Source organism: Poromitra crassiceps, assembly GCF_964638095.1.
Source record: "Poromitra crassiceps genome assembly, chromosome: 22".
Taxonomy (NCBI): Eukaryota; Metazoa; Chordata; class Actinopteri; order Beryciformes; family Melamphaidae; genus Poromitra; species Poromitra crassiceps.
The window spans coordinates 21612901-21684989 of NC_139647.1; the positions used below are offsets into that span (position 1 = coordinate 21612901).

The 72089-nt window shown below is 44.1% G+C and overlaps 2 protein-coding genes across 2 annotated transcripts; both read left to right on the forward strand.

Annotated features, from left to right (window-relative positions):
• Window positions 1-10895: 10895 nt before the first annotated feature.
• Window positions 10896-25777, forward strand: LOC310796412 (kelch-like protein 23; the record flags this gene model as incomplete). The annotated part of the gene is made up of 5 exons (XM_083658600.1): window positions 10896-10997; window positions 13682-15118; window positions 20952-21019; window positions 25441-25601; window positions 25728-25777. The coding sequence occupies 5 exons, from the start codon at window positions 10896-10898 to the stop codon at window positions 25775-25777; spliced, it is 1818 nt and encodes a 605-aa protein (XP_083514726.1).
• Window positions 25778-43063: 17286 nt separating this feature from the next.
• On the forward strand, window positions 43064-48309 carry LOC310796414 (kelch-like protein 24; the record flags this gene model as incomplete). The annotated part of the gene is made up of 2 exons (XM_083658602.1): window positions 43064-43162; window positions 46870-48309. 2 exons carry the CDS (start codon window positions 43064-43066, stop codon window positions 48307-48309), a joined length of 1539 nt encoding a protein of 512 aa, XP_083514728.1.
• Window positions 48310-72089: the final 23780 nt, after the last annotated feature.

A 72089-nucleotide genomic window follows, 5' to 3' on the forward strand; every position in this document is an offset into this window, starting at 1 on the left:
AGCATCACTCATCGCCTCTCAGTATAATACACAGGTGATTCACAGGTGGGCATGAGCACGTTTTTTGATTTATATGCATGACATTCTCACATCTCTCTCTCCCTCTCTCTCCCTCCCTCTCCCCATCTAGGCTATCTTTTCTCTTCCTCTTTCTCCCTCTCAGGAAGCTGCCGACGTGACGCTGTGGTTTTATGGGCATGACCACACCTCCACAATGCTTTTGGGCATGAACACGCCTATACAGAGATGTGCGCCGAGATGACGTGAAGCGCAGCGGGCCGAAACGCCCGCAATTAGGGCTTTGCGCGGCGCAAAACGGGCGCTAACGCAAAAATTACCGCCGTCGGGAAGATAGAGCCCTTAGACTCTACTCAGCAGTGACAGTGTACCCAGCCATGAACATCCATCCTTAAAGCAACACACCAATATTTTTGGGAGATTGTCCTATTTGCCATATTCTCAATAGTGAGACGAGAAGATAGATAGGGCATCTATCACCTCGTTTTACTATCGGGAATATGGCAAATGGGCCTTTTTCACAGCAGCCATTTTATGTCTAAAAGGCAGGAAGTAACACGGGTGCAAGCAAAACATTAACAAGGGTTTCCAACTTCCAATCCATTTAGGTGTTCCAGCGCTGGGGCCTGTGTTACTTCCTGCCTTTTAGACACAAAATGGCTGAGGTGAAAACGGGGAATAGGCAAATTTCCCAAAATGTTCCCTTAATTGATTCAATCAGGTTCTCCCACGTTTCCACAGAAACATTGTGACAAACAAACACTGCAGACAAAACAATGTACATGTCCAAAAATACAAAGACAAAGAAATCCCCAAAGAAAAGAAAGATGGAAGTCAGATTTGACTGCAGAAGAAAAAGTTGAGTGTTAAGAGAATACCCACCTCCCGCTGGCTGAGTTTACGCACAGGCCGGGTGGGCTGGGGTGAGCAGTACCGGGGCTCCACGCCTCTGTCTGCTGGGGAGCGGCTCAGCTCCTCACAGCCCAGCGGGGCTCCCAAGATCAAGCCCTCCGCTCCCAAGATCAAGCCCTCCGCTCCCAAGATCAAGCCCTCCGCTCCCAAGATCAAGCCCTCCGCTCCCAAGATCAAGCCCTCCGCTCCCAAGATCAAGCCCTCCGCATCAGCCTGAACACAGAGGGACAGTGGGGGCATGTTAGGGGCAGCTCACTTTTTTTTTTTAATGCAGGGAATTTTATTAAATTGAATGTAGTTTTTATTTCAGTCGAACTTCCGTGTATCGTGAAATATTAAAAATGGCTTAAGATTACCTGTTCCAGCCATATTAGCATTTCTTGTTCCACCATAGGAGTCAGTTTGAAGGAACCATCAGCTGCTAGATTGCCACCAGCCGGAGAGGGGGGACAGTCAGCGGGGGGGCAGGGGGGACGTCTGTCCTCCACCTGGCTGCTGGGGTGTTCCACCTAATGGAGAGGCACAGCATAAGAGAGCTATCCGACCAGATGGTGGTGCTATATAACAAGAATGGCTCAGTTATGCTCCATTTTCGTACGAAAATAAACATGTCTGTTTCAAACAATGCAACCGTCATGGCCCACATACTTCCACGTATTTCACGTTGGTATCATGTTAAGCAATACATCCACTAGTAGGCAGTAGAGAGCCAACATGTGTGTGTGTGTGTGTGTGTGTGTGTGTGTGTGTGTTACTCTTCTGTTTCATCCGTATCCGTAAGCTTTCAGAAAACGTGCAGAATTCCGCAAGAAATTAACACACAGTATGGCAGTATGGACAGAAGGCTCCATCTGTATCCATATTTAATGTTGAGCATAATCACAAGGGCAACTTCAGCCCAGGACCACGTGCGTCAAATAGCAGCAAACAGGTGACCTCAGACAGACAGACAGACAGACAGAGTGACAGACAGACAGACAGGCAGACAGACTGACAGACACACAGACTGACAGACAGACAGACAGGCAGACAGACTGACAGACACACACACACACACACACACACACACAGACAGGCTGACCCACACACACACACACACACACAGACAGGCTGACCCACACACACACACACACACACACACACACACACACACACACACACACACACACACACACACACACACACACACACACACACCGACAGACAGACAAGGGTCTTTAGGTAGTGTAGGGCTGCTCGATTATGGCAAAAATCATAATCACGATTATTTTGATTGATATTGAGATCACGATTATTTAACACGATTATTCATTGACATTGAGAACATCATGAATTTATTGAGCATTGACACTGGCTTTTCTTTTTAACATTGGATGTCTTTGTATATATATAAATATGATATAATTGAAAATAAATAAATAAATAAGTGAAAATAAATAATAAAAGTGCAAAGATTTAGAAATAAAATAAAAACTAAAATAAATATACAGTACATGTAGGCCTACTATGTTGCAGTGAACTGCCACAACCAACTGCAACTATTAATCTACATTCAATTTGTTGGTAAACATCTGAACTAGTAGTCCTTAAACCTCAAATCTAACCAAATGAGAACGCTATTGAGTAACGTTCGTTTACATTACATTAAATTACTCATTTGGCAGATGGTTTTTATCCAAAGCGACTTACGTTTAGGTTCACAATAGGCTATTGTTAATGTTTATCTGTGAGCTCGTTAGCTGTTGAATATGCGGTCGCATTGTAAAGAGTGTCCTGAATCGATGACACTTTGCGGTGGCAGGAGTAACTGGGGCTTTGTCTTTTTGTTCGTTTAGCGTTTATTGCTTGGTCATAGACCACTTTGTGAGTGGATTTCAAGTGATTAAACGAAAGAGGGAGAGGTCGTGTTACGGGGTGCTGCCACGACCGCGCATATCTTGACAGGTGGGTCAAAACTCGCATCGCAATTCCGTGCTGTATATTCGCGTCACACATCAGTTACACATCAAGAGCGATGCGATACAGCACGGAATTGCGATGCAAGTTTTGACCCACCTGTCAATCACAGCCACAGACTTGGAACAAACAGTGCAAGATATGCGCAGTGTAAGGACCTTTAAACTCGGCGAAACCATAGTGTTTCCACCCCACATATGTTGTTTCACCTCTCTTCTCGACCAGCGGCTCTCTTTCTGTGACTTCTGTCATTTATTCTTGTGCTACCACGGAAATAAGCGGGGAGGAGAAACATGCCGTGGCTCTTCACACGACAGTCACAACTCGAGCTGGTGTGCTTTGGGCTTTGGGGGAGGGCCGAGCAAAAGAAGGGGTGCGCTTGATTTAAAACACAAGACAGAACGAGAGAGACAAGAGCCGCAAAATCGTTTGATGTCGATTATCTTGTTTTCATAATCGTGGACAGCCCAAATCGTAATCTAGATTAAAATTCGATTACTCGAGCAGCCCTAAGGTAGTGTGAGCTCACCTTGATGCAGGAGGTCCCAGAGCTCCTCTTGGAGGCCGGCTTGGAACATGTCTGGGGAGGATAGCCCTCCCTCTCCACCTTCTTCTTCAGACTACTGTTCCACCTGTTTTTTATGCCGTTGTCCGTCCTGGGAACAAAACATCATCCATTCATAACAAAACCTTCATGCATTCATTCATATATTCGATAGCTGTGCCATCGCAAAAGAGCCAAGAATAACTGAGACGAACTGAGAGGGCAATCCTCACTGACACATCACACCCTCTCAATACTGAATATGAGTTTGTTACCACCAAGACAGAGGTACAGGGCACCGTCTCTGCCCAGAGATCTTTTATAACTTCCAGTATACTGCCCTCCAAATCAAAACCGCAGTAACTACAATTTTGGTCAAAATTGAGTTATTATTGAAATTGAACTTTTAGATATCTGTTTTATCATGTGACAAATTTTCAAAGTTCAGTCTTGCTCTATATTTGAGAAAACAGAGTATAAAAGTTGCAGTAACTACGAAATCCAACCAAAAACCAGACAAAACTGCAGTAACTACACTTACTGCACTTTGATTTGCTTTCACAGAGCTTCAGCTGGACTTAAACAGAGATAAACGCAGTAACTACACTTTGAGGTGTAGTTACTGCGGTTCAGACTGGTTTTTGGTTGGATTTTGTAGTTACTGCAATTTTCCCGCTCTTTCCATAACAAAGCCCAACATATCAATCACTCATAATGGCACAATCTGTTTAGTTAATCCAGTCAATTCCCAATATGAGAGCGCACTGACAGCTGTCCAAATTGTTAATGAATGAGTCTTCAGTGTCTTTAAAATTGTAAATGCTGTATTTCTAGCTAATAATCCATAAGAGATCATCCACTCCACTGGGAAGTGTTAATCTGGCTGTAGATAGTGATAATTGTTTGGTATCACTACCTAGCTCATCAGGACAATCTTTTTCATTGCTGCATAAATTATCAGCATTCAGACTCAGTCTGTAATTAATTTTATTCAAAATAATTGTAATATGCTATGTAATATACTGTATATGTTCTTGTATGAAGTATCAATCTGAAAAGCTAATCTGATTTGTAAAGAAAACCTGTTCTAAATTAAGATAGTAAAACAACTGTGCTCATTAATTAATTGTGTCAGAATGATGACCAAAAAGCAACACCAGTGGTGAAGATTACATCAACTGACTTCAGGATTCCCTGAATTTATCTGTTACTTATCCATTTAAATGTTTTAAACATGTAAACAATAAAACAATTAAATACAGATATGATGTGGTATCGAAATCAAAACCGATTACAATTGTCTCATGAAAAACAAGACAGGAGAAGCACATTAGATTGTAGTTACTGCGCTTTTCCCTTGTACTACCTACACATCTGTTTAAGGTAATACACAGACAGAGTGCCGTATCTGCATTTCTGGGGTCATAGGTCAAGTAATTGATAATTGTTCTGCCCCCAAAAAATACTTTAACATATACATATTTAATAAGCGCATTGCCACTTTTCAACCTATATCTAATGTGGCTGGACAGTCAAAAAACTTTAAAGCCATTTTTCTCAGTTTCAGTGTTGGCGTAGTTACTGCGGTCATGATTTGTAGGGCAGTATAGCTCTGCTAAATAAACTCTGAAGACATAGTAATATCTAATCATTTTTCACTAGGGTTGGTGTGAAACACTTTGTGATCAAATATTTGTTGTATCTGTCATAACTGTTTGTATTGTATTGTACTGTACTGTATCTTGTCTGTACTGTATCTTGTCTGACTGCTACAGACGCAAAACGATTTTCCAAAACGAGAAATAAACTAACTCCTCTCTCCTCCTCCTTTACCTGCCAGGCAGCAGCTTGGCTATTTCGCTCCAGCGGTTTCCCAGGTTGTGATGGGCCTCGCAGATGATGCGGTCCTCCTCGCTGGTCCAGCAGCTCTTTATCAGAGCAGGGTTGAGGTGGTTCAGCCATCGCTCGCGGCACCGCTTGGTGCTACGGCTGCCCAGGTGGTCGGCTATGTCCCGCCACGCTCCAGTCCCAAACTGAGCCACCAGCTCCATCAACTGCAACACAGCACAGCACATTGTTATAGACTTACCCAGAAGGCCCTGCACTTCCTGCTTTGTAGGTGTAAAAGGCAATGGGATTTTTGTATGGGGATTTCAGTTAAACGCATGAAAGGTCTGTGGTTAGCAAAAGTTTATGAAACAGCAAAGTTTGTGTTCAGCAAGATAAGCTTCACAAATGAGGACCACTTCTATGACTTTGAATGTGAATGCGTTTTTTTTTATGCGATTTTGAGAAAAAGCTATTTAACTGAAATCCCCATACAAATATCCCATTCACTTTGACACATAAGTGCTAGCGTCTTCTGGACTCATTCCTGCCATACTCTATTACCTATTAGTAGATTATAGTAGGGCTGGGCGATATGGACCAAAGATCATACAGCATCTCTGTATCTTTAGGCTGAATGGTGATACATGATATCTGCACGGTGGCTCAGTGGTTAGCACTGTCACCTCACAGCAAGAAGGTCATGGGTTCGAATCCCCACCCCGGTCCTTTCTGTGTGAAGTTTGCATGTTGTCCTCGTGTTTGCGTGGGTTTCCTCCCACAGCCTAAAGATATGCCGTGTTTGTGTAGTATCGCAATGTAATCTAAAATGTATTGGTGCTTTCACAAAATATTGACACAATGAGATTTTTGCTAAATAATCTTCAGTAATGTAGATATACTGTAATGACTAAGTGGGTAAAGGCAAATAATAGAACAGCTAGAACAGTCTGATAAGTTCACTGTAATGCAGCCTTTAAAAGCAGGAAAATACAACACTTATGTCATATCACCATATTACAAATAATATCATATTGATATATTGCCCAGACCTAGATTATAGCTTCATAAATGTCAAAGTTTGCACAACAGTGATGTGAGCATTACGGCCCCGAGGTGAGGTGAGCTGTGCTTTTACCATTTTGTCTTCCTCCTTGGTCCAGCGTCGTTTGGCCACATTTGGATGAAGGGTCTCGAGACACTTCCGCGGACACTCTGCCTCTGTCCTCACATTCTGAAAGGAAGCAGGAAGCATAGACCGTATAAATATATGGACGTCGGTTCGACCGGAGAAAACGCTTTGCACATGACGATGCCAGACCAAGAACAGCCACATCCACAACTGTGGAGTGGGCGTGGCTTCGAAGGTCTGGAGCCAGGCTAGGAAAATGACAGTCAGAGAGATTTTGCTGTAAGCTCACCTCCTTTTTGCTGCATTTAGATGCGTGTCCCGCGTTGGGTCTGCCGTATGGGCTGCCTCTAGACGTGTGTCCCGCGGTGCCTCTGCCGCCCTCCAGAAACATAGGATCCAGGCAGCTGGACTGGCCCTTTATACTGAAGGAGACACAAACACAGATAATGGACTATAGAGATTGCTTATTCCAGGCTCCGCCAATAGCAAGAAATGGTACTCTTCTGGTCTCCTAAATGGGCGTGGTCAGCTCTCCCCTTGAAGTGTGGTGCTGACCTAGCAAGCTAACTTGAGCTAGAGATCGTGAGCTCCCAAAACTCCACACACACCACACACATATAAACACGAGCCTGCCTTGTTAGCTCAATCTAGTTCTCACTAAGATATCCACTGATTTTCTTTTAGCTGCTACAGGTACAAACTTCACATGTAGCTTTAGCTCATCGCTCCCTGCGTGAGCTCTGCCTCCTGTTGCCAAATCTCGTGAGTTTGTTGCTGAGACAGAGACAGGTCTCCAACAAAGTTAATTTTCTCCTGATCTGTCTGTCTGAAAAATGCCATTTTAGTGTCAGAATGTAATGTGAATTATGTGGATTGTGGAAAATGGGCCCAATATTTACTTTGTTGACTATGGGGTGAAAGAAACTCCCAACATTATCGTTTGAAATCCTCTTTAAATAAATAAAAATCGTTCGATAAAAGACACAGCACAAAGATGCTGTATTTCATAAGACGTGGGTAGCTTTCATGTCTTACATTGGTGTCAATATTTCTGCTATTCTTACAAGAGGGTTTGAATATAGGTCCGTACGACCTATGTGACGCCTAGTCATTCACTTTTTCTTTTCTTTTTCCGCTCTTTCATTTTGTCATTCCTGAGTCGTATGCCTGTTTGAATGCGTGAGTTGGTGAGCTGAGCTGTCTATGTTGTTTTGGTTTAGTCCCCATCCCTCCAATCCCCCTCCCTATGCCCCCCCCCCCCCTCACTATTGTTTTTGTCTGTGAGTTGCTGTTACTTCCAATATTGTAAACAAAAAAGAAGAAAAAGAATGTAAAGCAATAATCAGAGTGAGAATGCAAACACAATATCCAGTGTATTGGAGGTACAACAAAAACAATAAACAACCAAAGTTAGAAAAAAATAAAATAAAATCAGTTTTACAGTAAATCCGCTTTTTAAAAAAAAGGAAAAAGAAGTACCTGTTTAGGCACCGGTATCGTTTTAAAAGTATTGTTTTAGCACCGGTATCGGAAAAATACGATAGGATACCAATCCCTAGTTGTGTGTCAGACTCACCAGGTCCTTGGTCTCCAGGTGATGCTGCTCATCATCACTGCTGATGTGATTTCACACTGACTGCTGGAAGAAGAAACAGCACAAAACAAGACTGTGAGCAAAATTGCATGCAAAGACAGGGTTTCCTTTCAAATATACAGCTGCTAGGGCTGGGCGATATGGACATCATCAAACTCAAATCAACTCTCAATAACTGTCAAACGAAATGAATGACTTCAAAACGGTTTACATTTTTTAATGCTACAAAGCTGGTTGAAAATCAGAGTTTAAAGATTGCTTAGTTTGAGGATGATGGATTTGTTTTCTCTCTGCCGAGCATTGTGTGTTGTTGAAATGTGATGATGACGGTGGTGCTGCAGCAGAGACAATTGGAACACACACACACGCACACACACAGGCACACACACGCGCACATGCACGTTTGACACAACACACTCATATACAAGTGTATATAAACACATATAGGCTAGGCCTATTCTATGTATTACACTGTATTTCTTTGCTATTCTTCTACATACAATTGCATTGACTGTTTCTCCTACTAGACAGGACAGGACTAGACTAGACACTTTGAAAGTGTAACACAACTGCTGCTACAACTCCATTAAACTTTCAAACTTGTGTGTGTAACGCTACATACATGGCACAACAATCAAACATGCTCCAACATGTCTGACAACATTCATGTTGGCAGTTGCTGGAGAATGTTTGATTGGTGCGCCATGGGCTCAACATGGACAAACAATGATTCAACATGTTGAATCTGACCCAACATCTCCAAACAAGGACACACAGCCCCATGTCACACCAAACAAACATCTTGATAATTAACGTTCTGTAACGAACATTATAACTGTAGCCGAGTGTTCGGGTCCGGCATATTACTTGACACTTTGTTAACAAAACAGCAAAAGAGAGAGAGGCTGTAACGTTAACAAACGCTGGTCTTTGCACACACAGTCCGATTGTTTTCATATGCGTGTTTTTTAATCCGTCATCTGAAAACACAGACGGGTCCCAGCTCGCAAAAATATGTTGACTGATGCGAAAAACGCAGAAAATCGAACCTCGTCCGAAAATGACGAACGTAATAGACCCTTTTCATGGGGGCCATTTTGTGTCGAAGAGGCAGGATAAACACAGGTGCAAGCAAAACACTAATGAGGGTTTCCAACTTCCAATCATGGAAGAAGGAAACCCTCATTAGTGTTGTGCTTGCACCTGTGTTTATTCTGCCTCTTCGACACAAAATGGCCCCGTGAGAAGGGTCTATTGTCAGACTCGGTGTGTCAATGATGACACAAATGAGGTCATATTCTTTTTTTTTTTCGTGCATCAATTTCGGAAGAAAATACGGACTTGGTGCCTCAGAGAGACGACGCGACAATGTCGTCGAACAGATGCTTCACAGTTCCCCCAACACGACACACAACTCTCTGACACATACAGTTACCTAACATAGGCTAACTGAGCTAACCGCTAACCATTACTGAAATTACGCAGATGAAAGACCCATATTTCGCACGACGAACGTTATAAGGAAACTGAGCTAACCACTCAACCATTACTTAAATTACACACATAAAGACCCATGCTAACTAGCTAGTGAACATTTGTGATTTTACCTGTCGATGTAAACAGTCTGCTCGTCAACAGAATCCACCATCATCATCGCAATCTGCTCTGCTATTTCGTTCTTCACGGAGATGCTCTTCTGTACGTCTACTGCGGTGAAGAAACAAACTGCAACTACCAGTGCTGAACTCTGAGTGACGTGACGTGAGTTCAGGAGTTCTTGACCTCCAATCAGGTAACGCCCCTACACGCATTCATCACGTGACACACACGTATGCGCATGCGCACACGTCCCGCACACATACCTTCGCAGTAGGCGATATTTTTTTTTGGATGATGGCGAAGGCATAACCCGCCCCTCTCTGCCTCTGATTGGCCTAGCGTCAAACTTCCATCCAAACCATTCGCTTGGCTATCCTGCATTACATCTCTGTTACAGTCTGTGGTCAGACCGTCAGACTCAGTGGATCAGACTGACAGACACAGACAGACAGACAGACAGACAGACAGCAGCCCCGCAGGGCGTACATTACGGTACTGCGTCAGCACGTATGGGTTACGCTGCCAGGAAGTGTTCAAAGCACAGAGCGCCAGCAGGAGCCTTCCCCACCATGGACCTATTATAACTCATATTATAACTCAATGTTCCCGACCAAGTCTGTTTGGCGAGCTAGCCCGTGACAAGATGTAAGTAGATATTTCAACTGTGTATGTGAATGCTGTTTTTAGTTGCGTTGGTTCCTGGCATTGCACAACGGAGGCAATACATGCGGTATGTTAGTCTGTCATACATTAAGATCCGCTGGTCTCATGCTCAATGCTATGTGGAAATGCAGTTTGAGAAATTACATTGTTTTATAATGCTGTGCTTTGCTTTGTTTTCTGTTTTTGTGTAGGAGATCTGTCACTGTGTTTTTTAGAGTTGTTAATGTAATAAACTAGTGTTTTAAAGCTGATTTGCCAACCAGACCTGTGTCAAAATAAACCACAGTGAACTGAGAAAAGTGAATTTACTCTGCGTCTTACTTTCTGGAAAAGCCATTGGCATTGGGCAAGTGTTACATTATTGTTGCTAGCGGGAAAGAGGTAGGCAGGGACGCATTGTTGTTGAGCACATGGCATACAGACACGCAGTTGCTGCACTAATAGAGACAGAGTTGACATAGTTCACACTTTCTCACACACACACACCCATGTGGAACGACTCACGAGACTGAGGTGGGTTGTTGTTGACTTGAGCACTTTATTATAGCCTAGCTACAGACACGGAGTTGCTACGCTAATATAGTTGATGATATAGTTCACAGTTTGTCTCACGTGCATCTTCTTTGAAAACAGAGAGAGATATGGCTGAAATGATTGCAGTCCACACCGCTGCTGCTCATCCAGCTTCTCGGCATCCAGGCAGCGAGGACTACCTGTGTGTGAATGCGAGCCACCCCAACGCCGTGCTACAGGTAGGCAGGACCAACCTCCCGCTCTAAACACGCTCTAATGGGTCTACTATTGGGTCATGTTGGAATAAAAACACTGATTGTATTGTAGCGATGTGGGTTTTGGGGTAAATGTGGGATTGTGTTGTATTACGGGGTTTATGTTGTGTGCTAGATTGCTAGTTTCCTACGGAACATGAACGCACCAGAGAGACAGGTGGGGTGGTATTCTCTTCGGGGATTGGTGGAGGGGAGGGAAGCCATTTTGGAGGTGTGTGTAAGGAAGAGGGAACGTGAGTCTGCTGAGGGCGTGCGGGTGGATGGAGGCTGGTGGTCATAGCCGATAGTGACCCAGTGTAATGGAATAAACGCACAGAATTGCAAGCCAAGTATTCGCCTCCTCTCCTCCTTCATTAACGGTCCCGGGAGCGGATCGTTACAGTATCGACAAATATGCACCATTACTACTACAAAATGAAAAAATATATTTGGAAAAAGGCCCGAAATAATAAGTTAAATCAAGCTCTGTAGAGGAGCAAATTCAGCGTTTCAGCCCGCCTGAAAAAAAAACGGCACAACAAAAAATCGTCACTCCTCGCCTTTAAAGTCGAGCTGAACCCAAAAATGACTTTTCTTTTCTTTTAGTTCAAATACCTGGGTATGCAGCGGTGCACCTATTTAATAATGTATGCAAAGAAAATCACAACAATCTAATTTCTTTTGTTTTTCACACTTTTTCACATCAAAAGTTCATTTTTCAAGATTTCATTGATAACAGTAATTTGCTGACGTCACCCAGTACTATCAAATTTCTACCCCATTTCAACCAATCATATCACGACATGCAGCTGTCAATCAAATCTTCATTTCAGGATAATTTTCTCTTCCAAAAGAAAGAGAAAATTGCGCCTAGTGCCTGTCATCTGGCAGAATTCCTATCCCATAAACTAACTACTAACCTGGCCAATTGTTAGAAACATGAACAAAAAACAAAAACTATAATCTCTAAGAATGCAAAGAAATGTAACCCATTAAAACGCGCATTCCAGGGATATCGTATTTACAGCAGTGATAATGGCGCGCGCATCCGAGAGCTTGGATGTCAGGGGTCGCACTTCGGAGATTCCAGGCCGACGTGCTGCACTCTCCGCTCGGCAACACGAAGGCAGCTGGCTGCCTGCGGCTCGCTGACATCCACTCCTCCCATCAAAAGGCTCTTCCCGGGGGGAGCGCCACAACACACTGAATCCCACTCGATTTGGAGGCGGAACACGCCAGGATTGGCCAAAGCCCAATCCAGTCCCCAGAATTGTCAAATAAAATCATCGACATGATACTATGACCCGCCTCTCAACCTGTCATCTTAGACAAACTATGTTTTCAGTCTGAAACGGACTCATATGCACGTGACGAACGGGTTCAGTTCGACTTTAACACGTTCACTGCCAATGACGTGTTTTTACGTCAAACAAAATCCAACGGTTGACTGCCAATGACGTGTTTTTACGTCAATTTTTCTTTTTTTTGACGGTGGGACGTTGATCTAACCCTTTTACATCTCCTATACCAATATTGGAGGTATTGAATGTGTATAATCTATTTTACCGACCCACTGAGTGGCGACATGTCTCTCCAGAGTAGAAAGAGGCGAGCCAAAACTGGAGGGAAAAGCGCGAGGAAGCCGTTCTCATACTGTAAAATGGATGGCAAAAACGCTTTCACTTTCGCGCTGACGCACAGCGGTGGCAACGGTGGGGGGTTCCAAGAATAGACTGGATGCACACTTTGAAACACGCACCATAAATAAGCCCAGAATCGCAAGAGCTTCATCAGAGCTCTCAACCGAAACGCCAAGAAACGAGCGAAACCCATCCAGCGAGCCCCATCCAGACTGCCAGGCAGCAGCCAGGCAGCAGCAACTCGTTTGTCACAGACCCGCTGCAGAGCCAAGGAGGGCGGAGGAGAACGCCCACGGAGGGAGGAGTTGGAAGCAGAGGGGGGTTTCCTGCTGTTATGGAGGAAATTACTGTTCAAAACTATTGTTTAGATGTCTGACGTCTTACTGATGCCAAAAATGAATGGTTAAAGTGACTGTTCTATCGAATTTCACAAAAAGCCGTTTATCTCAGAATAAATTTTCAGACGCTGAAACCATGCTGTATTCAACTGCTAATGCTTACATAACTACTAACTCTACAAACTAACTCTTTTAGACAGAGAAAGCACACATTCTATTAGTTCTTTTGAGATATTGTGTGTTCACAAAATCCTAACAGAAACGAATCCTCGGCTCTTGAAAGATGAGCCAAAATCCTCAAAAAAAAACCTTGGCAGAAGCTAACTACAGTATTGAAAAACGGCTGGCAGTGAATGTGTTAAGAGTGGATTCCCAACTGGATTTTTTGATTTGTCCTTTGGTCTGTCACTTAAATTATAGCCAACCCCTGTGTACACGGTGAATGTTTCCTTGTGATTGGTTTGAGTTATACTGACGTAAATCGCGTAATTTCCCTTCATTCGCTTCGCTACTCGATTCAACTTTGAGGAAACATTTATGTAAACACATGAAATTGTCCGCCAACTTGTCCTCTAGAACGATGTGAAGTCAGTTTTTAATTTTCGTGAGTTTGAAAAGTCTTGTCGAAATGTGCAGTGCGCCGTGTAAAAACCACCCCCTGTTTCTTTCTGCTTTGTCTTGGTGATTACAGGGCCTGAACAGCCTGCGGCTCAACAATGCTCTCTGTGATGTCACCCTGTGCTGTGGGGGGCAGGAGTTCCCCTGCCACCGCGCTGTACTGGCCTCATGTAGCTCTTACTTCCAGGCAATGTTTTCCGCGGGCTTCAGAGAGTCCAGACAGGAACGGGTTCCCATCAGTGGAGTTGAACCTCAGATGATTGGCTTGCTGGTGAGCTATGCATACACATCACAGGTGGTCATCTCCAAAGCAAACGTGCAGGCCCTGCTAGCAGCGGCTAACCTGCTGGACTTTATGGTGGTTCGAGAGGCCTGCTGTCGGTTCATGGAGCATCAGATCTATGTAATGAACTGTGTGGGGATCCACTTCTTTGCCAAGGCCCACTCCTGTAAGGAGCTGGAGAAACGCAGCATGGACTACATCCTCCAGAACTTCAGCACTGTTTCCCAGCAGGAGGAGTTCCTGTCTCTCTCTGTGGACCAACTGACGGAGATCATTGGTGACGATGTCAACGTGCCCAATGAAGAGCTCTCCTGCCACACGGCGTGGTCCACAGTGATCCTGACAGTGAGCGGGGATCTCGAGCGTAACGTGGATAGCTTTGATCCTGTGACTAATCAATGGAAGCACCTGGGCTGCCTGCCCCTCGATGTAGCCAATCACGGTCTGGTGGCGTCAGGCTCTACTGTGTATTTGGCTGGAGGGCAATCCAACCTTGATGGTTCATTCAGCAGGAAGATGTGGCGCTACGACTCCTGCTTGGACTCATGGTTGGAGCTGGCTCCCATGAATGTAGCTCGCGCATATTGCCACCTGGTGATGCTGAACGGCTATGTGTTTGCGGTGGGCGTGTGCTATGACAATGAAATAGACTCTGTGGAGTGCTACAACCCCATCACCAACTCCTGGCAATTGATAGAGTCTACCAAAATGGCAGACGTCCACCGTTCTTCTGTGGTGTCCCTCGACGGACTGCTCTATCTTGCTGGTGGTTTGCTGGACGGCTTTCAAACAAATCGAGTCCAGGTGTACGACCCTAAAACCGCTGTCTGGGCAGAGGTGGCACCTATGCAGATCGCTCCCTTTGGCGGAGCTGCCTGTACACTCAAAGGAAAGATCTATGTTATAGGTGGGTTTGAGTGCACCACAGGCAACAACTTGAATACGGTGGAGTGTTACAACCCCAAGAGCGATCAGTGGACCATGTGTTGTCCCCTGAAAGAAGATTGGTACTCTGTTGAAGATACTGCTGCTGTGGTGGATGGAATGATCTACATACTGAGCACGTCCTCTGAGGACGATGAGACCATGGTACAGTGGTACAGTGACGAGACGGACACGTGGGAGAGCGTGGGGACACTAGCCCCCGATAACACCTGCATGACGTGTAAGTGTGTCTCTGTCCAACTGAAGCACACTCACATCAGCAACACTCACAGTACGTCGTCAGTAGGGTTGCCAACCGTCACTTAATATACGGAATCGCCCCGTAGTTGGAAACTAAAAGACGTGTTCGGTATTGAGCTGATACGGGACGAGGAGAGAGGCGGGGAGGGAGATCATGCTTTTGCAGACATGCTTCTGGAACTGACAAAAGTATCTCCAAAATACAGTATTCAGAATGTATTTGTAGTATACATAATTTACATGATAAATATTAATAATTTGATAAAATAACTGGTTTATATGTACCGGTATCAGATTTGGGGGGATGGGGGGATGGGGGGGGGGGTTAAAATATGCGTTTTGTAAAAATGTAAAAATGGATTTGCGTGTTTCAACTTTGTCTGCAGGTCTAAAAGAATTGGCTATTGTTGGGATGTTAAGTTTGCTCACAACCTTTGTGCCTCTTGTTTGGATTTGAATGTCAGGTTTATTCTAATCTAAGCTCATGTGAGATTTCCTTCGTAAAAAGGTTCCTAATGATGATCACTCCAGTTGTGAAGACTCGGAAAACAAATCAGTGAGAATCAGACTTTGAAGGATTTGGTGGTCCAAGCAATCAGAAACATCTATGCGACCCACCCATGTCAAATATTGAAGCGTTGATTTAAGATATCGAAGCTGCGATTTGACAGCTCAAATTGACATGACTTCTGTATGTCACTGGTTCAGTTCTTTTGTTTCTATGTTCTACAAGGGCTTGTGCATGTGTTAAGTGTCATGTGGGAGAGTTGTGCTGTGTGTGGTGATGAGACCCAACTTTTCTAAAACACAGAGAGGAAATGTTTTGGGTGATGATGGAAAAATGTCTGCTTGCAGGACCAGCAGAGGGCAGCAACTTTTTCGCACTGGGCGGGAGTTGGTCCAGCTGCTGGATATTGTTCAGCTGATCTATAGAGCAAAACTAGAGTCTAGCAACTTCAAAGTTGATCTAGACATTGCTATTAAACATGTCGTTGAAATAAAGACTGCAATATTTCGATGGTTGTGGATGTTTTAATTATTATTATTATTTTTTTAACTGTATTTATTATTTTTTGCACATAAGACAGAACAGTACAAATCGCAGACATACGCACAGGCTTAAAAACATATTAAAACAGACAACCAAAACAAAAACACCTGACAAAAAACAAAACTACAACACATAATTGGATGCACAATAAAAAAAAAATGTATATATAAAAAAAAAATACTATGTGTTCCTCCTTGACACCAGTATTCAAAGGAGACCTTCTCCACTCCTGCCCGACACATTCATACTCCTGAAATGATCTACAAAAGGTTGCCAAATCTTATCAAACTTGTGTTCCTGCTTCCACAGAGAGAACTTTATTTTTTCCAGTTCCAAATGCTTCATTACATCATTCATTAGGTTTAAATGGGTTGGTGCAGATTTCTGTTTCCAGTTCAGTAAGATGAGCCTCCGTGCCAGTATACAGACAAATGATACCATATAATGTTCGTCGCCACTAATTTTTTCAGGATCAATAATTCCCAGAACTGCTGTTAAAGGGTCTAACTCAATAGGTCTGTGCAGAATGTTTGAAAAAGTTTGAAATATGCTATTCCAGTAGTTTGATAACCTTGGGCAAATCCAGAACATATGAGCTAAAGATGCTGGAGCAAGCCCACAACGATCACATGAAGGGTCAATATCTGGGAATATCTTACTAAGCTTTTGTTTAGACCAATGTAACCTATGAATTATCTTGAATTATAAAACGGCTCTCTCAAATCAAGCAATCTGATTGGTTCACAGCCATTGTATAAATCCAATAACCCACTCCAATAACCCATGGCCATGGGTTATTGGTTGCCATGGCAACTCTCTTACTAAAAGCCTTTGGTTACCTCAAAAAAAACAAATGGCGGAGACAGCTGTCAGATCCTTGTGAATCGATCTTCGCTTATAACTTTACTAATACTTCGCAGAAAATTATGTTTTGTACAAGAATAAATGCGGGCTAATGTCTTCTTTGCAAAAAAAGGCTGTTAACCCCGCATTTAAACCCGTAACGTTAGTTGGTGTCGGGCTTTGCAGAAATCACTCAGCTTCTCAGCAAGCGCTGAGGATGCAGCGCTGCGCTCGAGCTGCCTGTCGGCTTTCCAGAAAGCTCTCAGCTTCTCAGCAAGCGCCAGGATTGGCCAATGTCAACTTCAGTCTCCAGAACGATCCAATCAAATCACCCGCACGTTCTTGCGGTCCCGCCTTACAGTAGTGTTTCAACTGACTATCAGAATACCATGCCAGTCGGACTTATAGTATTATTATTATTATATTATTATACTTGGAAACCGTTTTATAAAAGCAATATAGCACTCGAGCTGCGTGGTGTTGTGGCATATATCCCGCTGATAAGCTGTTACCAGCTTATCAGCGGGATACAGTATATTCGCCACAACACACTTGCTCTCATGCTATATTGCTTAATTGTATAAGACCATGTCTTAAACATACTGAGGAAGCATGAACCTGTTCTAAAGCAATCTGCCACTGCCACTCCTCAATTTCCCCACCCAAATCATCCTGCCACGCCACTCTCAGGTGTTTTACAGTTGCTGTACATGTCAACTCATACAAAATCCCATATATATAAGATGTGCCTCCTTTGTAATGTGGATTCCTCAAAAGAATAGCTTCCATTGACGACTGATCTGGAGAATTAGGAAAGGATGCATCATTTTTTTTAACAAAGTCCCGAACCTGTAGATATTTAAAAAAAAATGTGTCCGTGGTAAATCGTATTTGTTTTGCACCTGTTCAAATGATGGAAATACATTTTTAATAAACATATCATTAAAAGTATGAATTCCTTTTCCAAACCAATCCTCAAAAGTTGTATTGTTAGATGACGGTGCAAAGGAGTGATTCTTCGTGAGAGGACCTTGAAGAGAGGCAGTCTGCCATCCATAAAATCTCCTGATCTGAGACCAAATCTTAAGTGTGTGAGACACTACTGGATTATCTAATGTTTTAGGATATGTAGAGGGTAAAGCTGAAAAAAGCAAAGCAGAAAGAGAGGTAGGATAACAAGAAATGTCTTCAATGGCTAACCAGAGTGGAGGTTTCTCTTGTAACCAGAAGGCCATCATCCTTATATTACTCGCCCAGTAATAAAGCTGAAAATGTGGCAAACCCATTTCCACCTGTTGTTTTTGGTTCTTTGCAGAAGTGCCTTCCGGATCCTGGGATGGATGTTTTAATTCTAAGAAGTTACTTGAAAGACTTGTCTTGTGCAGTGGCGTCATGCCCATTGTAACTGAGGGGGCAATTGCCCCCTCAGATTTTTGAGAGGTAATTTTTTTTTTTTTTTAATAAACATAGGCTATAATATTATAGGCTGTGTGTGGTAGTTGAAACATAGTTTCAAGTTGACGTTTATTTATGTTTGTAGTTAAAACAAAAACATAAATACTGTATAGGCTGCATACAGTACAACACAAAAGGCTGTTATTTACCCTTTGTCACCACCTGGTGAGTAAATATATATGTAACTAAAACCATTAAAATTGACAACCGGTCCGCGACTTTTTTTTCCATGTATCTACCGGTCCTTGGCACAAAAAAGGTTGAGAACCCCTGCTCTAGAGGACACTAGATGAGACTAATGGAAGAGAAAAGATTTCTACCTTCTGAAAAGGCAATACCAGCCAAAATAAACATTGTGTTACATTGCTTTGAAACGTGTGGTCTCCCTTTTTTGTCAAGTCCATTGAGCCTGGGCAGTGGCAATGTACTTAGTCTGGTGATTATGGATCTTTCCAGGAGGCTGAGAGCAGTTTGGAAAATAGCCTTATGGTTACACCTGCTCACTCTGTTAATTTAAAATGAGATCTAAATCTGGCTTCCAACCCCCCAATTTTTTTTGGGCGCCGCACCTTGTGCGAGTTCACCCCCTCAGATTTTTGGCTTGCATGACGCCCCTGGTCTTGTGTTTGGTAATTAACCACGAATACCTTCTGAAAAAGTTACAGGGTTAAACTTCCTTTCAAACCATGATTAAGTGTGTGTACTACTTGCAACAGAAAAGCTTTTTGAGTAGATATAGGTGTGAATGTGTATGGGGCAGACATTCTACTATTTAGCCTAGTTGTAGAGCTCTTAATCAAAGCCATTCCCTCTGGTTTAATCCATCTTATTAAAAGTCACTTATCTGTTGGTGGAGATAACACCCCAGGCAGCGGTACCATCTATTTTGCATTCAAGCCTCATTTCGTTCCATCAAAACCCAATGGGTGACGTCACGCTCACTATATCCATCTATTATACAATCTATGGATTTAATAGATCATTTCATCAATTTTTTTTTTAGGACTTTAAAATAGCTTAAATGACACGCACACATACACACACACACACGCACACATACACTCTCTCTCTGTCTCTGTCTCTGTCTCTTCACAAGAAACTACCGGTAAACAGGAATGTGAATAAATGCTAAAACACGAAGACAATATTTTTTCAATGATTTGTGTGTGTGTGTGTGCGTGTGTGTGCGTACGTACATGCGTGTGTGTGTGTCAGGACCAGTCAGTGTGTGCCAAGACATTTTGGGAGAGAGTGTATCGACTGAAAGAGAACCAGTCTGCTGCTGTTTACAGGTTTACCAACAACTTCTTTGTATTAAAGTAGCTGTTACTGTATGTAGTGTAATATACTGTGCTCAATACTGGCACTTGAACAGAATAGATATGTAGATATATATATTGGTTTTAATTCCAGAGTAGTTATGCTGTGTGTGTGTGTGTGTGTGTGTGTGTGTGTGTGTGTGTGTGTGTGTGTGTGTGTGTGTGTGTGTGTCTGTGTGTGTCTCTCTCTCTCCAGCAGTGTGAAGCATCAGATCACTGGGTGTGTGTGTAGGTGTGTGGCAGTAATGGTCGATCCTACAGGAACCAGAGAGGCCTGCGTAAAGCCATGCAGCCCAGAAAGGAACATTCCCATCCACTTGCATGGGGACCCCGGCAGCGGTTAAACCCAGGGGAATCTTTTTTCCGGGTGTCACTCAAAGTATAAAACGACTCTTTTAATTATCAACACATTTTTTATGGGTCATTTTTTCTTCAGAAGCCACTAAGAGCCGTATACGGGGGTATTTTCTTCTTGTAATACAATCCATGGGTGGGAGGGGTGGGAGACGTCATGGAACACGTCATGGCACACATGCGCACTTCCTGCTCAATGAATCTTTTGACCTGAGACCTTTCCTGTAGCCACTTTATGAGAATTTATCTATTTTAGTCGCTTTTATTTGTGGGGTATTTGACCACTCTATACAATTAGTATTGCCTGCATCCTGTCTGTTATCAGAGTTGTATGCCTTAAGTCTTAAAGCCCCCCCCCCCCTGTTTTCTAAATTAATTACTCACTTAAGTATTTCTTATGTGACCTAACCTTTTACTCCTATTCGCTTTCAGTGTTTTTTTTACCAGTGTAGTTGATTGGGGCCTTTATTTATTTTTACCCCAGATTATCTATTGATTGCGATGTGTAGCCTACTGTGTAGGCTACCTTGTACAACTTATTACACTTGGCACCAATCTGTATACACATGTGAGTGTATGTATTTCTATTTGACTATTTCTACACTTATATTATAGTATAACTTTATATACTCTTCTATAAATAATCTTACAAATGGCATCATATCTATCACAGCAGAGGGGGACAACGGTGATTAGCCAATATTGCAGATTTAAAAAATAAATAAAAAGCCAATATCTGCCCTGATATACAGTATCAGCAAACCAATATATCAATCTAGCCCTGGTTGACTGAGCTAAATGCCTCTTGTTGACGGTGACAGTGTGACAGTGTGACAGTGTGACAGTGTGACAGTGGCACCTGACCGTGTGTCCCAGACTCACCATCAACAGGTGCGTTGATGAGGATGACTCTCCCCATGGGTGAGGAGGACCTGCACCTGTGGCGGTGCTGTTTCCTCTGCATGTAGCGCGCGTAGGCCGCGTGGGACCCCCCTGCCTGGCCTCCGTTGTGGGGGTGGGGGCGGCCCTCTCCATTCGTCATCTCCCTCCGGCCACCAGAGGCGTGAGAGGAGTGAGCCGCGCTGTCCGTCCAGCTCCCCTGCCCTTAGTCATCCAGACAAGGGGGGAACCTGGGTTCTAATGTCGGGGAGAGAGGAGGGGCAGCCTGGGCGGGTGGGGTGGGGGGCAGGGCCCGGTGGGGAGCTGGACTCTCTGGTATTTGGTGGTCCCCCACTCAGCATGGACAAAAGGACTGTATCATCCTCTATTAGATAAGATCATTGTACCTTGATTGAAGCCAGTATCAAAGTATGAAGAAGTCATAGTACCATAATATTCCAGATACCCCTATAAAAAAAAATACTAGGTCCATAGGGGGAAAGGTTAGAAAAATCGATTTAATCAGGATCTGAAGAGTGGTCCATGAGTGAACCTTGGACTCTGGATATCCTGATTCCGAGATGCAGTCCTAATTATGCCAGTAGGTTAAATCATGTGTTCTAACCCTGGTTTCTCCGTGCCAAGAGAGGTCCGCTCCTCCTGCTCTCCTCACTGCCACCAGTGACCCGTCTGCAAGGCAATCAACAGCGCATGGTGCTTCCCCTCGGGACAGAGACCAAGTCATGTTTAATTAAATGGATAGCTGTTGTGTCGTGAGGAGGAGGCTGTGTTGAGTAACGTGCTCTCAGGCAAGAAAAAAAAAACTCCATGTTGATACTGGTATGGTGAGGTCTATAAGCTGAGAGCTTAATAGAATAGAATAGAATAGTCGTGTTAGAATGCTGTTCTCTCGTCTGTTGCATTGAATGTCACTCACCAGTGTTTTTCTATCATTGATCAGCGTTCATTCAGCACGTGGACATTGTAAATGGTAAATGGCCTGCATTTATATAGCAAAAGCGCTTTACATACACCGATGGCGGCAGGCTGCCATGGTGTGCCATGTACACACCATCGGGAGCAAGGAGGGTTGGGTGTCTTGCCCAAGGACACAACGACAGCAGGTGGGAGGGAGCGGGGATCGAACCGCCAACCCTTACGTCATTGGCCGACCCGCTCTACCTCCTGAGCTAAAGCCGCCCCGTCTTGCGTAAACATGTGGGCTTCTTTCTTATTCAAACTGAGTCATTCAAACTAACCTGTATTGTTATCAGTGCTGGGGGTAACTCATTACAAAAGTAACATATTACATGTAATATATTACTTTTAGCAGTAACTCTGTAATATAACTTATTACTTATAGGATTTCAGTAATATTCTACCAGTTACTTTGTCAAGTAACTCAAGTTACAAATTGAGTTTTTTTTTTTCAAATCAAAGCACATATTTAAATAAAGATAGAATAATGTCCTAATCAAACTGTGTGTTTTTTATGCAAATAACCACTATAGATGACAATAACAAAGGAAAAGAATAACATTTTGAATTTTGGATTGTTTACACTGACTTCAAGGCGGTTGACATTAGTTTTCGGGATGGTTCCGGGGCAGCGATGTCATTCTGCTGCTGCTGTTGTTTTGGCGCAAGTAATGCAAAAGTAGTGTAATAAGTAACGAGTTACTCTACACAGACAGTAATAATGTAAAGTAACGTATTACTTTCAAATGAAAGTAACAAGTAATATGTAGTATATTACATTTTGAAAGTAACTTGCCCAACACTGATTGTTATGCTTTGCTATTAGGCTACCTTTTGCGAGCAATAGTCTATCCATGTGGCACAGGTGGCAATACGATCTGTAGGCCTAAATAAATGCATCTATTGTCTGAAACACAATCGAAACTGATTCCATTTCTCTGGAACTTTGATGTAGGTCGCCGAGAGACTAATAAAATGGCGATAAAATGATATCAAAACAAAGTGTAACTGCGTTAGCGGTGTGTCCGTGTTGTGTTGAATGACCTCATGCCACACTGACACGGATAGGCGTGCACTGGCACCGCCTCACTGCCCCACTATTGGACACCTTCAGTGTACTACCGTCTGATTTGTCCTCCAGGTGACATAGCTTCAGTGTACTACCATCTGATTTGTCCTCCAGGTGACATAGCTTCAGTGTACTACCGTCTGATTTGTCCTCCAGGTGACATAGCCTCAGAACCATACAGGAGCAGTAACGTTTAAGATAGTTCTCCTATTTCACTTCCCACCCAATTCACCCATTGTGTGTCTAAAAGGCAGGAAGTAACACAGGTGCAAGCAAAACAGTAACGAGGGCAACCGGCACTGGATCACCTAAATGTATTATTGGAAGTTGGAAACCCTCATTAATGTTTTGCTTGCACCTGTGTTACTTCCTGCCTTCACCACAAAGTGACACCTTACTCCAATATGGTCTGTGAAATCCAGAGAAGGCTGGAAATTTGAGTTTGTAAAAGTATGGAATTTTAACATTCAAAATGTGTAGTTGTTACTTGTTACTTGTAGGTAAACAGTAAAGTAACATTTTGTCCATTTCCTGTATATTCTCTGCATGTAGCAGATGAAGTGATGCTGAGTCATAGGTACTTTTCTGTCAGTTTTGGAAGTTTTCCTGAACACTGAACAACTGTCATGTTTACACTTAGCAATCCTGCAGTCTGTCCTTCAGGCTGGTTTTCAGCTGCTGTTTTTAAATCATTGTCCAACAAGCGCAATTGTTGATGTAATAACAATGTTTATAATAAAATTCAACATTCAAAAATGACAAAAAGATATTAGCATTGCATCAAAATAAAACATAAAAACTGGGAGAGGGAGGCAACAAAACAACACTTTTTACAGTCTCAAAAGAGACGCAAGTCAATTGTTCTCACAGAAAACATGGAATAGAGCCAAGCACAGAATAGCAGGGATGCACCGATTGCCATTTTCTTGGCCGATTCCGATTTCCGATTTTTGAATAGTCTGACTTTCCGATACCGATTTTTGCCGATTCCGATTTTTTTTTCTAAAAACAACAATTGACAGCTTACACAAACGTTTTTGTAACTTTGTTTGAAAATTAAGATTCATAGAACAATTCTTACATCTAATGGGGATCCAAATAAACAAATAAACAATTCTTATCATTTGCATGAAGTAGGACCATCTCACTCAAACACATCTCAAAATAAAAGTGTTCCAGGTTAGGCTACTGGACAGAGCTTTTTTGTGCAAATACAATGAATACAAAAATTAAATTAAATCCAATAGCCTATATGCCACAGCTACCATGCATTTACTTTTCCAAAAGAAAACAGGTGCAACAGAACATCAAAATGATCCATGGACAAGGAGTTTATAGACTGGCTCCAGACCAGTCCTCTTGAGTAGAGGGGAAATGAGTTTATGAGTTACAGTAACGATCTTCAGTCTGAATATCAGGCGGAGTTTACACACAGTCCGAAGTTTGGTATGCGTATTTTTATCTGCCATCCGGAAAAATATCATCACGCACAGAAAACGTTGCACTTGTGAGTCCGATGCATTTTTATTATTATGTCCGTTGTTCTCATGTCGTTCTATTTGCAATACGAAACAAATAGTCTCTCCTGTATCCACCACGTTGCAACATGAGTGACAGGCTGAGGCAGCAGCGCTGATGTGGAATGGAGAATGCAGGTCGGGGAATGGTTACTGGACACAATGCTCGCGTTCACCTCGCCAAGCCGGCTGTGCGCGGTGGCGGGTTGCTGGAGCACCGCTTCCCGGGGAGAGAGAGCAGAGAGAGAGGGGCCAGTGAGGTGAAGCGAGCCGCTCAGACTGGACTCCAGCCGAGCGGGACTCGGCCGCATCTCTGTCTCCACGGCTTATTTTCGACTTGCATGTGTGACAAACTGCGAGCTTTGTCTACTTCACTGACGGTGAAAAAAATCCACAACGAGGAAGGTATGCTGGCATGGGTGGTGTGGTGGCTGGGTGCCTGTCTCGGTGCTTTGGGGTGCGCGCACGTCATGTGAAAATCGGCTCACAGAATCGGCTATTTAGAGTGACCGGCGCAGATCACCGATCGAGGCCGATCACGTGAAAATCGGCCATTTCCGGTCACGTGCCGATCGATCGGTGCATCCCTACAGAATAGTCATTTGTTTAGCGTTCTGCCCTGTTCAATGTTGGTTCTTCAGTGCATTGACAGTCAGTTAAAAAGTAATCACAATAAAAAGATAAAGAATATAGTGCATTTAAGAAGGGATTTAAGAGTCATTGAGTAGGACACGGAACATTGCCCTCTTCAGTGTTTGATGCATTTAGTCTGTCAAAAATAATCACAATAAAAATGTACAATACATAACTGATAACTGGATGAATGTGTGTGTGTGTGTGTGTGTGTGTGGGGGGGGGGGTGATGATCATATCTAACATGTTTGCACATGTGTGTGTAGGGTGGATCTAATTCACAGGCGGATGGTGGTGGAGGAGAACGGTCGCACGCCGTCAGACACCAGTTCAGACAGCGCCCCCCGCAGGATCGTCCACCTCTACACGACATCAGACGACTACTGCCTGGGCTTCAACATCAGAGGAGGCAAAGAGTTCGGCCTGGGTGGGTGGGGGGGGAAGGGGTGGGGGGGTGGGTGGGGTGGAATGCCCTCGCTCCTCAATAGCAGAGACATGGCGATCGTAGCTTCAACAGGAGCTTTTCTTTGCGCTGTTCCTCCTCTTCGTGAAGACTGCCTTGTTTCCACGGGGCTCTGCCGGGGAGTTCGGCTTCTCACCTAAAAAACACCAAGACCCATATCAATCAATCAATCAATCAATCAATCAATCAATCAATCAATCAATGTTATATGTCCTGACATGTTTCGGCTGCCCCCTATAAACATAGCTCTGTTGTTTCAGAATTGGCAGGGAAGCACTATTTGCTGTGCTTTGGTTGTCACAAGGTGTCAGAGATGTAGCTATTTATTCAATTTGAACCTCACTGCATGTTGTAGTGATCATGACGTGATTAAAACACGCACACACACACACACACACACACACACACACACACACACACACACACACACACACACACACACACACACACACACACACACACACACACACACACACACACACACACACACACACACAAGTATGAGACAATGACTAATGAGACAACAACTAATGCTGGTATATTCCTGTAAAGTGAAACTGAAAAACTGAAAAAATGGTTTGTGACATGAAAAATCATATAAATGGTGTAAAGTCCATAACAGCTTTTAAAGTACACTAGATGAACAGGAAAACAGTTAATTATTATTCAACATTTAAATCCCCAAAACCCCAGGATCCTGAAGCGTAATTTTCAGACTAAGTGCAGCCTCCACAGACTATAGATCCTGTGCATTTAGCTTTTTTTATCATTCACTTCTAGTACAGACTTCACATTAAATTTTCAAAGACTTGTTCCAGGGTGGGACTGCAAGACAAACTGATCTAAAAACACATTAGGTAGATAAGAGATTATTCTGCTTACCTCAGCCACTTGTCCACCAGCATTTCAAAATCTGGCATTTCAGAATCTGGCCAGAGAGGCTCCTCAAACTCCTCATCCTTGGCACCGCCCTCCTCGCCGGTGAACTCCGCTCCCTTGTTCATCATCACCTGGTTCACTGTGTCTGCCAGGCTGCTGAACTCGCTCTTATAGAGACTGACAGGAGACATCATCATCATCATCATCATCATCATCATCATCATCAATCAAATGGTGTCAACAAATGCATCACGTGTTCAACATCAATCATCTTATCAATATGTGTCTCTCATCCATTACAATAATATGACAACACATACCACTGTGTCTAATAATATGACAACACATACCACTGTGTCTAATAATATGACAACACATACCACTGTGTCTGGGACTCCATGAACTGCCAGGCCAGCTCCGTCATGGTGACCTGGTCAGGAGTCTGCCCCAACAACACCATCTGCAATTCAGCACACACAGTGGCAGGATTACAGCTTCAATTCCCACTGTGGGAAGGTGCAATCCAATCAAATCAGTTATCAAACTCATAATAAGCACATTTAGGGCCCTATCGTTGTACGGCGCTATCGTTTGCGCTATCGTTTGCGCTGCATTTGCACGCCTCTTATTGCTATCTTCCCAGCGCACCATCCAGTTTTGCGCTGTGATGACACAGGTGTAGGCGTGGCCCAGGCGTGTCGGTGGGCCTCTAGCCTATCATGTGTCTCGCGCAAGTGTCATTTAGCGCTGTGGGGAGGATACCGTCGGTATGTGGCGAGCACAAAGAGAGGTTTGGGAGTTGCCCGTTCCAAAATAGGCGTTCCAGCGCAATGTGTTAGGAAAAAATCGCCTTGGGTGCTCTCAATTTTAACGCCAGGAAATAGCTGGTCTTAGCGCAAACGCAGACTTGATTGGATCCATTTACGCACGGCATGGATGTCACTCCACTCGCACCTGCACACACTCTTCTCTCCTCGGAATGCCACGTTGATTTTCAACTATTGCTTACATTACAGAAAAAACACACCTTGATTTGAAAATGAGAATTAGTTTGTCATGTTATATTAGGCTACATAATTCCCGACCATACAGGTCTGTGGTGTGAGGTAACAATAGATTGCTTTTGAGAAAGTTGCGACGGTGTTGTGCCAAGTTGCCTCTCCCCACCCTGGCCAGCCCAAAACATCCAGGGCACCGACCCACACCCACCCCACCACCAAGCCTGCATACCCGTCCAGCTCCCACCTGCTCGGGGGAGACCCCGATCCAGCACCCATACAGACTCCCCCCCGCCAGACCCTCGTCCCCCTAATCCAATTCAAAACGCATCATTTTTTTCGCACCTGTGTCCGGCCAGTACAGTAGCCTAACCTCTTTCCCTGCAATTGCATGCCACAGCGCGGATGGCAGCTGAAGTCCCTCTCGCCATCAAGCAGACAGTGACGGAAGCATGTGTCTTTATGTGCGCCAATGGGAAAATGACAATGAAATTGGTGGGATTCGATGTATATATATTAATAGAAACGAATAGAAAATAGCTGATTAATAAAATGTGTGCTGGTGGAACGAAATTCATCTTCTTCAAATAGAGCAGCATCACTCATCGCCTCTCAGTATAATACACAGGTGATTCACAGGTGGGCATGAGCACGTTTTTTGATTTATATGCATGACATTCTCACATCTCTCTCTCCCTCTCTCTCCCTCCCTCTCCCCATCTAGGCTATCTTTTCTCTTCCTCTTTCTCCCTCTCAGGAAGCTGCTGACGTGACGCTGTGGTTTTATGGGCATGACCACACCTCCACAATGCTTTTGGGCATAAACACGCCTATACAGAGATGTGCGCCGAGAAGACGCGAAGCGCAGCGGGCCGAAACGCCCACAATTAGGGCTTTGCGCGGCGCAAAACGGGCGCTAACGCAAAAATTACCGCCGTCGGGAAGATAGAGCCCTTAGACTCTACTCAGCAGTGACAGTGTACCCAGCCATGAACATCCATCCTTAAAGCAACACACCAATATTTTTGGGAGATTGTCCTATTTGCCATATTCTCAATAGTGAGACGAGAAGATAGATAGGGCATCTATCACCTCGTTTTACTATCGGGAATATGGCAAATGGGCCTTTTTCACAGCAGCCATTTTATGTCTAAAAGGCAGGAAGTAACACGGGTGCAAGCAAAACATTAACAAGGGTTTCCAACTTCCAATCCATTTAGGTGTTCCAGCGCTGGGGCCTGTGTTACTTCCTGCCTTTTAGACACAAAATGGCTGAGGTGAAAACGGGGAATAGGCAAATTTCCCAAAATGTTCCCTTAATTGATTCAATCAGGTTCTCCCACGTTTCCACAGAAACATTGTGACAAACAAACACTGCAGACAAAACAATGTACATGTCCAAAAATACAAAGACAAATAAATCCCCAAAGAAAAGAAAGATGGAAGTCAGATTTGACTGCAGAAGAAAAAGTTGAGTGTTAAGCGAATACCCACCTCCCGCTGGCTGAGTTTACGCACAGGCCGGGTGGGCTGGGGTGAGCAGTACCGGGGCTCCACGCCTCTGTCTGCTGGGGAGCGGCTCAGCTCCTCACAGCCCAGCGGGGCTCCCAAGATCAAGCCCTCCGCTCCCAAGATCAAGCCCTCCTCTCCCAAGGTCAAGCCCTCCGCATCAGCCTGAACACAGAGGGACAGTGGGGGCATGTTAGGGGCAGCTCACTTTTTTTTTAAATGCAGGGAATTTTATTAAATTGAATGTAGTTTTTATTTCAGTCGAACTTTCGTGTATCGTGAAATATTAAAAATGGCTTAAGATTACCTGTTCCAGCCATATTAGCATTTCTTGTTCCACCATAGGAGTCAGTTTGAAGGAACCATCAGCTGCTAGATTGCCACCAGCCGGAGAGGGGGGACAGTCAGCGGGGGGGCAGGGGGGACGTCTGTCCTCCACCTGGCTGCTGGGGTGTTCCACCTAATGGAGAGGCACAGCATAAGAGAGCTATCCGACCAGATGGTGGTGCTATATAACAAGAATGGCTCAGTTATGCTCCATTTTCGTACGAAAATAAACATGTCTGTTTCAAACAATGCAACCGTCATGGCCCACATACTTCCACGTATTTCACGTTGGTATCATGTTAAGCAATACATCCACTAGTAGGCAGTAGAGAGCCAACATGTGTGTGTGTGTGTGTGTGTGTGTGTGTGTGTGTGTGTGTGTTACTCTTCTGTTTCATCCGTATCCGTAAGCTTTCAGAAAACGTGCAGAATTCCGCAAGAAATTAACACACAGTATGGCAGTATGGACAGAAGGCTCCATCTGTATCCATATTTAATGTTGAGCATAATCACAAGGGCAACTTCAGCCCAGGACCACGTGCGTCAAATAGCAGCAAACAGGTGACCTCAGACAGACAGACAGACAGACAGAGTGACAGACAGACAGACAGACAGGCAGACAGACTGACAGACACACAGACTGACAGACAGACAGACAGACTGACAGACACACACACACACACACACACACACACACACACACACAGACAGGCTGACCCACACACACACACACACACACAGACAGGCTGACCCACACACACACACACACACACACACACACACACACACACACACACACACACACACACACACACACACACACACACCGACAGACAAGGGTCTTTAGGTAGTGTAGGGCTGCTCGATTATGGCAAAAATCATAATCACGATTATTTTGATTGATATTGAGATCACGATTATTTAACACGATTATTCATTGACATTGAGAACATCATGAATTTATTGAGCATTGACACTGGCTTTTCTTTTTAACATTGGATGTCTTTGTATATATATAAATATGATATAATTGAAAATAAATAAATAAATAAGTGAAAATAAATAATAAAAGTGCAAAGATTTAGAAATAAAATAAAAACTAAAATAAATATACAGTACATGTAGGCCTACTATGTTGCAGTGAACTGCCACAACCAACTGCAACTATTAATCTACATTCAATTTGTTGGTAAACATCTGAACTAGTAGTCCTTAAACCTCAAATCTAACCAAATGAGAACGCTATTGAGTAACGTTCGTTTACATTACATTAAATTACTCATTTGGCAGATGGTTTTTATCCAAAGCGACTTACGTTTAGGTTCACAATAGGCTATTGTTAATGTTTATCTGTGAGCTCGTTAGCTGTTGAATATGCGGTCGCATTGTAAAGAGTGTCCTGAATCGATGACACTTTGCGGTGGCAGGAGTAACTGGGGCTTTGTCTTTTTGTTCGTTTAGCGTTTATTGCTTGGTCATAGACCACTTTGTGAGTGGATTTCAAGTGATTAAACAAAGAGGGAGAGGTCGTGTTACGGGGTGCAGCCACGACCGCGCATATCTTGACAGGTGGGTCAAAACTCGCATCGCAATTCTGTGCTGTATATTCGCGTCACACATCAGTTACACATCAAGAGCGATGCGATACAGCACGGAATTGCGATGCGAGTTTTGACCCACCTGTCACAGCCACAGACTTGGAACAAACAGTGCAAGATATGCGCAGTGTAAGGACCTTTAAACTCGGCGAAACCATAGTGTTTCCACCCCACATATGTTGTTTCACCTCTCTTCTCGACCAGCGGCTCTCTTTCTGTGACTTCTGTCATTTATTCTTGTGCTACCACGGAAATAAGCGGGGAGGAGAAACCTCCCGTGGCTCTTCACACGACAGTCATTCACAACTCGAGCTGGTGTGCTTAGGGGGAGGGGCCGAGCAAAAGAAGGGGTGCGCTTGATTTAAAACACAAGACAGAACGAGAGAGACAAGAGCCGCAAAATCGTTTGATGTCGATTATCTTGTTTTCATAATGGTGGACAGCCCAAATCGTAATCTAGATTAAAATTCGATTACTCGAGCAGCCCTAAGGTAGTGTGAGCTCACCTTGATGCAGGAGGTCCCAGAGCTCCTCTTGGAGGCCGGCTTGGAACATGTCTGGGGAGGATAGCCCTCCCTCTCCACCTTCTTCTTCAGACTACTGTTCCACCTGTTTTTTATGCCGTTGTCCGTCCTGGGAACAAAACATCATCCATTCATAACAAAACCTTCATGCATTCATTCATATATTCGATAGCTGTGCCATCGCAAAAGAGCCAAGAATAACTGAGACGAACTGAGAGGGCAATCCTCACTGACACATCACACCCTCTCAATACTGAATATCAGTTTGTTACCACCAAGACAGAGGTACAGGGCACCGTCTCTGCAGACTTCCCGTGCCCAGAGATCTTTTATAACTTCCAGTATAGCTCTGCTAAATAAACTCTGAAGACATAGAGTGCGTTTACATGCACACCAATAAACTGTTTATTAGCGGATTTCTGAGTTACCTGATTATTCAAGTGGTCACGTAAACAGCATAAACCGATAAGCTTTATCCGTTTATGGTCATAAACGGGTTATGAATAAACCGATAAACACACCTAGGTTTCTGGGCAATAATCGGTCTTCTCTCTGCATGTATACAGCATAACCAGCTTTCTTTCGGGTTTATAGATCTGCGCATGTACACGTTGCGGGAGAGAGAGACAGCTGGAGACGCGCGCTGCTCACTCACTCACTCACTGGCCCCTTTCTGCTTCTTCTCCCCGGCCATGGCGCACCACAGCCGGCTTGATGAGATGAAGGCGAGCAGCACGGAGCTCCTGCAACAGGCATTTCCCGACCTGCTGCCTCCCCGTTGCTGCACTGCTATGTTGTAATGTGGATACAAGAGATGACGAATATTTGTCTCGAATTGCGAATAGAACGACGCATTAATAAAACGCATTGGACTCAGTGTGCAAGCCGTGATCTGTGTGTGACGGGTTTTTTCAGATGACGGATTAAAAAGATTTATACGAACAAAACGTAGCCTACTCAGCTGTTCAAAACACAAGTTATCCGCCACTAAATACCTTAATTCTCTCCGTTTTCTGACAGCTATTTAAATTCAGTTGGGTCAAGATCTGTATCGTTCATGTTATTTGACGTGCTTCAGTCGCCTGCCTGTCTCTGTGCGCTATGCTTGCATGGTAAAGTTGGAAATATATGACAGATTCACACTTCCAAAGCGACGCCTCCCGACAACGAGATACAAACTAATTTTCACCTGAACCATCCTCCGAGCCGGACAAAGAAGTAATGAAAATGTGATTTTGCATTTTGCAACTTCTTTTGTTGTTTTATTGAGGAATTACCGCTGCCTTCTGGAGAGAAATCCGACTAATTGACTGAATCATGTAAACCCGGATTTTTCCTATTGTCGGATTATTAAAGTGCATGTAAATGCAGAAATCAGATTATTGCCATAAACTGATTATTCTCAGTTATCCGTTTATTGTCTGCATGTAAACGCACTCATTGTAATATCTAATCATTTTTCACTAGGGTTGGTGTGAAACACTTTGTGATCAAATATTTGTTGTATCTGTCATAACTGTTTGTATTGTATTGTACTGTACTGTATCTTGTCTGTACTGTATCTTGTCTGACTGCTACAGACGCAAAACGATTTTCCAAAACGAGAAATAAACTAACTCCTCTCTCCTCCTCCTTTACCTGCCAGGCAGCAGCTTGGCTATTTCGCTCCAGCGGTTTCCCAGGTTGTGATGGGCCTCGCAGATGATGCGGTCCTCCTCGCTGGTCCAGCAGCTCTTTATCAGAGCAGGGTTGAGGTGGTTCAGCCATCGCTCGCGGCACCGCTTGGTGCTACGGCTGCCCAGGTGGTCGGCTATGTCCCGCCACGCTCCAGTCCCAAACTGAGCCACCAGCTCCATCAACTGCAACACAGCACAGCACATTGTTATAGACTTACCCAGAAGGCCCTGCACTTCCTGCTTTGTAGGTGTAAAAGTAGGGATGCACGATATATCGGCAATCATATCGGTATCGGCCGATGTTAGTCATTTTTTAACATATCGGTATCGGTCCGATGTTGCAATGTTAATATCGGTTATCGGTATCAGCCAAATTCTTCACATTGAGATGAAATAATGCAGTAAATCTATGATTTATGGGCTTTTACAAATGTTTTTGAAATAAAGAAATGCATTACTTTTTCAAATTCAGTGTTTACATGTGTTTTTCAGTATGTACAACATTTTATTATCATAGAAATGTGTTTTTATACAGATCATATCGACATCGGTAAATATCGGTTATCGGCCATAACAGCAATGTTAATATCGGTTATCGGCATCGGCCAAAATTTTCATATCGGTGCATCCCTATGTAAAAGGCAATGGGATTTTTGTATGGGGATTTCAGTTAAACGCATGAAAGGTCTGTGGTTAGCAAAAGTTTATGAAACAGCAAAGTTTGTGTTCAGCAAGATAAGCTTCACAAATGAGGACCACTTCTATGACTTTGAATGTGAATGTGTTTTTTTTGAGAAAAAGCTATTTAACTGAAATCCCCATACAAATATCCCATTCACTTTGACACATAAGTGCTAGCGTCTTCTGGACTCATTCCTGCCGTACTCTATTACCTATTAGTAGGTTATAGTAGGGCTGGGCGATATGGACCAAAGATCATACAGCATCTCTGTATCTTTAGGCTGAATGGTGATACATGATATCTGCACGGTGGCTCAGTGGTTAGCACTGTCACCTCACAGCAAGAAGGTCATGGGTTTGAATCCCCACCCCGGTCCTTTCTGTGTGAAGTTTGCATGTTGTCCTCGTGTTTGCGTGGGTTTCCTCCCACAGTCTAAAGATATGCCGTGTTTGTGTACTATCGCAATGTAATCTAAAATGTATTGGTGCTTTCACAAAATATTGACACAATGAGATTTTTGCTAAATAATCTTCAGTAATGTAGATATACTGTAATGACTAAGTGGGTAAAGGCAAATAATAGAACAGCTAGAACAGTCTGATAAGTTCACTGTAATGCAGCCTTTAAAAGCAGGAAAATACAACACTTATGTCATATCACCATATTACAAATAATATAATATTGATATATTGCCCAGCCCTAGATTATAGCTTCATAAATGTCAAAGTTTGCACAACAGTGATGTGAGCATTACGGCCCCGAGGTGAGGTGAGCTGTGCTTTTACCATTTTGTCTTCCTCCTTGGTCCAGCGTCGTTTGGCCACATTTGGATGAAGGGTCTCGAGACACTTCCGCGGACACTCTGCCTCTGTCCTCACATTCTGAAAGGAAGCAGGAAGCATAGACCGTATAAATATATGGACGTCGGTTCGACCGGAGAAAACGCTTTGCACATGACGATGCCAGACCAAGAACAGCCACATCCACAACTGTGGAGTGGGCGTGGCTTCGAAGGTCTGGAGCCAGGCTAGGAAAATGACAGTCAGAGAGATTTTGCTGTAAGCTCACCTCCTTTTTGCTGCATTTAGATGCGTGTCCCGCGTTGGGTCTGCCGTATGGGCTCCCTCTAGACGCGTGTCCCGCGGTGCCTCTGCCGCCCTCCAGAAACATAGGATCCAGGCAGCTGGACTGGCCCTTTATACTGAAGGAGACACAAACACAGATAATGGACTATAGAGATTGCTTATTCCAGGCTCCGCCAATAGCAAGAAATGGTACTCTTCTGGTCTCCTAAATGGGCGTGGTCAGCTCTCCCCTTGAAGTGTGGTGCTGACCTAGCAAGCTAACTTGAGCTAGAGATCGTGAGCTCCCAAAACTCCACACACACCACACACATATAAACACGAGCCTGCCTTGTTAGCTCAATCTAGTTCTCACTAAGATATCCACTGATTTTTTTTTAGCTGCTACAGGTACAAACTTCACATGTAGCTTTAGCTCATCGCTCCCTGCGTGAGCTCTGCCTCCTGTTGCCAAATCTCGTGAGTTTGTTGCTGAGACAGAGACAGGTCTCCAACAAAGTTAATTTTCTCCTGATCTGTCTGTCTGAAAAATGCCATTTTAGTGTCAGAATGTAATGTGAATTATGTGGATTGTGGAAAATGGGCCCAATATTTACTTTGTTGACTATGGGGTGAAAGAAACTCCCAACATTATCGTTTGAAATCCTCTTTAAATAAATAAAAATCGTTCAATAAAAGACACAGCACAAAGATGCTGTATTTCATAAGACGTGGGTAGCTTTCATGTCTTACATTGGTGTCAATATTTCTGCTATTCTTACAAGAGGGTTTGAATATAGGTCCGTACGACCTATGTGACGCCTAGTAATTCACTTTTTCTTTTCTTTTTCCGCTCTTTCATTTTGTCATTCCTGAGTCATATGCCTGTTTGAATGAGCTGAGCTGTCTATGTTGTTTTGGTTTAGTCCCCATCCCTCCAATCCCCCTCCCTATGCCCCCCCCCCCCCTCACTATTGTTTTTTGTCTGTGAGTTGCTGTTACTTCCAATATTGTAAACAAAAAAGAAGAAAAAGAATGTAAAGCAATAATCAGAGTGAGAATGCAAACACAATATCCAGTGTATTGGAGGTACAACAAAAACAATAAACAACCAAAGTTAGAAAAAAATAAAATAAAATCAGTTTGACAGTAAATCCGCTTTTTAAAAAAAAGGAAAAAGAAGTACCTGTTTAGGCACCGGTATCGTTTTAAAAGTATTGTTTTAGCACCGGTATCGGAAAAATACGATAGGATACCAATCCCTAGTTGTGTGTCAGACTCACCAGGTCCTTGGTCTCCAGGTGATGCTGCTCATCATCACTGCTGGTATGATTTCACACTGACTGCTGGAAGAAGAAACAACAGTTATTCACACACAAAACAAGACTGTGAGCAAAATTGCATGCAAAGACAGGGTTTCCTTTCAAATATACAGCTGCTAGGGCTGGGCGATATGGACATCATCAAACTCAAATCAACTCTCAATAACTGTCAAACGAAATGAATGACTTGAAAACGGTTTACATTTTTTAATGCTACAAAGCTGGTTGAAAATCAGAGTTTAAAGATTGCTTCGTTTGAGGATGATGAATTTGTTTTCTCTCTGCCGAGCATTGTGTGTTGTTGAAATGTGATGATGACGGTGGTGCTGCAGCAGAGACAATTGGAACACACACACACGCACACACACAGGCACACACACACGCGCACATGCACGTTTGACACAACACACTCATATACAAGTGTATATAAACACATATAGGCTAGGCCTATTCTATGTATTACACTGTATTTCTTTGCTATTCTTCTACATACAATTGCATTGACTGTTTCTCCTACTAGACAGGACAGGACTAGACTAGACACTTTGAAAGTGTAACACAACTGCTGCTACAACTCCATTAAACTTTCAAACTTGTGTGTGTAACGCTACATACATGGCACAACAATCAAACATGCTCCAACATGTCTGACAACATTCATGTTGGCAGTTGCTGGAGAATGTTTGATTGGTGCGCCATGGGCTCAACATGGACAAACAATGATTCAACATGTTGAATCTGACCCAACATCTCCAAACAAGGACACACAGCCCCATGTCACACCAAACAAACATCTTGATAATTAACGTTCTGTAACGAACATTATAACTGTAGCCGAGTGTTCGGGTCCGGCATATTACTTGACACTTTGTTAACAAAACAGCAAAAGAGAGAGAGGCTGTAACGTTAACAAACGCTGGTCTTTGCACACACAGTCCGATTGTTTTCATATGCGTGTTTTTTAATCCGTCATCTGAAAACACAGACGGGTCCCAGCTCGCAAAAATATGTTGACTGATGCGAAAAACGCAGAAAATCGAACCTCGTCCGAAAATGACGAACGTAATAGACCCTTTTCATGGGGGCCATTTTGTGTCGAAGAGGCAGGATAAACACAGGTGCAAGCAAAACACTAATGAGGGTTTCCAACTTCCAATCATGGAAGAAGGAAACCCTCATTAGTGTTGTGCTTGCACCTGTGTTTATTCTGCCTCTTCGACACAAAATGGCCCCGTGAGAAGGGTCTATTGTCAGACTCGGTGTGTCAATGATGACACAAATGAGGTCATATTCTTTTTTTTTTTCGTGCATCAATTTCGGAAGAAAATACGGACTTGGTGCCTCAGAGAGACGACGCGACAATGTCGTCGAACAGATGCTTCACAGTTCCCCCAACACGACACACAACTCTCTGACACATACAGTTACCTAACATAGGCTAACTGAGCTAACCGCTAACCATTACTGAAATTACGCAGATGAAAGACCCATATTTCGCACGACGAACGTTATAAGGAAACTGAGCTAACCACTCAACCATTACTTAAATTACACACATAAAGACCCATGCTAACTAGCTAGTGAACATTTGTGATTTTACCTGTCGATGTAAACAGTCTAGTCTAGTAGAAATTTCTTGGACCCAGAAATGTTGTTTCCTATGAACTTTTATGATTGAAATGTCATCTATAGGCTTAGTGGATGAAATTCAACTTGGTTGCTAAAAGTTGCATGTTGGGCAATTAGATTAATTAGCATAATGAGCTAATTAATGGTCACAAACAGGAAATGGCTATAATTCTGCTTGTTGTTGACTTAGAAAGGTGATCTAAGAGTCTAAGTCCATGTTTGTGATGTCCAGAAATTCATCTGTTACCATGGTGTAGTCATGCAACCATTCCTCATAAGCATCATTTCCATAAATTATGGAAAAATTGGGTCAAAATCAGGATTTTTTTTATATTTTTCACTTTTAGTCAACTTAGAAATGTGATCTTGTCTAAGTCTATCATAGTTTTGATGTCCATAAATTAATCTCTTGCCTTTCCTTGCTAAGAGTTGGGTTTTGCGCAATTTGTGTCCCTTATTAGCTAATTATCAAGTAAAGAAGAAAAACTAAAATCGCCACAGACTTCCCAAAGCACTTTATTTCAATGATAATGTACCATATAGTACATATAAAATATAGGAATGTCTAGCCTCATTGTCATGCACTTGAATTTGTATATTAATATAATAAGAACACCATATTTAATGAAACAGGTGAAAATTCAATAATGGTAAAAAAAAAAGGGCCCAAGTTAGCTTATTTGAAAGATATAAACATGTAGATTGAAATCACAGAATACAAGAAACAGCAATAAGTGCATTTAAAGTTGACTTAGAACAACCACAACCTTACACTCAATGGCCTTCACCCTCTTCATCATCTCTCTCCTCATTCCCTTCAGCCTCCTCATTTTCTATGTCTTTGTCTTCATGTATTGTGAACGGGTTGCAGCAGCGGACCTCCTCCTTCACACTTGCAGTAGTCAGTGCAACTGAAACCTGCAGCATGGCAGCTGCAGTTGTTTTGGCTGCAGGCCTTCAATGCACTGCAGCTGCAGCTGGTGACGTCAAGCAAATTAACTGGAGCCACTGCTTGGGTGGAAACGGCGGGCATGACATGGCGGGCCCCTCCTTTCGCAACCTCCCACCCGAATTTAGTGATGTCTCTACAGGTGGTTCCCTCTGATCTGCAGCCTTCCACAACATTACCTGGAGATGTGAAGCATCATGTTGACATCAGTTGGAGGAAGCTAAGTTCAGGTGGCTTTTTCCTCCGTCTGTAGATCTGGTAGTGAGCGTTATTCATCGACTTGGCCTTTTTCTGCCCATAGAGTGTGAGGAAGAACTCAGTTCCTGTATCTTTTAGGTCAGTGTGAGTGGCATCAGGTTCCCCAAGCACTGTAGTAAGACCAGGGATGGTACTTCCTTGAAGTACTTTCAGTGCAGATACCTTGCCCTTTCCACAGGGGTAGGAGACAGTGTCACATCCCGACATCCGACATCCCCAGGAGACACTGACATTTGTCACCCAACGCCCTAACTGTGGCATTTATGTTGAGGATTGTGCCATCCCACTTCTCCATCTGCACTACTGATTGAATGTCAGCCTTCGACGTCCTGTACACTAACAGGACAAATACATCAGTGTCATCACTTAGGATACGTATGCTAGGTGCCCCTGCTGCAGCTGCTTGCAGCATGTAGCTAACGAGGGTGATGTCAGCCTCCTCATGTTTGACGAGGCAGTCCTTCTGGTTCACAAGCAGGATCTTATCAGCAGTGAGGTCATATGTGCACAGAAGATGTGATAGTTGTGCCTTGTTTGATCACTCTTCATCACTGCCTCTCGACCTGGAAGCGGTGTGTTGATTCTCAGCTTGTACTCAGCTGCACCAACTCCTGCTCGTCTTCTTCTCTCATGATCTTTGGAACTGGGCTCATCATTGTAACGGTCAAAGATGACAAGGGTCTCATCAACTCCAGCTGCAGTATAGGCATTGGCGAGGCGTGCTTTGATGCTAGATGAAATGTTGCTGATCGTACCTGCCACAGGCCAGACAATGTGGTAGAGCAGCTGACTTGCATCAACTAGGACAACATTGGCAAGTGGAGCATTTTTATCAGGTACTCCCACTTTCCTGACAAGGACAGACTTGTCACCCTTTCTCAGACAACCAAATTCATCGATGAGTGATGGTGGAACAGGGCTGAGCTCATGATCAAAAACATCTTTCATTTCTATGCCGCGCTGCTGGCCCACGACTAAGAGTCGAGCAAAGAGGGGGCTCCATGTCGTAGATGGGCTTGCCTTTAACAGTCATCGCTTTCTTCATCACCTCCATGGTTTTGACTCTCCTCTCAATGGTGCTATGGAAGCCTTCTGGGAGAGACTGCAAAATCTTTACTCTGCTGTTCACCAATCTGAAGAGCATTCTGCACATTCACACAGTCTGCAGCCACCTGTCCATTCACAATGTTGTACAGGATTTGCTGATTCTCTTTCAAGGGATGAGAGTGTTTCTGGAACTCCTCCATGATTTTCTCACGGTCCCTTTGATCCAGCGCTCGTCTTCTCTCACCTTCCTCCTTATGTTTGACGCACTGACTTCCAGGGGGGGCTGGTGTGTCCTGACTTATGTACATTTCTTCCACTGTCTGGGAAAGATGGGAACAAATGGGATGGGAATTGATCCACACTGCAACTTGCTCTTCATTGGTTGAGATGCCTTTCAACCCACCTTGTCCTTTCCCTTGTTTAATGTAGGTCTCCTCCCCAAACTGGTCAGCAGGTACAGCAGTTCCACCGTTAGAGTGGCAGCAGACGTGAGCTCCAGCTAACAGGTCCTGCTTGGCCTCATGTGGAAGATTCTGCATAATCCTGAGGTACCAGGTTATGTATCATGCATAATTATGGTGCCCAGCAGCAAAGAAGTACAGGACCATCTGCTTGAGGCAGTGTTGCTGTAGGAGGAAGTCTCCCTCTCTCTCTGCACGAAGAAAATGAAGTGCGATGAAGGTGGGACGAATCAGACAGTCCACCTAGAGCCTGCATGTAGGGTGCTCACATGCCTTGTCCAGATATTCTGCGATAGCAGGATCAGTTTGCGGCCCACCTTTTAGACAATCATGGAGAAGGACAGCCACAAGAATCCGATATGCACGCAGTGCATTTGTCCAGGATCTGCCATTGAGAATGTTGGCGATGCCACTACAAGCAGTGCTTCCATGCCAGAAGCCTTCATCAATGTTCCAATGCAGCCAAGGAATGACATCAGGATGGATGATGACAGACTTCCAGCGCACTGGATGAGACATGCCACGACGTAGAGCTGCAGGTCCAGTGTGGTGTGTGCATAATTCATGCCAAAGCTCCTCAGTGATTTCTCAAGGTAGACAAGGGTTGTCAGGTTCCATGACTTAGTTTTGGAAATAAATGAATTGCTGGACATCCAAACATAGGCATAGACTCTTAAATAACCTTTAAATGGACTAAAATAAAAATACAGCTATTTCCTGGTTTCGGACTAATTATTACACAATGTATGCAAATTATACTAATAAAGAAAGGTTGCATGATTTAGTTATGGCAAGAGATTGATTTCTGGACATCAAAACATAGACTTAGACTGTAAGAGAATCTTTCTAAGTTGACTGAAAGTGAAAAAACCTAGCCATTTACAGGTTTTGACCACATTTTTACATAATTTATGCAGATTATGCTAATGAGGAAAGGTTGTATTCGCACACCATGGTAACAGATGGATGTCTGGAGATCACAAACATGGACCTAGACTCTTAGATCGCCTTTATAAGTTAACTACAAGCAGAATTATAGACATTTCCTGTTTTTGGTGATTAATTAGCTCATTATGCTAATTACGCAAATTGCCCAACATGCAACTTTTAGCAACCAAGTTGAATTTCATCCACGAGGCCTATAGATGACATTTCAATCATAAAAGTTCATAGGAAACAACATTTCCGGGTTCACTATAGGCCATATAGGGGTTTCTACTAGACTAGTCTGCTCGTCAACAGAATCCACCATCATCATCGCAATCTGCTCTGCTATTTCGTTCTTCACGGAGATGCTCTTCTGTACGTCTACTGCGGTGAAGAAACAAACTGCAACTACCAGTGCTGAACTCTGAGTGACGTGACGTGAGTTCAGGAGTTCTTGACCTCCAATCAGGTAACGCCCCTACACGCATTCATCACGTGACACACACGTATGCGCATGCGCACACGTCCCGCACACATACCTTCGCAGTAGGCGATATTTTTTTTTGGATGATGGCGAAGGCATAACCCGCCCCTCTCTGCCTCTGATTGGCCTAGCGTCAAACTTCCATCCAAACCATTCGCTTGGCTATCCTGCATTACATCTCTGTTACAGTCTGTGGTCAGACCGTCAGACTCAGTGGATCAGACTGACAGACACAGACAGACAGACAGACAGACAGCAGCCCCGCAGGGCGTACATTACGGTACTGCGTCAGCACGTATGGGTTACGCTGCCAGGAAGTGTTCAAAGCACAGAGCGCCAGCAGGAGCCTTCCCCACCATGGACCTATTATAACTCATATTATAACTCAATGTTCCCGACCAAGTCTGTTTGGCGAGCTAGCCCGTGACAAGATGTAAGTAGATATTTCAACTGTGTATGTGAATGCTGTTTTTAGTTGCGTTGGTTCCTGGCATTGCACAACGGAGGCAATACATGCGGTATGTTAGTCTGTCATACATTAAGATCCGCTGGTCTCATGCTCAATGCTATGTGGAAATGCAGTTTGAGAAATTACATTGTTTTATAATGCTGTGCTTTGCTTTGTTTTCTGTTTTTGTGTAGGAGATCTGTCACTGTGTTTTTTAGAGTTGTTAATGTAATAAACTAGTGTTTTAAAGCTGATTTGCCAACCAGACCTGTGTCAAAATAAACCACAGTGAACTGAGAAAAGTGAATTTACTCTGCGTCTTACTTTCTGGAAAAGCCATTGGCATTGGGCAAGTGTTACATTATTGTTGCTAGCGGGAAAGAGGTAGGCAGGGATGCATTGTTGTTGAGCACATGGCATAGACACGCAGTTGCTGCACTAATAGAGACAGAGTTGACATAGTTCACACTTTCTCACACACACCCATGTGGAACGACTCACGAGACTGAGGTGGGTTGTTGTTGACTTGAGCACTTTATTATAGCCTAGCTACAGACACGGAGTTGCCACGCTAATAGAGTTGATGATATAGTTCACAGTTTGTCTCACGTGCATCTTCTTTGAAAACAGAGAGAGATATGGCTGAAATGATTGCAGTCCACACCGCTGCTCATCCAGCTTCTCGGCATCCAGGCAGCGAGGACTACCTGTGTGTGAATGCGAGCCACCCCAACGCCGTGCTACAGGTAGGCAGGACGAACCTCCCGCTCTAAACACGCTCTAATGGGTCTACTATTGGGTCATGTTGGAATAAAAACACTGGTTGTATTGTAGCGATGTGGGTTTTGGGGTAAATGTGGGATTGTGTTGTATTACGGGGTTTATGTTGTGTGCTAGATTGCTAGTTTCCTACAGAACATGAACGCACCAGAGAGACAGGTGGGGTGGTATTCTCTTCGGGGATTGGTGGAGGGGAGGGAAGCCATTTTGGAGGTGTGTGTAAGGAAGAGGGAACGTGAGTCTGCTGAGGGCGTGCGGGTGGATGGAGGCTGGTGGTCATAGCCGATAGTGACCCAGTGTAATGGAATAAACGCACAGAATTGCAAGCCAAGTATTCGCCTCCTCTCCTCCTTCATTAACGGTCCCGGGAGCGGATCGTTACAGTATCGACAAATATGCACCATTACTACTACAAAATAATAAAATATATTTGGAAAAAGACCGAAATAATAAGTTAAATCAAGCTCTGTAGAGGAGCAAATTCAGCGTTTCAGCCCGCCTGAAAAAAAAACGGCACAACAAAAAATCGTCACTCCTCGCCTTTAAAGTCGAGCTGAACCCAAAAATGACTTTTCTTTTCTTTTAGTTCAAATACCTGGGTATGCAGCAGTGCACCTATTTAATAATGTATGCAAAGAAAATCACAACAATCTAATTTCTTTCGTTTTTCACACTTTTTCACATCAAAAGTTCATTTTTCAAGATTTCATTATTGATAACAGTAATTTGCTGACGTCACCCAGTACTATCAAATTTCTACCCCATTTCAACCAATCATATCACGACATGCAGCTGTCAATCAAATCTTCATTTCAGGATAATTTTCTCTTCCAAAAGAAAGAGAAAATTGCGCCTAGTGCCTGTCATCTGGCAGAATTCCTATCCCATAAACCAGTGGTTCCCAACCTTTTCCAACTCAGGGCCCACTTTTATGTCTCAAAAATGTTCGCGGCCCACCTCCGACCCCATAAATACAAAGGCCATATAATGCGTTCTCAGAGCACTTTTTTATTGAAAATTGAACATAAAGGACTGAACTGAATACAGGAGAAACATGTTGGAAGCTCCACAGTCACTAACACAGCACCTGTAACATGTTGCAACACCTTCAGTATTACAGTTTTCAAGGAGCTGTCCACACACACACACACACATACACACACACACACACGCACACGCACACACACACACACACACACACACACACACACACACACACACACACACACACACACACACACACACCAATCATTCAAGGAGCTGTCCATCAGCACCACACAGATGTCAGAAATGACAAGCAAGGGGCTGTCTGTAACAGGCTAATTAACAAATGATTAATAAATAACGGTATCCTTCAACAATGGAAAAATGCATTCTCATAACAATTTGACATCCAATATCAGATCCAAACAAAATCCAAATATCAGAAGAAAGCCCATTAAATCGATAGGGTTACAAATAAACACAAACCCAATATAAAGATGATGTAAAGATTAAACTTCAATTCAAGCAAAAGCAATAACATCAAAGAAACAAAAATCATACTTTTTCAAGTATGATTTTTCAAAATCTTTAAAAAAAAAATTGAAAAAAAAATTTTTTTTTGATTTTTTTTTTTTCAAAAATCATACTTTTTTGGAAATGATTTGGCGGCCCACTTGCAATACCTTCGCGGCCCACCAGGGGGCCGCGGCCCACAGGTTGGGAATCACTGCCATAAACTAACTACTAACTTGGCCAATTGTTAGAAACATGAACAAAAAACAAAAACTATAATCTCAAAGAATGCAAAGAAATGTAACTGGCTCATTAAAACGCGCATTCCAGGGATATCGTATTTACAGCAGTGATAATGGCGCGCGCATCCGAGAGCTTGGTTGTCAGGGGTTGCACTTCGGAGATTCCAGGGCGATGTGCTGCACTCTCCGCTCGGCAACCCGAAGGCAGCTGGCTGCCTGCGGCTCACTGAGCTCCACTCCTCCCATCAAAAGGCTCTTCCCGGGGGGAGCGCCACAACACACTGAATCCCACTCGATTTGGAGGCGGAACACGCCAGGATTGGCCAAAGCCCAATCCAGTCCCCAGAATTGTCAAATAAAATCATCGACATGATACTATGACCCGCCTCTCAACCTGATACTATGACCCGCCTCTCAACCTGTCATCTTAGACAAACTATGTTTTCAGTCTGAAACGGACTCATATGCACGTGACAAACGGGTTCAGTTCGACTTTAACTCATTGAGTGCCAGCCACTTTTGGAGAACGGACGCTCCCAGTGCCAGAGTTTCAGAGCGTTTTCAGTGATTTCTCGAGGCCCACAGAATATTGTGTGATATTACTATGTAAACACTGAACACGCACAAAGAACGATGAGACTCTATTCTATCATCTGCAAAAAAAAGTTTATTGATCCCATTTTCCGTTCTTTAGTTATGAGCCGGAGAAGATAGCTTGATTCATCCAAAAACAGCAATTTTTTTCTAGAAGCTGAGATAATTGGCCTTTTGTGAAATTAAACATTTCAAGCACATCACTGACTCTGAAGCTAATCTTTTCTAATGTAGTCACACCTCAAAAATAATTTCCTTCAATAAAACAGTGAAGGCCAGGGAATTCTGTTTGGCAGAATAATATTTTTTAGCTACAACCAACAGCGCTGGCCCCTGCGTGCGCTGCTGGTTGCAGCTTCTTGCTGGTCTTGATTTGCTGCTGGTGGGCATCGGATATTCTGGCTTGCGTTTGTCAATCCTGTCCTGCTGCCTGGGTCTGTCTGGGTGTTGCGCGCTGCTCTGCGTGCCCCCCCGCCCCGCCCCGCCCCGCCTCAACTGCACACTCCTCCTCCTGTCTGTGGTGGCTCTCTGCTGAGTTTGCTGTGCGCACAGTGAAGGGACATCGACATCCTGCTTTTTTACAGCGTTCCGCGTGTGTTTGTCACCGGCAACGATGCTTCCAGTTGAGAATAATAACAACTCCACGGTGTGGATGTGCGGATGTGCTGTCCGGCTCAATTGTGGGAGCAGATTGGCTGCTGCAGGCACAGCTGCAGTAACGTGCTTCAGCATATCGATGCATACGGATGCGATGCGATTTCCGTTTCATAACGACTTCTTCTTTGTTTTTTCCTTGCCTTTCTGTTATGTGGAGAGCACTGTCGCCACCTAAGGGTTCTGTAAAATAGGTTAGACACATCCAATAGCTATAATATTTGTACATCAGAGGCAGAAGGCTTTGATCGACGCCCCACCGTCAAAAAACGCAATTGACGAACATGTCCGTCCTTGGCACTCTACGTTACTATTTGAAATGACGAACATGTCCGTCCTTGGCACTCAATGAGTTAAGAGTGGATTCCCAACTGGATTTTTTGATTTGTCCTTTGGTCTGTCACTTAAATTATAGCCAACCCCTGTGTACACGGTGAATGTTTCCTTGTGATTGGTTTGAGTTATACTGACGTAAATCGCGTAATTTCCCTTCATTCGCTTTGCTACTCGATTCAACTTTGAGGAAACATTTAGGTAAACACATGAAATTGTCCGCCAACTTGTCCTCTAGAACGATGTGAAGTCAGTTTTTAATTTTCGTGAGTTTGAAAAGTCTTGTCGAAATGTGCAGTGCGCCGTGTAAAAACCACCCCCTGTTTCTTTCTGCTTTGTCTTGGTGATTACAGGGCCTGAACAGCCTGCGGCTCAACAACGCTCTCTGTGATGTCACCCTGTGCTGTGGGGGGCAGGAGTTCCCCTGCCACCGTGCTGTACTGGCCTCATGTAGCTCTTACTTCCAGGCAATGTTTTCCACGGGCTTCAGAGAGTCCAGACAGGAACGGGTTCCCATCAGTGGAGTTGAACCTCAGATGATTGGCTTGCTGGTGAGCTATTGCTACACATCACAGGTGGTCATCTCCAAAGCAAACGTGCAGGCCCTGCTAGCAGCGGCTAACCTGCTGGACTTTATGGTGGTTCGAGAGGCCTGCTGTCGGTTCATGGAGCATCAGATGTCTGTAATGAACTGTGTGGGGATCCACTTCTTTGCCAAGGCCCACTCCTGTAAGGAGCTGGAGAAACGCAGCATGGACTACATCCTCCAGAACTTCAGCACTGTTTCCCAGCAGGAGGAGTTCCTGTCTCTCTCTGTGGACCAACTGACGGAGATCATTGGTGACGATGTCAACGTGCCCAATGAAGAGCTCTCCTGCCGCACGGCGTGGTCCACAGTGATCCTGACAGTGAGCGGGGATCTCGAGCGTAACGTGGATAGCTTTGATCCTGTGACTAATCAATGGAAGCACCTGGGCTGCCTGCCCCTCGATGTAGCCAATCACGGTCTGGTGGCGTCAGGCTCTACTGTGTATTTGGCTGGAGGGGAATCCAACCTTGATGGTTCATTCAGCAGGAAGATGTGGCGCTACGACTCCTGCTTGGACTCATGGTTGGAGCTGGCTCCCATGAAAGTAGCTCGCGCATATTGCCACCTGGTGATGCTGAACGGCTATGTGTTTGCAGTGGGCGTGTGCGATGACAATGAAATAGACTCTGTGGAGTGCTACAACCCCATCAGCAACTCCTGGCAATTGATAGAGTCTACCAAAATGGCAGACGTCCACCGTTCTTCTGTGGTGTCCCTCGACGGACTGCTCTATCTTGCTGGTGGTTTGCTGGACGGCTTTCAAACAAATCGAGTCCAGGTGTACGACCCTAAAACCGCTGTCTGGGCAGAGGTGGCACCTATGCAGATCGCTCGCTTTGGCGGAGCTGCCTGTACACTCAAAGGAAAGATCTATGTTATAGGTGGGTTTGACCTCACCACAGGCAAATACTTGAATACGGTGGAGTGTTACAACCCCAAGAGCGATCAGTGGACCATGTGTTGTCCTGTGAGAGAAGATTGGTACTCTGTTGATCATACTGCTGCTGTGGTGGATGGAATGATCTACATACTGAGCACGTCCTCTTGGGAAGATGAGATCATGGTACAGTGCTACAGTGACGAGACGGACACGTGGGAGTGCGTGGGGACACTAGTAGCCCCCGATAACACCTGCATGACGTGTAAGTGTGTCTCTGTCCAACTGAAGCACACTCACATCAGCAACACTCACAGTACGTCGTGAGTAGGGTTGCCAACCGTCACTTAATATACGGAATCGCCCCGTAGTTGGAAACTAAAAGACGTGTTCGGTATTGAGCTGATACGTGACGAGGAGAGAGGCGGGGAGGGAGATCATGCTTTTGCAGACATGCTTCTGGAACTGACAAAAGTATCTCCAAAATACAGTATTCAGAATGTATTTGTAGTATACATAATTTACATGATAAATATTAATAATTTGATAAAATAACTGGTTTATATGTACCGGTATCAGATTTGGGGGGATGGGGGATGGGGGGGGGGGGGGGAGTTAATTTTTTTGGTAAAAATGTAAAAATGGATTTGCGTGTTTCAAGTTTGTCTGCAGGTCTAAAAGAATTGGCTATTGTTGGGATGTTAAGTTTGCTCACAACCTTTGTGCCTCTTGTTTGGATTTGAATGTCAGGTTTATTCTAATCTAAGCTCATGTGAGATTTCCTTCGTAAAAAGGTTCCTAATGATGATCACTCCAGTTGTGAAGACTCGGAAAACAAATCAGTGAGAATCAGACTTTGAAGGATTTGGTGGTCCAAGCAGCAGAAACATCTATGCGACCCACCCATGTCAAATATTGAAGCGTTGATTTAAGATATCGAAGCTGCGATTTGACAGCTCAAATTGACATGACTTCTGTATGTCACTGGTTCAGTTCTTTTGTTTCTATGTTCTACAAGGGCTTGTGCATGTGTTAAGTGTCATGTGGGAGAGTTGTGCTGTGTGTGGTGATGAGACCCAACTTTTCTAAAACACAGAGAGGAAATGTTTTGGGTGATGATGGAAAAATGTCTGTGCTCGCAGGACCAGCAGAGGGCAGCAACTTTTTCGCGCTGGGCGGGAGTTGGTCCAGCTGCTGGATATTGTTCAGCTGATCTATAGAGCAAAACTAGAGTCTAGCAACTTCAAAGTTGATCTTGCTATTAAACATGTCGTTGAAATAAAGACTGCAATATTTCGATGGTTGTGGATGTTTTAATTCTTCTTTTTTTTTACTGTATTTATTATTTTTTGCACATAAGACAGAACAGTACAAATCGCAGACATACGCACAGGCTTAAAAACATATTAAAACAGACAACCAAAACAAAAACAAACAAACACGTGACAAAAAACAAAACTACAACACATAATTGGATGCACAATAAAATAAAAAAATACTATGTGTTCCTCCTTGACACCAGTATTCAAAGGAGACCTTCTCCACTCCTGCCCGACACATTCATACTCCTGAAATGATCTACAAAAGGTTGCCAAATCTTATCAAACTTGTGTTCCTGCTTCCTCAGAGAGAACTTTATTTTTTCCAGTTCCAAATGCTTCATTACATCATTCATTAGGTTTAAATGGGTTGGTGCAGATTTCTGTTTCCAGTTCAGTAAGATGAGCCTCCGTGCCAGTATACAGACAAATGATACCATATAATGTTGGTCACCACTAATTTTTTTCAGGATCAATAATTCCCAGAACTGCCGTTAAAGGGTCTAACTCAATAGGTCTGTGCAGAATGTTTGAAAATGTTTGAAATATGCTATTCCAGTAGTTCGATAACCCTGGGCAGATCCAGAACATATGAGCTAAAGATGCTGGAGCAAGCCCACAACGATCACATGAAGGGTCAATATCTGGGAATATCTTACTAAGCTTTTGTTTAGACCAATGTAACCTATGAATTATCTTGAATTGTAGAAGACCATGTCTTGCACATACTGAGGAAGCATGAACCTGTTCTAAAGCAATCTGCCACTGCCACTCCTCAATTTCCCCACCCAAATCATCCTGCCACGCCACTCTCAGGTGTTTTACAGTTGCTGTACATGTCAACTCATACAAAATCCCATATATATAAGATATGCCTCCTTTGTAATGTGGATTCCTCAACAGAATAGTTTCCATTGACGACTGATCTGGAGAATTAGGAAAGGATGCATAATTTTTTTTAACAAAGTCCCGAACCTGTAGTAGATATTTAAAAAAAAATGTGTCCGTGGTAAATCGTATTTGTTTTGCACCTGTTCAAATGATGGAAATACATTTTTAATAAACATATCATTAAAAGTATGAATTCCTTTTCCAAACCAATCCTCAAAAGTTGTATTGTTAAATGACGGTGCAAAGGAGTGATTCTTCGTGAGAGGACCTTGAAGAGAGGCAGTCTGCCATCCATAAAATCTCCTGATCTGAGACCAAATCTTAAGTGTGTGAGACTCTACTGGATTATCTAATGTTTTAGGATATGTAGAGGGTAAAGCTGAAAAAAGCAAAGCAGAAAGAGAGGTAGGATAACAAGAGATTTCTTCAATGGCTAACCAGAGTGGAGGTTTCTCTTGTAACCAGAAGGCCATCATCCTTATATTACTCGCCCAGTAATAAAGCTGAAAATATGGCAAACCCATTTCCACCTGTTGTTTTTGGTCTTTGCAGAAGTGCCTTCCGGATCCTGGGATGGATGTTTTAATTCTAAGAAGTTACTTGAAAGACTTGTCTTGTGTTTGGTAATTAACCACGAATACCTTCTGAAAAAGTTACAGGAATGGAATCGATCATGTGGAATTTTTATCGATTTTGTTATTATTATTATTATTATTTATTTATTTTTGCGGACTAGGTTTAGGTGGAATTCGTTTCTCCTCGCCCCACTCCATTGCACAGCCGACTAACGTGAGGTGGAGCTTCATATAGTCTCTAGTTTTCTGGCTGGGCACGGGCCTTTGTGCCAACAAAACTGTTTTAAATGTGACCATTTCATGCCCCCCAAAAAACACCAGATTTGCAAGTGTTTATTCAGTGTTGTTTCCCCAAGAATTGAATTCTTTCTTGGTAAATGGGTCACTGAATGTATAAACTTGTGTGGAATCTACAATCTTTTATTGTAATGAATTCAACTTTGGACTTCCTTAGACAATCAGTGTAATATGTATTGGCCAAATATATAATACCGTATACAAATAATCTTACAAATGGCATCATATCTATCACAGCAGAGGGGGACAACTGTGATTAGCCAATATTGCAGATTTTTTTTAAATAAAAAGCCAATATCTGCCCTGATATATCAGCAAACCAATATATCAATCTAGCCCTGGTTGACTGAGCTAAACGCCTCTTGTTGACGGTGGCAGTGTGGCAGTGTGGCAGTGTGACAGTGGACAGTGTGACAGTGTGACAGTGTGACAGTGTGACAGTGGCACCTGACCGTGTGTCCCAGACTCACCATCAACAGGTGCGTTGATGAGGATGACTCTCCCCATGGGTGAGGAGGACCTGCACCTGTGGCGGTGCTGTTTCCTCTGCATGTAGCGCGCGTAGGCCGCGTGGGACCCCCCTGCCTGGCCTCCGTTGTGGGGGTGGGGGCGGCCCCCTCCATTCGTCATCTCCCTCCGGCCACCAGAGGCGTGAGAGGAGTGAGCCGCGCTGGCCGTCCGGCTCCCCTGCACCTGCCCTCTCCGGCCAGAGGCGTGAGAGGAGTGAGCCATGCTGTCCGTCCAGCTCCCCTGCCCTTAGTCATCCAGACAAGGGGGGAACCTGGGTTCTAATGTCGGGGAGAGAGGAGGGGCAGCCTGGGCGGGTGGGGTGGGGGGCAGGGCCCGGTGGGGAGCTGGACTCTCTGGTATTTGGTGGTCCCCCCACTCAGCATGGACAAAGGGACTGTATCATCCTCTATTAGATAAGATCATTGTACCTTGATTGAAGCCAGTATCAAAATATGAAGAAGTCATAGTACCATAATATTCCAGATACCCCTATAAAAAAAAATACTAGGTCCATAGGGGGAAAGGTTAGAAAAATCGATTTAATAAGGATCTGAAGAGTGGTCCATGAGTGAACCTTGGACTCTGGATATCCTGATCCTGAGATGCAGTCCTAATTATGCCAGTAGGTTAAATCATCTGTTGTAACCCTGGTTTCTCCGTGCCAAGAGAGGTCCGCTCCTCCTGCTCTCCTCACTGCCACCAGTGACCCGTCTGCAGCCAAGAGAGGTCCGCTCCTCCTGCTCTCCTCACTGCCACCAGTGACCCGTCTGCAGCCAAGAGAGGTCCGCTCCTCCTGCTCTCCTCACTGCCACCAGTGACCCGTCTGCAAGGCAATCAACAGTGCATGGTGCTTCCCCTCGGGACAGAGACCAAGTCATGTTTAATTAAATGGATAGCTGTCGTGTCGTGAGGAGGAGGCTGTGTTGAGTAACGTGCTCTCAGGCAAGAAAAAAAACCTCCATGTTGATACTGGTATGGTCTATAAGCTGAGAGCTTAATAGAATAGAATAGAATAGAATAGTCGTGTTAGAATGCTGTTCTCTCGTCTGTTGCATTGAATGTCACTCACCAGTGTTTTTCTATCATTGATCAGCATTCATTCAGCACCGTGGACATTGTAAATGGTAAATGGCCTGCATTTATATAGCTGCCACGTACACACCATCGGGAGCAAGGAGGGTTAGGTGTCTTGCCCAAGGACACAGCGACAGCAGCTGGGAGGGAGCGGGGATCGAACCGCCAACCCTTGCGTCATTGGCCGACCCGCTCTACCTCCTGAGCTAAAGCCACCCCGTCTTGCGTAAACATGTGGGCTTCTTTCTTATTCAAACTGAGTCATTCAAACTAACCTGTATTGTTATCAGTGCTGGGGGTAACTCATTACAAAAGTAACATATTACATGTAATATATTACTTTTAGCAGTAACTCTGTAATATAACTTATTACTTATAGGATTTCAGTAATATTCTACCAGTTACTTTGTCAAGTAACTCAAGTTACAAATTGAGTTATTTTTTTCCAAATCAAAGCACATATTTAAATAAAGATAGAATAATGTCCTAATCAAACTGTGTGTTTTTTATGCAAATAACCACTATAGATGACAATAACAAAGGAAAAGAATAACATTTTGAATTTTGGATTGTTTACACTGACTTCAAGGCGGTTGACATTAGTTTTCGGGATGGTTGCGGGGCAGCGATGTCATTCTGCTGCTGCTGTTGTTTTGGCGCAAGTAATGCAAAAGTAGTGTAATAAATAACGAGTTACTCTACACAGACAGTAATATTGTAAAGTAACTTATTACTTTCAAATGAAAGTAACAAGTAATATGTAGTATATTACATTTTGAAAGTAACTTGCCCAACACTGATTGTTATGCTTTGCTATTAGGCTACCTTTTGCGAGCAATAGTCTATCAATGTGGCACAGGTGGCAATACGATCTGTAGGCCTAAATAAATGCATCTATTGTCTGAAACACAATCGAAACTGATTCCATTTCTCTGGAACTTTGATGTAGGTCGCCGAGAGACTAATAAAATGGCGATAAAATGATATCAAAACAAAGTATAACTGCGTTAGCGGTGTCCATGTTGTGTTGAATGACCTCATGCCACACTGACACGGATAGGCGTGCACTGGCACCGCCTCACTGCCCCACTATTGGACACCTTCAGTGTACTACCGTCTGATTTGTCCTCCAGGTGACATAGCTTCAGTGTACTACCGTCTGATTTGTCCTCCAGGTGACATAGCCTCGGAACCATACAGGAGCAGTAACGTTTAAGATAGTTCTCCTATTTCACTTCCCACCCAATTCACCCATTGTGTGTCTAAAAGGCAGGAAGTAACACAGGTGCAAGCAAAACAGTAACGAGGCAACCGGCACTGGATCACCTAAATGTATTATTGGAAGTTGGAAACCCTCATTAATGTTTTGCTTGCACCTGTGTTACTTCCTGCCTTCACCACAAAGTGACACCTTACTCCAATATGGTCTGTGAAATCCAGAGAAGGCTGGAAATTTGAGTTTGTAAAAGTATGGAATTTTAACATTCAAAATGTGTAGGAACACTTGTTACTTGTAGGTAAACAGTAAAGTACAATTTTGTCCATTTCCTGTATATTCTCTGCATGTAGCAGATGAAGTGATGCTGAGTCATAGGTACTTTTCTGTCAGTTTTGGAAGTTTTCCTGAACACTGAACAACTGTCATGTTTACACTTTGCAATCCTGCAGTCTGTCCTTCAGGCTGGTTTTCAGCTGCTGTTTTTAAATCATTGTCCAACAAGTGCAATTGTTGATGTAATAACAATGTTTATAATAAAATTCAACATTCAAAAATGACAAAAATATATTAGCATTGCATCAAAATAAAACATAAAAACTGGGAGAGGGAGGCAACAAAACAACACTTTTTACAGTCTCAAAAGAGACGCAAGTCAATTGTTCTCACAGAAAACATGGAATAGAGCCAAGCACAGAATAGTCATTTGTTTAGCGTTCTGCCCTGTTCAATGTTGGTTCTTCAGTGCATTGACAGTCAGTTAAAAAGTAATCACAATAAAAAGATAAAGAATATAGTGCATTTAAGAAGGGATTTAAGAGTCATTGAGTAGGACACGGAACATTGCCCTCTTCAGTGTTTGATGCATTTAGTCTGTCAAAAATAATCACAATAAAAATGTACAATACATAACTGATAACTGGATGAATGTGTGTGTGTGGGGGGGGGGGTGATGATCATATCTAACATGTTTGCACATGTGTGTGTAGGGTAGGGATGTCGAAAATCATCATTTTTCTTGACCGACAACCGACAGTCATTAGCCGACAAGTGTCGGTTAACCGAGAAGATTAAAATGCGCATTTTGACTGTCTGTGCCCTATTAAACCCTTACCACAACAAATGCTTGATTTTTTTTCATTAGAAAGCGTTTATTTTTACATCTACAAGCAGAAGAAAACACATTAACAAAACGCAAAGACAAGTTGAATCCTCCAGCCATCTAAACAAAAACATTCCTCCGATAGGCTATACTGCTTTGAGCTGCACGCTTTGCATATTAAGGACACGTCAATTGACACGCAGCCGCCCCGTGAAGTACTTTGAGTGGATGACAGCCCAGGGGCTGCAAGGCGCACTGACAATGCGTGCATGACTACAGTATCTTCTACTTTTAGCCATACCTGCTTTTGGTCTCACTCCTTCTCCCTCTGTCTTCACGCACGCAACGAGGGCTATGCTCTCTCTATCTTGCAGCTGTCAGTAGCTGCTTTCACACCGGCTTTGAAAGTGTCAATGAATGCAGTCTACAAACAATCCGTCTCTCGTTGTGAAACAATTCCTCCGAACTGCTCTGTGTTGGACAGTAAAGACTAACGTTAATTGTTACTTTTCAATCGTCAATTAGACGCATGTCTGCATTTTTGTAACACGGTAAAAAACTACTGTTTGATCGATCATTGAGTGCGAGCGTATGCATGCGTGTGCATGATGAGCATGCAGAGAGGGAGGGGGAGAGAGTGAAACCGAATGAAGTGCAGTGCACGCTGAACGCTGTGAGATGAGCAAGGTGTCGGGTTTCAGGCCATGCGCTCCTGTCCTGACCAAACTGAAAAGCCGTTTCAGCGGCTGGAACACAGAAGCAGCAGAGTGACTGGCTGGCTGTAGTCTAGCACAGGGCAGGCAGGGCGACGCGTCAGGGGAGAAATGTATCGCACTTCTCCTGTCTGGTCAAAGCAGAGGGGGGCGGGGCTGTGGCGCATGTATGGAGCGGACAGAGAAATCAGTGCTGCTTGACAATGCACACGGCTTTTCTCTCAAACATTTGGAAAAGCCTTTCTCTAAATTAATGTTGTTCTGGCAGGAGCTTTTAATTCCTATATCCTGCTGCTACAGTAACTACTTGTTAACATTGCTTACAGCGGAGGAGGAAAAAAAACACCATATTGGCAACACCTTGTATGCCAATTTAATATGCAAATTAACCGTTTGACCGACATGCTTAACCGACCACTGACGTTGTCGGCGGTTAACCGGTTAACGGTTAACCGTCGACATCCCTAGTGTAGGGTGGATCTAATTCACAGGCGGATGGTGGTGGAGGAGAACGGTCGCACGCCATCAGACACCAGTTCAGACAGCGCCCCCCGCAGGATCGTCCACCTCTACACGACATCAGACGACTACTGCCTGGGCTTCAACATCAGAGGAGGCAAAGAGTTCGGCCTGGGGGGTGGGGGGGGAAGGGGTGGAGGGGGTGGAATGCCCTCGCTCCTCAATAGCAGAGACATGGCGATCGTAGCTTCAACAGGAGCTTTTCTTTGAGCTGTTCCTCCTCTTCGTGAAGACTGCCTCGTTTCCACGGGGCTCTGCCGGGGAGTTCGGCTTCTCACCTAAAAAACACCAAGACCCATATCAATCAATCAATCAATCAATCAATCAATCAATCAATCAATCAATCAATGTTATATGTCCTGACATGTTTCGGCTGCCCCCTATAAACATAGCTCTGTTGTTTCAGAATTGGCAGGGAAGCACTATTTGCTGTGCTTTGGTTGTCACAAGGTGTCAGAGATGTAGCTATTTATTCAATTTGAACCTCACTGCATGTTGTAGTGATCATGACGTGATTAAAACACACACACACACACACACACACACACACACACACACACACACACACACACACACACACACACACACACACACACACACACACACACACACACACACACACACACACACAAGTATGAGACAATGACTAATGAGACAACAACTAATGCTGGTATATTCCTGTAAAGTGAAACTGCAAAACTGAAAAAATGGTTTGTGACATGAAAAATCATATAAATGGTGTAAAGTCCATAACAGCTTTTAAAGTACACTAGATGAACAGGAAACAGTTCATTATTATTCAACATTTAAATCCCCAAAACCCCAGGATCCTGAAGCGTAATTTTCAGACTAAGTGCAGCCTCCACAGACTATAGATCCTGTGCATTTAGCTTTTTTATCATTCACTTCTAGTACAAGACTTCACATTAAATTTTCAAAGACTTGTTCCAGGTGGGACTGCAAGACAAACTGATCTAAAAACACATTAGATAAGAGATTATTCTGCTTACCTCAGCCACTTGTCCACCAGCATTTCAAAATCTGGCATTTCAGAATCTGGCCAGAGAGGCTCCTCAAACTCCTCATCCTTGGCACCGCCCTCCTCGCCGGTGAACTCCGCTCCCTTGTTCATCATCACCTGGTTCACTGTGTCTGCCAGGCTGCTGAACTCGCTCTTAAAGAGACTGACAGGAGACATCATCATCATCATCATCATCATCATCATCATCAATCAAATGGTGTCAACAAATGCATCACGTGTTCAACATCAATCATCTTATCAATATGTGTCTCTCATCCATTACAATAATATGACAACACATACCACTGTGTCTAATAATATGACAACACATACCACTGTGTCTAATAATATGACAACACATACCACTGTGTCTAATAATATGACAACACATACCACTGTGTCTAATAATATGACAACACATACCACTGTGTCTAATAATATGACAACACATACCACTGTGTCTAATAATATGACAACACATACCACTGTGTCTAATAATATGACAACACATACCACTGTGTCTAATAATATGACAACACATACCACTGTGTCTAATAATATGACAACACATACCACTGTGTCTAATAATATGACAACACATACCACTGCGTCTGGGACTCCATGAACTGCCAGGCCAGCTCCGTCATGGTGACCTGGTCAGGGGTCTGCCCCAACATCACCATCTGCAATTCAGCACACACAGTGGCAGGATTACAGCTTCAATTCCCACTGTGGGAAGGTGCAATCCAATCAAATCAGTTATCAAACTCATAATAAGCACATTTAGGGCCCTATCGTTGTACGGCGCTATCGTTTGCGCTGCATTTGCACGCCTCTTATTGCTATCTTCCCAGCGCACCGTCCAGTTTTGCGCTGTGATGACACAGGTGTAGGCGTGGCCCAGGCGTGTCGGTGGGCCTCTAGCCTATCATGTGTCTCGCGCAAGTGTCATTTAGCGCTGTGGGGAGGATACCGTCGGTATGTGGCGAGCACAAAGAGAGGTTTGGGAGTTGCCCGTTCCAAAATAGGCGTTCCAGCGCAATGTGTTAGAAAAAAATCGCCTTGGGTGCTCTCAATTTTAACGCCAGGAAATAGCTGGTCTTAGCGCAAACGCAGACTTGATTGGATCCATTTACGCACGGCATGGATGTCACTCCACTCGCACCTGCACACACTCTTCTCTCCTCGGAATGCCACGTTGATTTTCAACTATTGCTTACATTGCAGAAAAAACACACCTTGATTTGAAAATGAGAATTAGTTTGTCATGTTATATTAGGCTACATAATTCCCGACCATACAGGTCTGTGGTGTGAGGTAACAATAGATTGCTTTTGAGAAAGTTGCGACGGTGTTGTGCCAAGCTGCCTCTCCCCACCCTGGCCAGCCCAAAACACCCAGGGCACCGACCCACACCCACCCCACCACCAAGCCTGCATACCCGTCCAGCTCCCACCTGCTCGGGGGAGACCCCGATCCAGCACCCGTACAGACTCCCCCCCGCCAGACCCTCGTCCCCCTAATCCAATTCAAAACGCATCATTTTTTTCGCACCTGTGTCCGGCCAGTACAGTAGCCTAACCTCTTTCCCTGCAATTGCACGCCACAGCGCGGATGGCAGCTGAAGTCCCTCTCGCCATCAAGCAGACAGTGACGGAAGCATGTGTCTTTATGTGCGCCAATGGGAAAATGACAATGAAATTGGTGGGATTCGATGTATATATATTAATAGAAACGAATAGAAAATAGCTGATTAATAAAATGTGTGCTGGTGGAACGAAATTCATCTTCTTCAAATAGAGCAGCATCACTCATCGCCTCTCAGTATAATACACAGGTGATTCACAGGTGGGCATGAGCACGTTTTTTGATTTATATGCATGACATTCTCACATCTCTCTCTCCCTCTCTCTCCCTCCCTCTCCCCATCTAGGCTATCTTTTCTCTTCCTCTTTCTCCCTCTCAGGAAGCTGCTGACGTGACGCTGTGGTTTTATGGGCATGACCACACCTCCACAATGCTTTTGGGCATAAACACGCCTAAACAGAGATGTGCGCCGAGAAGACGTGAAGCGCAGCGGGCCGAAACGCCCACAATTAGGGCTTTGCGCGGCGCAAAACGGGCGCTAACGCAAAAATTACCGCCGTCGGGGAAGATAGAGCCCTTAGACTCTACTCAGCAGTGACAGTGTACCCAGCCATGAACATCCATCCTTAAAGCAACACACCAATATTTTTGGGAGATTGTCCTATTTGCCATATTCTCAATAGTGAGACGAGAAGATAGATAGGGCATCTATCACCTCGTTTTACTATCGAGAATATGGCAAATGGGCCTTTTTCACAGCAGCCATTTTATGTCTAAAAGGCAGGAAGTAACACGGGTGCAAGCAAAACATTAACAAGGGTTTCCAACTTCCAATCCATTTAGGTGTTCCAGCGCTGGGGCCTGTGTTACTTCCTGCCTTTTAGACACAAAATGGCTGAGGTGAAAACGGGGAAGAGGCAAATTTCCCAAAATTTTCCCTTAATTGATTCAATCGGGTTCTCCCACGTTTCCACAGAAACATTGTGACAAACAAACACTGCAGACAAAACAATGTACATGTCCAAAAATACAAAGACAAAGAAATCCCCAAAGAAAAGAAAGATGGAAGTCAGATTTGACTGCAGAAGAAAAAGTTGAGTGTTAAGCGAATACCCACCTCCCGCTGGCTGAGTTTACGCACAGGCCGGGTGGGCTGGGGTGAGCAGTACCGGGGCTCCTCCACGCCTCTGTCTGCTGGGGAGCGGCTCAGCTCCTCACAGCCCAGCGGGGCTCCCAAGATCAAGCCCTCCGCTCCCAAGATCAAGCCCTCCGCATCAGCCTGAACACAGAGGGACAGTGGGGGCATGTTAGGGGCAGCTCACTTTTTTTTTAAAATGCAGGGAATTTTATTAAATTGGATGTAGTTTTTATTTCAGTCGAACTTTCGTGTATCGTGAAATATTAAAAATGGCTTAAGATTACCTGTTCCAGCCATATTAGCATTTCTTGTTCCACCATAGGAGTCAGTTTGAAGGAACCATCAGCTGCTAGATTGCCACCAGCCGGAGAGGGGGGACAGTCAGCGGGGGGGCAGGGGGGACGTCTGTCCTCCACCTGGCTGCTGGGGTGTTCCACCTAATGGAGAGGCACAGCATAAGAGAGCTATCCGACCAGATGGTGGTGCTATATAACAAGAATGGCTCAGTTATGCTCCATTTTCGTACGAAAATAAACATGTCTGTTTCAAACAATGCAACCGTCATGGCCCACATACTTCCACGTATTTCACGTTGGTATCATGTTAAGCAATACATCCACTAGTAGGCAGTAGAGAGCCAACATGTGTGTGTGTGTGTGTGTGTGTGTGTGTGTGTGTTACTCTTCTGTTTCATCCGTATCCGTAAGCTTTCAGAAAACGTGCAGAATTCCGCAAGAAATTAACACACAGTATGGCAGTATGGACAGAAGGCTCCATCTGTATCCATATTTAATGTTGAGCATAATCACAAGGGCAACTTCAGCCCAGGACCACGTGCGTCAAATAGCAGCAAACAGGTGACCTCAGACAGACAGAGTGACAGACAGACAGACAGACAGGCAGACAGACTGACAGACACACAGACTGACAGACAGACAGACAGGCAGACAGACTGACAGACAGACACACACACACACACACACACACACACACACACAGACAGGCTGACCCACACACACACACACACACACAGACAGGCTGACCCACACACACCCACACACCCACACACCCACACACACACACACACACACACACACACACACACACACACACACACACACACACACACACACACACACACACACACACACACACACACACCGACAGACAAGGGTCTTTAGGTAGTGTAGGGCTGCTCGATTATGGCAAAAATCATAATCACGATTATTTTGATTGATATTGAGATCACGATTATTTAACACGATTATTCATTGACATTGAGAACATCATGAATTTATTGAGCATTGACACTGGCTTTTCTTTTTAACATTGGATGTCTTTGTATATATATAAATATGATATAATTGAAAATAAATAAATAAATAAGTGAAAATAAATAATAAAAGTGCAAAGATTTAGAAATAAAATAAAAACTAAAATAAATATACAGTACATGTAGGCCTACTATGTTGCAGTGAACTGCCACAACCAACTGCAACTATTAATCTACATTCAATTTGTTGGTAAACATCTGAACTAGTAGTCCTTAAACCTCAAATCTAACCAAATGAGAACGCTATTGAGTAACGTTCGTTTACATTACATTAAATTACTCATTTGGCAGATGGTTTTTATCCAAAGCGACTTACGTTTAGGTTCACAATAGGCTATTGTTAATGTTTATCTGTGAGCTCGTTAGCTGTTGAATATGCGGTCGCATTGTAAAGAGTGTCCTGAATCGATGACACTTTGCGGTGGCAGGAGTAACTGGGGCTTTGTCTTTTTGTTCGTTTAGCGTTTATTGCTTGGTCATAGACCACTTTGTGAGTGGATTTCAAGTGATTAAACAAAGAGGGAGAGCTCTCTTCTCGACCAGCGGCTCTCTTTCTGTGACTTCTGTCATTTATTCTTGTGCTACCACGGAAATAAGCGGGGAGGAGAAACCTCCCGTGGCTCTTCACACGACAGTCATTCACAACTCGAGCTGGTGTGCTTTAGGGGGAGGGCCGAGCAAAAGAAGGGGTGCGCTTGATTTAAAACACAAGACAGAACGAGAGAGACAAGAGCCGCAAAATCGTTTGATGTCGATTATCTTGTTTTCATAATCGTGGACAGCCCAAATCGTAATCTAGATTAAAATTCGATTACTCGAGCAGCCCTAAGGTAGTGTGAGCTCACCTTGATGCAGGAGGTCCCAGAGCTCCTCTTGGAGGCCGGCTTGGAACATGTCTGGGGAGGATAGCCCTCCCTCTCCACCTTCTTCTTCAGACTACTGTTCCACCTGTTTTTTATGCCGTTGTCCGTCCTGGGAACAAAACATCATCCATTCATAACAAAACCTTCATGCATTCATTCATATATTCGATAGCTGTGCCATCGCAAAAGAGCCAAGAATAACTGAGACGAACTGAGAGGGCAATCCTCACTGACACATCACACCCTCTCAATACTGAATATGAGTTTGTTACCACCAAGACAGAGGTACAGGGCACCGTCTCTGCAGACTTCCCGTGCCCAGAGATCTTTTATAACTTCCAGTATAGCTCTGCTAAATAAACTCTGAAGACATAGTAATATCTAATCATTTTTCACCAGGGTTGGTGTGAAACACTTTGTGATCAAATATTTGTTGTATCTGTCATAACTGTTTGTATTGTATTGTACTGTACTGTATCTTGTCTGTACTGTATCTTGTCTGACTGCTACAGACGCAAAACGATTTTCCAAAACGAGAAATAAACTAACTCCTCTCTCCTCCTCCTTTACCTGCCAGGCAGCAGCTTGGCTATTTCGCTCCAGCGGTTTCCCAGGTTGTGATGGGCCTCGCAGATGATGCGGTCCTCCTCGCTGGTCCAGCAGCTCTTTATCAGAGCAGGGCTGAGGTGGTTCAGCCATCGCTCGCGGCACCGCTTGGTGCTACGGCTGCCCAGGTGGTCGGCTATGTCCCGCCACGCTCCAGTCCCAAACTGAGCCACCAGCTCCATCAACTGCAACACAGCACAGCACATTGTTATAGACTTACCCAGAAGGCCCTGCACTTCCTGCTTTGTAGGTGTAAAAGGCAATGGGATTTTTGTATGGGGATTTCAGTTAAACGCATGAAAGGTCTGTGGTTAGCAAAAGTTTATGAAACAGCAAAGTTTGTGTTCAGCAAGATAAGCTTCACAAATGAGGACCACTTCTATGACTTTGAATGTGAATGCGTTTTTTTTTATGCGATTTTGAGAAAAAGCTATTTAACTGAAATCCCCATACAAATATCCCATTCACTTTGACACATAAGTGCTAGCGTCTTCTGGACTCATTCCTGCCATACTCTATTACCTATTAGTAGATTATAGTAGGGCTGGGCGATATGGACCAAAGATCATACAGCATCTCTGTATCTTTAGGCTGAATGGTGATACATGATATCTGCACGGTGGCTCAGTGGTTAGCACTGTCACCTCACAGCAAGAAGGTCATGGGTTTGAATCCCCACCCCGGTCCTTTCTGTGTGAAGTTTGCATGTTGTCCTCGTGTTTGCGTGGGTTTCCTCCCACAGTCTAAAGATATGCCATGTTTGTGTACTATCGCAATGTAATCTAAAATGTATTGGTGCTTTCACAAAATATTGACACAATGAGATTTTTGCTAAATAATCTTCAGTAATGTAGATATACTGTAATGACTAAGTGGGTAAAGGCAAATAATAGAACAGCTAGAACAGTCTGATAAGTTCACTGTAATGCAGCCTTTAAAAGCAGGAAAAGACAACACTTATGTCATATCACCATATTACAAATAATATCATATTGATATATTGCCCAGACCTAGATTATAGCTTCATAAATGTCAAAGTTTGCACAACAGTGATGTGAGCATTACGGCCCCGAGGTGAGGTGAGCTGTGCTTTTACCATTTTGTCTTCCTCCTTGGTCCAGCGTCGTTTGGCCACATTTGGATGAAGGGTCTCGAGACACTTCCGCGGACACTCTGCCTCTGTCCTCACATTCTGAAAGGAAGCAGGAAGCATAGACCGTATAAATATATGGACGTCGGTTCGACCGGAGAAAACGCTTTGCACATGACGATGCCAGACCAAGAACAGCCACATCCACAACTGTGGAGTGGGCGTGGCTTCGAAGGTCTGGAGCCAGGCTAGGAAAATGACAGCCAGAGAGATTTTGCTGTAAGCTCACCTCCTTTTGGCTGCATTTAGATGCGTGTCCCGCGTTGGGTCTGCCGTATGGGCTCCCTCTAGACGTGTGTCCCGCGGTGCCTCTGCCGCCCTCCAGAAACATAGGATCCAGGCAGCTGGACTGGCCCTTTATACTGAAGGAGACACAAACACAGATAATGGACTATAGAGATTGCTTATTCCAGGCTCCGCCAATAGCAAGAAATGGTACTCTTCTGGTCTCCTAAATGGGCGTGGTCAGCTCTCCCCTTGAAGTGTGGTGCTGACCTAGCAAGCTAACTTGAGCTAGAGATCGTGAGCTCCCAAAACTCCACACACACCACACACATATAAACACGAGCCTGCCTTGTTAGCTCAATCTAGTTCTCACTAAGATATCCGCTGATTTTTTTTTTAGCTGCTACAGGTACAAACTTCACATGTAGCTTTAGCTCATCGCTCCCTGCGTGAGCTCTGCCTCCTGTCGCCAAATCTCGTGAGTTTGTTGCTGAGACAGAGACAGGTCTCCAACAAAGTTAATTTTCTCCTGATCTGTCTGTCTGAAAAATGCCATTTTAGTGTCAGAATGTAATGTGAATTATGTGGATTGTGGAAAATGGGCCCAATATTTACTTTGTTGACTATGGGGTGAAAGAAACTCCCAACATTATCGTTTGAAATCCTCTTTAAATAAATAAAAATCGCTCAATAAAAGACACAGCACAAAGATGCTGTATTTCATAAGACGTGGGTAGCTTTCATGTCTTACATTGGTGTCAATATTTCTGCTATTCTTACAAGAGGGTTTGAATATAGGTCCGTACGACCTATGTGACGCCTAGTAATTCACTTTTTCTTTTCTTTTTCCGCTCTTTCATTTTGTCATTCCTGAGTCAAATGCCTGTTTGAATGTGTGAGTTGGTGAGCTGAGCTGTCTATGTTGTTTTGGTTTAGTCCCCATCCCTCCAATCCCCCTCCCTATGCCCCCCCCCTCACTATTGTTTTTGTCTGCGAGTTGCTGTTACTTCCAATAAATATATTGTAAACAAAAAGGAAGAAAAAGAATGTAAAGCAATAATCAGAGTGAGAATGCAAACACAATATCCAGTGTATTGGAGGTACAACAAAAACAATAAACAACCAAAGTTAGAAAAAAATAAAATAAAATCAGTTTTACAGTAAATCCGCTTTTTAAAAAAAAGGAAAAAGAAGTCCCTGTTTAGGCACCGGTATCGTTTTAAAAGTATTGTTTTAGCACCGGTATCGGAAAAATACGATAGGATACCAATCCCTAGTTGTGTGTCAGACTCACCAGGTCCTTGGTCTCCAGGTGATGCTGCTCATCATCACTGCTGATGTGATTTCACACTGACTGCTGGAAGAAGAAACAGCAGTTACTCACACACAAAACAAGACTGTGAGCAAAATTGCATGCAAAGACAGGGTTTCCTTTCAAATATACAGCTGCTAGGGCTGGGCGATATGGACATCATCAAACTCAAATCAACCCTCATTAACTGTCAAAACGAAATGAATGACTTCAAAACGGTTTACATTTTTTAATGTTACAAAGCTGGTTGAAAATCAGAGTTTAAAGATTGCTTAGTTTGAGGATGATGAATTTGTTTCCTCTCTGCCGAGCATTGTGTGTTGTTGAAATGTGATGATGATGGTGGTGCTGCAGACATTCTGACAAACACCACCTTGTACTACTCGCCTATCTGCAAATAAACATTACAGGACTCTAGGGAAGTGGTCTGTGTTTCGATTCAGCACAGTCGGGATTGACAAGACGGTAGACTGGTTGTGGTTTGCTTTCATCCTTAACTCAAATCAACTCTCAACTGTCAAACGAAATTAATTACTTCAAAACTGTTTAGCGTTACATTTAGCCTACTGATTTAGCCTCAACGCGGGTTGAAAATCAGAGTTTAAGTAGGGTTTTTCATGGATGACTTTTACTTGAAATTATTATTATTTTTACATTACTGTATTGGTAGGCTACTTTTGAAGTAAAGGATGTTTATTTCTGTTTGCTGTCGTAACTCACCTTGTGATTCTCCGAAGTCCGAACTGGTGTTGAACGGTAAAAGAGCAGCTAGCTAGTTAGCGTTAGCTAAGTAACCGAGAGCTAACCTAGCTAGCGTTAGCCGCTGAAGCTAACAGGTCGACTGAGACTTAGTTTGGCTAAAGAAAATTAGTATTCATTAGTAAAATTAGTTTTGTTTTGAAGATACGAGCAGCTTGTCTCCGTAGATCTGTTAAAATATCGCCTGTCTCTGGTTCTAGGTGCTGATTTCTGACGAGTCACGACCGGTCACGACAGGAAAAAACTGTGTACAGGTCAAACGTCAAAGGCAAGTGCGCAGATGTGTGTGGAGCGAGGGCAGCCCCGCCCCCTAGCGAGGATTCATAGCGCATGTGTTTTAATGTGATGATGTGTGCATAATACCTTCACATTTAGTGTCGTTAGCAACTTAGAAGTTAGCGTTGCCCTGAAATGGCGACAGAAGTTAGGAAACGGGAAGCTGTGGTGAAGATACAATTATTACAGGTAATAAGGTTATCGAATCCGTGCATTTCTGTTGTTTGCTAAGTTGCTATTAAATAATATTGACGTGAATTGCAGGAGCTACTTTCCAAAGCGTTAATTAAAGTTTGGCCCGTGACCGTCCAGTAGCGTTAAAGGATAGCGTGTTATAAACATTAACTACACAACGTGCAAACTCCAGACAGAAAGGACGTACCGGGGTTTGTATTATGGAATGTATATCTCATCTGTGTACATGTCAAAGAAAAGTACGTTTTCTCAGTTATGAATCTTCTGTGTTTGTTTACTACAGTCAGAATAGATATGGAGAACTGTCTGCATACGAACTGGAGCGACTAGAGAACATCAGAGCCAAGCCTTCCTGTCTTCCATCAACCAGGTAGCTATACCAGGTAGGTAGACGTGGAGTATGGGATCATTGGTCAAGGTAAATGGTTTAATCCTCATATTTTAATCAAAGATGTATTTAAAAAGGACAATGCCATCCCCCTCTACATCCTCCTTCAAAACACCCCTTAAAAGAGTAGGCTACTGTGTTGTGCTTCAGGGGAAAAGTGAATGGGCTTTTTTAGAATGGGGATTTAGCTTAAATGCATAAAATAAGGTCTGTGGTTAACAAAGATATATATATATATATATATATATATATATATATATATATATATATATATATATATATATATATATGTAACGTGCCAGGGGGCGTGTCTCCTGGGGTTGCGTCAGCACGTTGGGCTACGCAGGCAGGAAGCGTTTAAAGCACAGGCTTGCAGGGCAGCCGGCTCTAATTTGTTTGTGCGTGGCCAGCCGACTACGTGTCGTCGTCTGGCATTAGTGTGAGCCTGCGCCCATAACGGAATGTAAGTAGCTGTTTTAGTTGTTTTAGTAAATAGTGTTTTAGCTGTGTTGATGATATGATTTAAACCGGTGCAATTTGTCTTAGCAGGAGATCGTGGGTGTATTGGCTGCCAGTGTGTGGACGCTAGCCGTGGGACAGCGCGGTGTTGGCGGGTGCACTGGTAGGTTAGGATTATGTGCATTAAATGTATTTTGGTTTCTTGCTTCTGACGTTTTGGGGGACTGTGGCAATTGTGTATATTAATGTATTTAACCTGTATTATTCTGTGTTGCTGGTAGGGCACGGCTGTGTCTACATTGTCCGTCCTGTCCTTGCTGTATGTATCTGCTGGAGCTGTGCCTGTACTGTAGGTTCATGAAGGAAAACGGTATGTTAGCTTAGCTTTGAGGTCCCCTGGTCTCAGTTACTATTGGGAATACAGGTATAGGAATAGGATGTGTTTTATTAATGCTGTGCTTTGTGTTCTGTTTTCTTGTGTGTGTGTAGGAAGTCTATGCCACTGTTTTTAGAACGATTAAACTGATTACACTGTAAAGCTGAATTGCCAACTTTGAACTCTAGGGCATAATGATATGCCTGTGTGAAAATAAACCTTGTTCAATTGAGAAAAGTAACTAGTCTCTGTCTTCCTTGCGGGGAAGTACTATTGGGCAAGTGTCACATTTGGCGTCTACGAACAGGATAGTTGGCAGTTCAGCTACACTAGAAAAACAGTGGCATAGAAAGAAGACATCAGCCATTTTGAGAACAGCACTGCGGGGAGCGGCCACCAGTCTTCTGCTGTCTCAGGATGTCTGTCCAGGAGCTGCAAGAGCAGCTTAAAGCCCTTGAGGAGAGGCTGGATAAAGAAAGAAAGGACAATGACGGTCTACGCAACCAAAATGAACTTTTGACAGGTCAGATCGGAGCAGAAGCTCCAAACAGTAGCCCACTTGATGAGACAACCGAGACAACCGATCCACCTCCCCCACTGGAGATTGTTTACCTACCTAAAGAAAAGAAATGCTGTATGTTTTCTGGTAAAATTGGTTCTATACCCTTTTATGACTGGCTGGATGAGATTGAGAATTCACTTAGCTTTAATCGATACAAGGGGAGGGAGAAAGCTGCGTACATTTATGATCACCTCGAGGGGGAAGCGCATCAGGAAATAAGACATTCTGTCAGTGGGATAAGGCAGGACCCAGATCAAATGTTGCAGGTGTTGAGAGAAACTTATGGCCACCCTTTATCATTGACAAAAGCACAAAAATGCTTTTTTGATAGGAAACAGAAAGAGGGAGAGAATTTGAGAGAGTACTGTCACGAGTTAATATCTTTAGCGACGGGGGTGAACCGTTGTAAGGGAGGGAAGGGTCTGGGCACGAATGAGGCTGTTAGACATCAATTTGCGGAAAACGTTAGAGACCCCTCACTCCGAAGGGAGCTAAAAAAACTCTTAAGACAGGAACCTGACATTGATCTCAGAACCCTCTGCCAGGAAGCCATTTTACTCACCGAGGATGATAGTGGCAGAGGTAAAGTCACATACACACGTGAGACAGCTGCTGAATGTGGTGGGATTAATGTCACTAATCAACCTGACCCCATATTAGTTGAGCTGAGAGAAGCCATAAGGAGACAGGATGGCAAGATGGAGGCCATGGCTAAGGAGCTGTCACAGCTGCAGATGCAGGTGGGGAGGCCTCAGCGGGGCAACAGACAACAACCCAGGTATGATCCTGATGGCAGACCGATCTGTTTTAAATGCCAGGGGGTGGGACACATTGCAAGGGTTTGTAGAGGGGTACCAGCGCCCTATGCTAATTCTGATACACCACAGGGGCAGTCAAGGGAGGAGGGGACTCAGAATCAAGGGCAACGCCCACAGGGAAACTTTTCCCCTCTGCAGTAAGGAGCCAAACTGCAGATGGGGGCCAGCTAGGCTCAGAGGACATTCATTTGGAGCGGGATGAGGTGGTGGAAACTTTAGTGGGTCCCATACCTGTAATTAATGCTGTTATGGGGGGGGTCCATCTATTTTGTTTGTGGGACACTGGATCAAATGTTTCTGTCATAACTGAAAGTTTTTTCAAAAAACATTTTGAAGGCATGGGGCAAACTGCATTGCAAGCCTGTGGGTGGCTTAGTTTAAAGGGGGCGAATGGGGTCCCCATGCCTTATGTTGGGTATTTGAGAATGGATGTTGACATTAATGGAACAGTGCACCCGCAATGTGGTATTTTGATTGTGAAAGACCCCTCAGATCCTGTCACCAAAATGAAAAGACAACAAGTCCCAGGCATAGTGGGCATGAATATAATAAAGAAATGTAAACAGTATGCATCTTACCCACCTGGTCTTCCCTGTGAACCCCCTCAATCTGGTCCCATTCAGGGTTTTGCAAAAGTGTTAACATCCAGTCCGGTCATCGTGCCGGCAGGCTCAATGTCTTTCATCCCCGCATCAGGGCTTCAAAATCATAACCCCGCCAGTCAATCAGTGTTAGTTGAAGCACTGGAGATAGATGAAGGGGTGCTTCCGGGCAGTTTACTGGTGTCAGCAGCATACGTCCGGATGGAAGGCGGGCAGCTAATGATTCCTGTACTTAATGTTGGCACCATTGACACCTGTTTGAGCCCCCACACTCGCATTGCACGGTTAACAATAGCCGAAGTAGTGGCGGGGGGCGGGGAATCAGTCCAGTTTCTGGAGGTGGGGCCACAGGAAGTGGAGGTATCTATTTGTTTGCATGAGGCTGCAGTAGGGGACAACACGGTCTCAGGCGCTAACGCTTTTCCTTTTGAGTTCCAATGCCCCCACTTGACAGAACAGCAGTTGGCTCAGGTGAGGGAAGTCTTAAGTCAAAATGAGGATGTTTTTGCTTTCAGTGATGGGGATCTAGGCTGTACTAACATAATCGAGCACGAGATTCCAGTGTCTGATGATATCCCAATAAAACAGCGATATCGTAGGTTGCCGCCCAGTCAGTATGAGGAAGTAAAAGCCCATATTAGGCAGCTCCTGCAGCAGGGTGTCATAAGGGAGAGCTGCAGCCCCTATTCTTCACCCTTGGTAATTGTGAGGAAGAAAGATGGAACGGTGAGACTCTGTGTGGATTATCGACAACTGAACATGAAGACAAGGAAAGACGCGTACCCCATACCAAGGATTGAGGAGTCACTGGACGTCCTGTGCGGGGCCCAGTGGTTTTCAACTCTTGATTTGGCCAGTGGGTACAACCAGGTTGTTATGGCAGAGAAAGATCGACATAAGACTGCTTTTTGCACTCCATTTGGACTGTACGAATTTAACCGCATGCCGTTTGGTTTGTGCAATGCACCAGGCACCTTTCAGCGTTTGATGGAGAGGATTCTAGGAGATGAACATTTCCAATCTCTGCTGTTATATCTAGACGATGTGGTGGTTTTCTCTTCTTCTTTTGACCAACATCTTTTTCGTCTCCAGATGGTGTTTGCCCGCTTCCGAGAGAGTGGGTTGAAAGTGAAATGGAGTAAGTGCTCCCTCTTCCAGCAGGAGGTCTCCTACCTGGGCCATGTGATCTCATCTGAGGGAGTGGCTACCGACCCGGACAAGGTTCGTGCAGTGGCGGAGTGGCGACAACCCGAAAACTTCACAGAGCTTGAATCTTTTATGGGCTTTGCCGGTTATTATAGAAGATTTGTTAAGAACTTTTCACGGATTGCAGCCCCCCTGCATGCCCTGCGCTCACTGACGTCTCACCGGGCCGGGAAGCCAAAGTCAGGGAGTGTTCCTTTCAGAAATCTCTGGGGTGTGGAATGCGAGACTGCCTTTCAGACCTTAAAGGACCTGCTCATCTCTGCCCCTGTTCTAGCGTATGCTGATTTCTCAAAACCATTCTATCTGGAGGTCGATGCTAGTCACCAAGGACTGGGGGCGGTGTTGTCCCAGGACAGCGAAAAGGGCAGGCGGCCAGTCGCCTATGCAAGCAGAGGGCTGAGACCCTCGGAACGAAATATGGAGAACTACAGTGCCATGAAGCTGGAGTTGCTGGCACTGAAGTGGGCGGTCACAGATAAACTCCGTGAGTATCTGCTGGGGCACAAGTTTATCATTTACACCGACAACAACCCCCTGAGTCACCTGGCTACAGCCAAGTTGGGAGCGATCGAGCAGCGTTGGGTGTCGGAGCTTGCCAGGTTCGATTTCGAGCTGCGGTACCGGCCGGGGCGGCAGAACGGCAATGCGGACGGCTTGTCCAGGCAATACACTCGTCCCAGGGAGCAGCCGCTACCCCCAGACGTAATGCGAACAGTGGGGGAGGTGAGGGCCTCATTGTCTGCCGGGGTGGCGGGGGAGCAACCGGCAGCAATAAACGAACTGAGTATTTCCTCCAGTTTCCCAGTGTATCCCGGAGGCTATTTGGCAGCACAGCAGCAGTCAGACCCAGTAATTAAGTCTCTCCTGAAGTACTGGAGGCGGGGCCAGAAACCGACTCGAGGTGAGAGGGCAGCAGAGGGAGACCGGGCTCTGGAGTTGCTGCGCCAGTGGGAGAAGATTGTGGAGGAGGATGGTCTACTCTACCGCCAGTTCTCTGACACCAGACGGGGACAAG